The following is a 72,089-nucleotide window of genomic DNA, read 5'->3' on the forward strand; positions in this document are numbered from 1 at the left end:
GTTAAGATTTTATTTAAATAGTTTTCCTATTTCTGGTTTTACTGATTCTATTTCTGACTGATGAGGTATAACAATAAAACCCCAACCGATGCTGCTGTTGTCAATAAATGAAGTTTATAGTTCTTCTATATATTGTGGAATCTGATATTCCAAAACATATACAATTTTTTAATTTTATATGAACGATCAATTCAATGAAAAAGTACCGCGTATTTGTTTCCGGATTGGGATGATGAGAGGATTCGTTTTTTGTTTGTTTTTGTTCTGCCTTTGGAAAAGGTATGACCTAATATCAAATTGTAAGGATGCATCTTAATTATATCCCTTTTTTATTTTGTCTCTCAGTATTTTTATCTCTGCGAATAACATAAGTTTGACTGGACATCTTCACTCCATTACATTGAAACCTGCATTCCATGATATACCATTTTTCCCGACAAAGCCTTCATTTGAAATTAAATTTGATCTTGGCCAAATCAACATTGACCTTCAAATTTGATATTTTTAGAAAAATTTCCTAGTATTTTTTGTTATTTACAAATACAGTTTTTTTTTAATTTTTAATCTGCGGAAGATAAAAACCCGTGATGTCTTTGTGCACAATTTAGTTTGAAAAACAAAAAAAAATCCTTTGAATTAATACAAAAATCCTCTTTTATTTGGGTTTTTTTTTTTTGCTGTTGTTTCCTTTTTTTCTATTTTTTCCTTTGAACAATTGTTTTTCATTGTTTGTTTATTACCTGTTTTCAAAGAAATGGTAGATTGGGTTTTACATTGAAAGTATCAAATTCATATATCAGCAAGTGCAATTCATGATTAAAATCATTATCGACCACAGGAGGTGACATTGAGTACATAAATTGTCATCTTAGTTCAGTAACGTGTTAACTCCTATTGTATTATATAAGGAATTAACCCGTTACTGTTCTAAGATGACAAAGTGTGAAAGAAGACCATTTCCTGAAACTTCAAGAACTGTTTATTGTTTCTAAAAATATACTCCAAGAATAGTGCAAACTGAAAAAAGGGGAAACTATTGGTTACGTATCATATTGTTATATCAACATTGTGGTAAAAGAAATATAGAAATATTCAGTACGTTATGGCCATTATTAATGGCAGCGGGGAGGGCAGATATATATTTCAATATTTCAAGTCTAGTGATGTCAGGAATGCATTGAGATGGACGGGGTCATCTTTTGTATTGGTAAAAGTAAAGTACGAATTAATTGCTTGAATGTTGTTACATTTTATAGCTTTTCTGTTATTGTTAGACATTTGCTGCACCATAATCACGAAATTAATGGTGATTGATATTAAAGTGACATTATGCTAATATTTTCTTAGTCAAGTTGAGCTGAATTGACTTTATATTTCAAAATATTGACTGTCAAAATAAATGGTGTTTGAGCAACAGTTGATATTGAAAAATGTTTAGGATAAAATTATAAACCTGCCTAAATTTAAAAAGACTGCCCCACTCTTTTTATAAAATAAGCGTTAAAGGCAAATAATAATGGATATTTACAGAAATTTTTGTTTAGATTTGTACGCTATTTATTGTTTATGCGAACTTATTTATTAAATTAAAAGGAACGATGGCAAAATGAAGACTTATTTTGATCTTCACCCGTTCACTCACTATAAACCCTTGGATGGACATAATGTCACTTTAAACCAAACTCGTATTAAACCGTATCTAAGATCGTTGAATTGACCGTTGACTTACAAACCGGGTGTGCGTTTCAAAGAGAGTCCTATGTCTGAAATCAGTCGTAAGTCCAACCTAAGACAATTTTTGCGTTTCAAAGAAAAAGCTCTTACTTCTAACTCCTATGTTATGACTCTTTTCTATTTCTGAATAGCAACGTTGATGGGCATTTACACATTGTGAATATAAATGTCTGTCGATCATTGTATTTCTTAATTTTTCCCAGGAGAACGAATTTATTTATAGTCTACCATATTTAAAAATAAAAATGTTTATTGAAACGGTATAAAACTACATGTAGTCGTAAAGTTGGATTTTTTTGTCTTAGGACTAAGGATAGATACACTTGGGACATTCTGTAAAACGCAGCCCGGATTTACTGTAACTTGGTTTTGAACCACATTGTATGAGAAGATATTTGTATTTATCAACTAATAAAGTAGTGTAGATGACCTTAAATAATTTCTAATTACATTTCTGTCAAGAAGTTTGGAAATATTATTAAAACTCGACTTTGAATACAAGTTTATTGCTACTAATATTGATCACTTTAGAGTCCGCTTTCTCGAACAACTACTATAGTGTCAAATAAGGAAACATGGTCATGGCCATGACCCGAGAAAATATGTAAATTCAATAACATTAAGTGTTAACTTATAACAAAATTCACAAAATAACTAAATGAATATAGTAGTTGAGTAAAATAATTCAATTCATTCAATTCAATTCTCTATAGTGTAATTTACGGTCACCAGCCCATACACAAACAGAATACATTACAAAATATCAATGTATGAACATTTACAAAAATACTTTATATAATCATCATACTAAGTTGTGACATTTTGCACGGTAAGGTATAATAACATTATTAGATAAAAAATCACATTCAAAAAATGCATATGTTTTTTAAAAAAAAATTTTTGACAAAGGGTTTTTAATGGGCCCATTAATAAAACGGGTTTTTATTGAAACAACCGTTAAAAAATTAAAAAAATTTGGAATAATTTAAAAACGAATTTGGAAATACGCCCAAAATCCCTTTTAAAAAAAAACAGATTTTAAAAAATAATAGCAACCTTTAAAAAACTAATAAAACGTCGTGATTTCCCATAACAGTGATTACAAAAAGTGCATATTATTGCAATAAAAAAAATTTCATATACACCCCCGATAAAATAAATGTTTTATTTTTAAAAAAAACCCCAAAAAAAAAAAAAACAAAAAAAACACAACACTCAAATTAAAAACAAAAACTACAACGCTGTTTTTTGTTTTTGTTTTTGTTTTGTTTTTAAAGAAGAAAACGGGGTTTTCAATAGAATTAAAAATTTTTAATAACTGAAAAAATAATCTCTAGAAAATTTGTTGAAACCCAAAAAAATATTTCTTTAAGTAATAAAATTTTAAAACCCTTTTGCATTGTGGATTTCAAAATTTTGGTTTTAAACATGTTTTATATAAATTGCCCCAAAAAAAACGAATTTTTTCTACCCTTAAAATGTAAAAATTAAGAGTATTTTATTTTACCTCCTACCCTACTTTTATAAAACCAAAAACCCGAGTCCGGGTAAAATCGGTCCATTTTTGGGGCCTTCTATTGTAAATTAAAAAACAATTGTAAAAACATACCTTTGCGGATGTTTTAAAAAAGCTATTTCGGGAAAATTACAAACGTCGGCCCAAAATTGAGAAAATTTCCTAACCCGTCAATCGAGCTCACGATAAATTTAAATAATAGATGAATAACCCTATTTATAAAAATGCAAGTTTATTTAAATATTTAAAACTCGAGTATCAGATTTCGACATAAAATACCTTCCTCATTCATAGTGCCTCTAACTAGTTGAAAATTTACGATAATAAACTATGTATGTATTCAAATAAGGACATATCATACGGAGGTTCGAACCACAGACGCTTGCTTTTCTATTTGAAAGCGGGCCCTTTACACATATGAGAAATCATTGAAATAAATCCAATTCATTTGAGGTAAAAGCCTAAAAATATAAATTTGAATTTCTTTCAAATATCAGCATGAACCATTTTAAAACAGAAAGATACACAAAATATAAATGAAGAAATTAATCCTAAATCAAGTTGAAAGTTGTATATTTGTGCTATTTTAGCCCGATTTGAGTAAAAAGCGTTGCAACTCTTTGCAAGTTTGGGTCATTTTCTTCATCTATTCTGAAGAAATAAAAAAACAACAACAAAAAAACAAAGTGAGCGAATGATCTGAACTTTTTGCACATAAGTTCTTGGTCTAGGCCTTCATCAAATGGAACATTAAAATTGAAAAAAGAACTGACTTTAAAAATTGACTTTAAATGATAGACGTGAATGTGTACATCTAAGATTTCTTTAGAAAGGAACGGTGTCATATCAATATAACCAAAATAATGAAATCGTGCTATATATATATATATGTGTGTGTGTGTGGGGGGGGGGGGGTCGGGGAATTGTGCAATCCTATATATCTCCTTTCTTACAATATGATATGATATTGCATTGTTTTATTGCTCAGAAAGAATTCCTTTTTTTATGTCATAGCAGATAAATTTTATCTCAAGCCGTGCAAAGTGTGGCTATACAGTATGTAAGTGCAAGAAAATATTTTTCCAGTGATGACACATATGTGAATTCGACAGCTTGCTTAACAGTAAAAACATTCAGCGCAGTTTAGCTTGGAAAAAATGTTTTATAATGTTAATGTATCAGATTTGTGGTATTTTTGTGCCAAATATGTCTAAATTATGCAATTTTACGAGTAAATGTATAATGCTTTTATTAAAACAACCATTGGAGATTTTCAAAAAACAACAACATACTGTAAGAAGATTTGCTATATATTCTTTCAAAAATAAAACATTAAAATAGACGTATAAATAAAACATTAAGTACATGTATATAGATAAAAACGAAGCGTATGATAATGCCAGAACAACATAAACGCACTAGGAAAATGCCGAGAGTGATACACATATTTTAACGTGGAATGTCGAGGGATTAACCAAAAACAAACGTTCAAACGACGAGTTTACAAATATTCTCACACAATACGATATAATATGTTTATCAGAGACATGGACTTCTAAATCATCAAAGATATAAATTAAAAGGATATAGTAACGTCCACTCATACAGGCGTTTCCAGAATAGACGTGAAAAAAGAACAAGCGGTGTGATTAATAGTATATTTGTTGCACGTACGTTGCCCTTAGAAAAAATTCCCTGTACATGACTTTTATGAAAAGTACATATTTAGCTATTTTAGAACAAGATATTACAAAATTTTTTTTTCAAAACAGTACAGACGTACGTTACTATTAGGCGACATGAATAGTCGCGTGAGGTAAAAGTGTGTATTTACCAAACGGGAATTAGCGGTTAACGTAATTTAGACAAGAACAATTATCTTAACGAAATGTACTCCCTAATTTACGACAAATAAATGGATTTTAAATATTTAATCGATTGGTTTGATTTATTAAAATTGAACTTTGTAAAAGCAGTGGAACATGGTGTTATTGTTAACGGGCGATCAGGTTTATGCGGGCGATAAGGGCAGTTTGTACATGTACATGTAATGACGCACCAAATGGTTGAAAGTGTAATTGACTTTAGTGTCAACTAAATAACTCAAAATTTCAAGTTCTTAAAGTAATTTATTATTCATTATTAAAACAGCTTCCCGGAATAAATTTGCAAATCCGGGATTTCCGCAAACTCAGCTACCCTTTCTTATGTAATTAGAAAATAAATGAAAAGTTCAGTCAACGATGGGTATAAAATTAAACAAAAACTGGTCTTCAAATTTCACATACCCCTAACAATGAGTGCTGGGGAGACAATCAATGTTGAATCCCCATGGTGTTTTTATCTTCTCCCACTGGGGTTTTGCACTTCCATATGGGGTTTTACCCCCATTCTATAAAAATGGGAGTTAAAAATAATGGGAGATTTGGAAAAAATAAAGAATTAACTTTTATGCAAGAAAATTATTGTTGTAGTCTTCAAAATACTTTATTGTGTAAGTAAAAACATAAAAAGTAATGTTTAAAAATCCTCCCATTTTCGTTGCGGGAAAAATCCACCCATGGATGAAATCTCCCATTCTGATTACGGGGAAATGTCCCATGTTGATACATGGGAGAAAATCCCATTTCTGATAATTGGAGCGAATTCCCATTCCTTACAAATGGGAGAATATGCTATCTATGAGATGTGACACTAAAAAGGTGTAATACAATATGCAATAATAATATAAAACTCTCATAACAGATAAAATGGCGCGGAACACACCGCCAATTAACAAAAATGATAATAATAATAATGATAATAATAATTATAATAATAATAGTTATAATAATAATAATAATAATAATAATAATAATAATAATAATAATAATAATAATAATAATAATTATGATTATTATTATTATTGTTATTATTATTATCATTATTATTATTACAATAATGATAATAAAAAAAATAATAATAACAATAGCAATAAAACTGAAATAGAAATATGAAAAAAAAAATAGAAATATTAATAATAATGATAATAATACTAATGATAATAAAATAATAATAATAATAATAATAATAATAATAATAATAATTATAATTATAATGATAATAATAATAATAATCATAAAAATCATAATAATAATCATCATCATCATCGTCATAATAATAATAATGACAAAAAATAATTATAATAATGATGATAATGATAATAATGATAATAATAATATAATAATAATAATGATAATAATAATAATAACAATAATAATAATAATAATAATAATAATTATAATAATAATAAATAATAATGATAATAATAATAATAATAATAATAATAATAATAATAATCATCATCATCATCTACAACAACAACATCAACAACAGTAGCAGCAGCAGCAGAATCATCATCGACAACAACAACAGCAGCAGCAACAGCAACAACAACAAAATAATATCTGTCATTTGAGATAATCTGACTCAGTAATGAACAGGTGACGTTGTAAGTGTAGAAGTTTTTTTGTCGAGTTTAATTTGTATATCAAATTGCCTGGCCGACAGAACAGATCGAGTTAGTAAACTTCGTCACATTATATCTTCTGTCTTTCTTTAACCTCATTAACAAAAACTTTAGATACAACTTTTTAGTTATTTGCTAGGGTCGATCAAAATTTAAAGTATTTTGTTTCTTAACACTGTAATTTCTCAACGCTGATGTCATCACCATTCTTATGTCGATTTACGTTCTCTCTTTTACGTTTATCTCTCACGTGTAATTTTAACCATACTTATCAATAGTATTATTGTTGCACTTTAGGTATTTTCTTTTATATTATGTCAAAAGTACATTTTAAATAATGGTTAAGTTTATATTTAGTTTTAAAATAACATTTTATTTCTAAGTAGAGTATGCAGCTAGAAAATGGGGGTAGTAACCCAGTACACCATTTAAACATTTGTATCTAAAGAGTTGCCTCCATGGATTTACACTGATTATTTGTGCAACGACGTATGCTACACAGTCATATATAGGCAGCATAAAAACTTATAAGGGGAATTATTCATTATTTCAAAAAGAATGGATGGGGTAATCTAGCACGTTTTTGAGTAACCTGCCATTTGAATTGAATTCTTCTTACTGATATATGTCTTTTCATAGACAGATGACTAATACATTCGACTAAGAAAAAAATACTGTCTGTCGAAAATGTGTGTTTCCTTTTTCATTATAGATCAAGAAACAGACCATTGATTCTTAATAGGCCACAGTTAAAAGACACATTATACCTCAGAAATTAATAATTTTGTCATTCTTAAAAAATGGCCATACATAAGTTCTATAACATTTGAATAATGGTTTTTGCATACGCTATTACGAAATGCTGAAAACCAACAGAAGCAAATATGGTTCATGTAATTAGCCAATGAGTAATATGTAAAAAATAATATGACACCAAAATAAGAAGCCTTTGAGAAATAAAAATAAAGTCGTTTTAGGGCATATAGGGCTTTTTAAAAGAAATTGGCATAGGTTCAGGAAAACAAGAAAAAACAACAACCAAACACACTCTTTATCACAATTCTTGCAAATGTTGCATGATCACTTAAAAGAAAGTCAGCTTCCTGCCCAGCAAAAACACTTAAAATAAGCCACGTTTTCAAATTTTAGTCCAAATAACTCAAAAACGAGATGTCATTAAAAAATATTTTAGCATATTCTAAGAACATATAAAAATACAATTAATTATATTTCTACCTATTTATGAAACTCTAGCATGCGCCTTTAATACATATCTAAGAAGTGAAAATATATTAAACTTTTAGTACGTGAGAGAAAAATAATTTTATATATCTATATTTTAATACCTTTAGTCAAAACAAGGAAGGCTTAAGGGATCCGTTTTAAAAAAAAACTTTCTACATAATCTTCTGGATGTTTAAATATTACAAATGTTGAAAATAGAATCGGTGAATTAATGGATTGCTGTAAGTTTGAAATTGATACGGACTGAGGACAAAAATATGGCTACACGAAATATAATCATTCCATCAAAAATAAAAAAACAGGAAGTTTATCATAAATTTGGAACGTTTCTCCAGTATCAAATCCTTCACCATTAAACCAGGTGCGTTTTAATTGGTGGCAAACAGCCAAGCGCCATAAGTTCACCGGTTAGAGACTATAGAGAATCCTCATTTGGCCTAGCCTACTAAAATTATAAAACATTTTTTTCCCAATAAGATGCAAACAATTGGCAAGCTCGCTAACTTACCAGGAAAGGACTGCTAATATTTGGGACATTCTTTCGGCATCTTGTCTGCACTTTTTCAAGTAATAGAAAGAAATGCAACACGAGGCTCCTGAATATACGAGAAGGGCATAGCCCCTGAGTATAAATCAGATTAACGAGTGTTCTGATGTTCTTTTCTCTTTTGTATCATAGGTATAAAATAAACGCACGTTCCTGTCGTCAACACATGAAACCCCAGGAAAAATAATCAATGAACGAGGATCTGAATCGTTATTCATTTCGAAAGATAAGCTACATTTTCTTTCATTACTTTCCTTTTGACATGGAAAGGAATAATTATTCAGATGCTCGTATATATATAAAGGGTTTTATATTTTGACAACTGGGAAAGTGCTTTTATTTCTGCCTATGATACAACAGAGAAAGAGCATCCAAGTACTTTGCAATCTGATTTATACTCGTGGGCTATGTCCACAGACCATTCCACAGACCATTATCTTATAAGACGAAGGATATAAAATAAATATTTAATATTCGTAAAAATATCATACGTAAAACAAATAATAAATACATGTATGAATTTGATATAAAAAAACACTATAATTATACTCATGATAAAAAGATTATAAAAGTGGAGATCTTCTTAACCCTGACACGAACATGTTCGTCAACATGTTTGTAAAATAATGACAAATAATAAATTTCTTTTCAGATAAAACCTTACATTTCACATTTCCTACTCAAGGACAATAATGGATAAACACTTTTTGATGAACTGTTTTAAATCTAAGACAATATTTGCCCATTTCTTGTAAAACTTTTTCGAAGATGGAATTTTGCCTTCTGCTTTATGTTTGTCCATTGCTGTTGGTCTTAAGGCGAGTACAGCGTTTCGGAGGTGATTTATTGTTTTGTATAAAACTTTTTTAATCGGTTTTTGATCTTTTTTTAACACCGACTTGGAACGTTTTTCCAATCTGAGAAATTCATCGCGAAAATATTCCAAAACTAAAAACTCATATCATATAGGATTTCCTCACCACAAAGAGCCTGAAAAATATACAGTACAGACATCCGTTTTAACCAAACATAACAATAAGTGGAAAAATTACCAAAAGTATGAGCCGAAATAAATCATTGAGTTAATTACGAATCACCTACTTGAATCAAACATGATAGGTTCTTTCCCAAAAATACAGAGGCATTCCTCTTCCTTTGGCTAAGGGGTTTGCCTTAAAGGTTAAGGCATAAAAATTGCAGCCACCGTTAACCCCACGTCATCAATAAGAGGCGAAAAAATTGGTTTCGAATTATTAGAGGCGATGCATCTCTTAGCTCCCGTAGGTGATGGTTTTGACCCCCTATTTTGCTTAAGTTTTAACAAACCTAACAACCTAGGTAAGCAAAACAGCTTTCTTGTGTTCTTGAATTGGTGTTGGTGCGCCCTAAACCCAAACCCAAAAATCAAAAAAACAACGGAAAACACCCTGAAGGTGACTTCTATGGGGCTGTATTTAGATGTTGATTTTTTTTTTTATTTTCTAAAAAATCTATTTTACTTGAATGAATTTAAATCTTCCCAAAAAAACGGTTTGGGCAAATCTTTCCTAAAAATTTAGCATGTTTAAATTCAAAATTATTTATGTTTAAAAAACCAAAAAAAAATCCGCATGTCCATACTAAAAAGTGTAAAAAATGCATTATTAATGAAGATAAAGGGAAATAAGTTAAGTACGATGAATTGGGGCACAATTAACGGGTTTTTTAAAGAAAAAACAGTCAAAAATAAAAATTTTAAAGAGGGGAATTTTTTTGTCATGAAAATTAAATTTAAACCCCTGATTTTTCAAAATAAAAATTTTGCAACTTACCATATTTTTTAAAAAAAGTTTTTTCCTTTTTTTTACTACCATTTTATCGCCCTGAAATAAACAAATACATATATCGATGAAACTAATATCAATGAAAACATTTCACAGCTACTATACTACTTTTTATTTGAATGTGAGAAATGAAAATACGTTTATAACAAAATCTTTTTGATATTTAACAGGTGAAAACAAATTTATTTCCCCATTAAAAAAATAATCGCCTCCTTCGATATTTATTAAAAAAAAATATTTTCCATATGAATTAAATTTCAAGATAAATTATAATATCAAATTTTAATCTTCCACGACTCTAAAATAACTTTTTTACATCCTGTCGTTTTACTTTTTGGTAACATGCTTTCAAAAGTATGAAATACCCATCTTCCACTGACGCTTTTTGTTTCGTTTATTAATTCGGAATTGTATCATTTAACAGCCTTCGTAAAAATGTATGAAGTTTCGTTCACAACAGTATGCATTAACACTGACCATCTCTAGCCACCAGTAAAGAGGCAGGCTCGAATATGTGGGCTCAAAAGTGATTGATAGGGAGTACTAACAGCAGAAGTCCGTGTAATAAATTCAGCAAGTGACCCAGAAGCGATAGATGACTTTTGTGACCAGTATTAATCAATGTATCATACAGTTTGATCATTATTAATAAATGCAGCAGAATAAGGGTAGGGACGGACAAACCCTTTATTTTGGGCATATAATGGGAAAAAAAAAATCCACAAGGGGATGTTCAAGTTCCCTTTAAAATTTCCCGTTTTTTAAATTTTGTAAATTTTTCTGCAAAAGAAAAGTCTGCTTCACAATCTTTGAATTCCCAAAAGGATGGGTTTTTTTTTCCCTTTTTTAACATTTGGGTATATTTTTTTAAAAGTTTTTTGTCTTGGAAAACCCAGACTGTACTGGACCAATTGAATTATGAGCAAATAAGAATTCCTGAAATATCAAACAAGAAATGAAAATAAACAATAAAAAATTCAAATATTATTATACCTAGTCACTCACCAACAGAAATCTCTGAATACAACCTACACAAGACATTTCAAACGCTCAGTTAAACATGTTAAGAAGTGATAAAGTTAACATTTGATTTTATATACCAACTGCTTGCGTTCCGTTCTTGGTCACATGAGTATATATTAGATTTTGATTATCAAACTATTTCGTAAGTCAGCGGCGTTCTTCTTCCATTTGCAAACATACTCAAGGTAAGGCTATATATCTTAAAACCATATTTCCAAACCGAGCTGCCTATCTTTGTTTATTATTTAAATGTCTCTGTATTAACATGACCACTAAATCATGATTGATACCACGATTAAGCAATACAAAGTATATTCATATCATTTTATTCTAAATAATATTATCTTTTGGGCGTCCGTGATCGAGTGGTTAAGGTCGTCGAATTCAAACCATTTGTTTGTTACTGCTGCGGGTTCGGTATCCGTGACTGACTTTGGATTCGTCCGCGTGAAAAAGCTATCAACGTCGGTGGCTCTACTCGGGTGCCCGTTCTTGCCTGAAATAACGTACGGAGGGACGCCTGGGGTCTTTCTCCACCAGTAAAGCTGAACACGTTAATTCATTCCAAAATAAATGTATATATTGTAATCCATGTTGTAGGTAATGATAATCAAATGTTGAACGTAACTAATCAGTATGACCACTTTGCAGATAATTTGTTGATGCTGTTTTATGATCAAAATTGCTTATGAGCTTTTGTTTATGAATGTTTTTCCGCTAAAATTAAAGTTATACGGCTGTTGATGTTTCTACGAACTGTTTATACAAATCGGATTCAAGCAGAAAATGTAAAGCTTTATTAATTATTGTGTATATTTACCTTTGAACATTGTCATATTTTATAGAAAACAGGCCCGATTTCTCTCGCTTTTTTCCAACCGTAATAAGATTGTTGTGTTTCTACTATTATAGTCAGTGTTAAGATTTTATTTAAATAGTTTGCCCTTTTCTGGTTTTACTGATTCTATTTCTGACTGATGAGGTATAACAATAAAGCCCCAACGGATGCTGCTGTTGTCAATAAATGAAGTTTATTTATAGTTCTCCTATATATTGTGGAATCTGATGTTCAAAAACATATACAATTTTCAAATTTTATATGAAAGATCAATTCAATGAAAAATTACCGCGTTTTTGTTTCCGGATCGGGATGATGAAAAGATTCGGTTTTTTTTCCTTTGAAAAAGATATGACCTAATATTAAAATGTAAGGATGCATCTTATTTTTATCCTTTTTATTTTGTCAGTCGTGATTTTATCTCTGCGAATAACATAAGTTTGACTGGACATCTTCATAACCTGCATTCCATGACATTCCATGACATACCATATTTCTCGACAAAGCCTTCATTTGAAATAAAATTTGATTGTCAATACGACATTGACCTTCAAATGTGATATATTTAGAAAATTTCATAGTTTTTTTTTTGTTATTTTACAAATACAGTTTGTTTTAATTTTTAATATGCGGAAGATAAAAACCCGTGATGTCTTTGTGCACAATATAGTTTGAAAAACAAAATAAACAAAAACCCTTGAATTAATACAAAAAATCCTCTTTTATTTGTTTGTTTTTTTGCTGTTGTTTCCTTTTTTCTATTTTTTACTTTGAACAGTTGTTTTTTATTGTTTGTTTATTACCTGTTTTCAAAGAAATGGTAGATTGGGTTTTACATTGAAAGTATCAATTTCATATATCAGCAAGTGCAATTCATGATTAAAATCATTATCGACCACAGGAGGTGACCTTGAGTACATAAATCGTCATCTTAGTTCAGTAACGTGTTAACTCCTATTGTATTATATAAGGAGTTAACCCGTTACTGTACTAAGATGACAAAATGTGAAAGAAGACCATTTCCTAAAACTTCAAGAAGTGTTAATTGATTCTAAAAATATACTCCAAGAATAGAAAAAACTGAAAAAAGGGGAAACTATTGGTTACGTATCATATTGTTATATCAACATTGTGGTAAAAGAAATATAGAAATATTTAGAACGTTATGGTCATTATAATTGGGAGCGGGGAGGGCAGAGATATATTTCAATATTTCAAGTCTAGTGATGTCAGGAACGCCTTGCGATGATCGGGGTCATCTTTTGTATTGGTAAGAATTAATTGCTAGAATGTTGTTACATTTTATAGCTTTTCTGTTATTGTTAGACATTTGCTGCACCATAATCACGAAATTAATGGTGATTGATATTAAAGTGATATTATGCTAATATTTTCTTAGTCAAGTTGAGCTGAATTGACTTTATATTTCAAAAGATTGACTGTCAAAATAAATGGTGTTTGACCAACAGTTGATATTGAAAAATGTTTAGGATAAAATTATAAATCTGCCTAAATTTAAAAAGACTGCCCCACTCTTTTTATAAAATAAGCGTTAAAGGTAAATTCTAATGGATATTTACAGAAATTTTGTTTAGATCTGTACGTTATTTATTGTTTATGCGAACTTATTTATTAGATTAAAAGGAACGATGGCAAAATGAAGACTTATTTAGGATTTTCACCCGTTCACGCACTATAAACCCTTGGATGGGCAAAATGTCACTTTAAACCAAACTCATATTAAACCGTATCTAAGATCGTTGAATTGACCGTTGACTTACAAACCGGGTGTGCGTTTCAAAGAGAGTCCCATGTCTGAAATCAGTCGTAAGTCCAACCTAAGACAATTTTGCGTTTCAAAGAAAAAGCTCTTACTTCTAACTCCTATGTTATGACTCTTTTCTATTTCTGAATAGCAACGTTGATGGGCATTTACACATTGTCAATATAAATGTCTGTCAAACATTGTATTTTTTAATTTTTCTCAGGAGAGTGAATTTATTTAAAGTCTTTCGTATTTAAAGATAAAAATGTTTATTGAAACGATATAAAACTACATGTAGTCGTAAAGTTGGATTTTTTTCCTGGGACTTCGGATATATACTCTTGGGACATTCTGTAAAACGCAGCCCGGGTTTACTGTAACTTGGTTTTGAGCCACATTGTATGAGAAGATATTTGTATTTATCAACTAATAAAGAAGTGTAGATGACCTAAAATAATTTCACATTACATTTCTGTCAAGAAGTTTTGAAATATTATTAAAACTCGACTTTGAATACAAGTTTATTGCTACTTATATTGATCACTTTAGAGTCCGCTTTCTGGAACAACTACTATAGTGTCAAATAAGGAAACATGGTCATGGCCATGACCCGGGAAAATAAATATGTAAATTCAATGACATTAAGTGTTAACTTATAACAAAATTCACAAAATAACTAAATGAATATTTATAGTACTTGAGAAAAATAATTCAATTCATTCAATTCAATTCTGTATTGTGTAATTTACGGTCACCAGCCCATACACAAACAGAACACATTACAAAATATCAATGTATGAAAATTTACAAAAATACTTTACAATCATCATACTAAGTTGTGACATTTTACACGGTAAGGTATAATAACATTAAACATACACTATCACATTCAAGCACTGCATATTATTATTTATAAAGATTTTTGACAGGTTATATGGCCCTATATAAACGATTATATTGCAAACAACCGTTTATATACGGTCATATAACCTGTCAGAAATATCTATAACGAACTTATAATACAGCAAACTTTCTTTTTTAAGAAAAAAGTGAGATTTCTTAGAAAAAAGACAGCAACCGTTTATATAAAACTATTTATCACATAAACCGCGGGACAGGAGTGTAATAAAGCCATTTAATAAAAATGATATTACACTATAGACGATATTACACTAGTTTAATAACAATTTGACGTGACGTCATTTGCGCTATACACATAGCGATAAAGGGCGCTAATGTTGGCGTTACACTATTGACGCGTCAAATTTTACAGTTTACCGTTCTTTTTTATATATGTGATAAGTAGAATATTATATTCGTGAAGATTCAATACTAATTTTATTGAACTCGTTGAATAAAACAATATTATGCTCGCCATTTACACTCATTCAATATTTTCTATATAAACGTCGTGGTTGTCAATGAAAAGTGACGTTACAAACGTGCAGTATTTTAAAATTGCATATAAAATTAAATATACATAGATAAATACATGTTTCATTTTTGAAGAGATGACTTTGGATAGTGTTAATGAGTAAAAAAATCAATTAAAGGCAAATTGACTAAAGGAAAATGCGGAATTTATAAAGAAAATATGTTAATGATCTAGTGAAGTTATCACAGATAAAAAACAAAAAACAAAAATAGAACCAAGCAAAAAAATACAACAACAACTGCATTTTATTAAAAGCGGTAACATGGCAGTTGTTGTTGTTGTTGTTTGAAAGAAGAATACGGGTAGTACAATATGGAATTTGAAATTATTACATTACTAAAAAGTAATCTCTAGAAAATTCGTTGAAACCAAAAAAATATTTCTAATGTAATAAATTTAAAATTACCTTTCAGCATTGTGGATATTGACATATGGTGGTGTAAACATGTATATATAAACTTGCCAACAAACCGAATTTTGTCTACGCGTAAAGTGTACAAAATTAAGTTAGTATTTGATGTTTACTTCCAACGTACTATTATATACCAAACCTGTATGTCCGGTTCAAAGTCGGTCCATTTCGGGGGATTCTATTGTAAAATAATATACATATTATAAATAGCAGTATCTTTGCTGGCTGTTTTAAAGAGCTGTTTCGGGAAATATTACAAAAGTCGGCGAACATCGTGAGGATAATCTAAGCTGTCAATCGAGCTGATGATATTGAAACTAACTAGATGAATCAACATATTTACAAAGTGCACAAATATGTAAATATTTTAAATAAATACCTGAGTATCAGATTTCGACATAGATACCTTCTTCATTCATAGTGCCTCTAACTAGTTGTAAATTTACGACAGCAAACTCAGTTAACTATGAATGTATTCGAATAAGGACATATCATACACAGTTATAAAGTTTGAAACCATAGACGCTTGCTTTTCTTTTTGAAAGCGGCCCCTTTACACAAATAAGAAAGCATTGAATAAATTTCAATTGAGGTAAAAGCCCAAAAATATAAAATTTGAATTTCTAATAAATATCATATGAACTCTTTTAAAGATGCACAAAAATTTAATGTGGAAATAAATCCTAAATGTAGTTGAAAGTTGTATTTTTTTTATTTTTTTTTGCTATTTTAGTTCGGTTTGAGTGAAAAGCGATGCAACGCTTTTCAATTTTGTGTCATTTTCTACATCTATTCTGAAGAAAATGGTCTGAACTATTGCACATTAGTTATTGGTCTAGACCATCATGTACAAATCAAAGAAATAAAAGTTCTGTTCTGTTCATCAAATGGAACATTAAATTAAAAAAAAAACTGACTTTAAAAGACGTAATGTGTAACATCTAAGATTTCTTTAGAAAGGTACGGTATCATGTCAATATAACCATTTGACGTCGTGCTAGATATACGTATGTGTGGGGATTGTTCAATCCTATATATCTCCTTTCTTACAATATAATATGATATTGCATGGTTTATCGCTAGAAGAATTCTTTTTTATGTCATAGCACATAAATTTTATCTCAAGTCGTACAATGTGTGGCTATACAGTATGTAAGTGCAAGAAATTTTTCCAGTGATGACACATATGTGAAATCGACAGCTTGCTTAACAGTTAAACAATAATTGCAGTTAAGCGTTGAAAAAAAATATAATAATGATTTAGATTTGAGGTGTTTTTGTGCCAAATGTGACAAAATTATGCAATTTTACGAGTACATGTATAATGCTTTTATCAAAACAACCATTGGAGATTTCAAAAACAACAACATATTGTAAGAAGTTTTGCTATATATTCTTTCAAAATCAAACATTGAAATAGACGTATAAATAAAACATTAAGTTAATGTATATAGATAAAAACGAAGCGTATGATAATGCCAGAACAACATAAAAATATGTAAACAAAATGTGTGAAAAACAATTCAGACTTTTGAGGGTTTTTTGATAATACTTTTAAATAAATATCAAAGTAAAAAATGACAAAATTTTTCAAACACATAATGATGACAATTGCATTAAATGCATTAATTGAGGTAGATAACTGTAATAGAACCAAAGCGTCCAACATCGTGTGGTAGAGAATGAATAATACACGAATCAGTGATATGTTAAGCATCCAGGATTGTAAATACTGCATTCAAAAAGTTGCCAAAGTTGTTGATTGTTTGTATGAGATCCATTAGTAAACCCGTTTCACCCGATCCATCGTTTGTGTAAGTACCCGACAACGGCAAAGACCATGTAGTTTGAGGCTTGCTTGCAAAATATGCGTTTCTTATATCATTGCGCACTGTGTTTATGAGCGGCAAAATCGGATCGTTGTCAAATAGAACTAGATCTGACTGTAGATATGTAATGCGTCCATGAATTCTCGTAAAATTAGCATAGAACTCTTCGAGGCTCGCGCGAAACTTGTTGAAAAATCTCCTATTGCAAGCATTCTGTAAAGGAATACAAATTATGTTTTTATTTGTTAATTTTACTTTAATTTTATAATTGCATTACAAGTCCAAATGCCTGGACGTATTCAAATCTTATTATTGCATAATAATTTTATAGATGTTTTCTTAGATTTTTTTTTTTAAACAAATGTATTCTGAACAAAAATTATATTAAATGTCTGTGCGTTTACAATGTAAAAGTGAGGAGAAAAAGCTTACGCCCAATCCAAAAGAAGTTTGTTCTTTTGAGTTTAAACTCAACATGTTTTCACTGCACGTTCCGGGGTCCATTCTGCATCTCTGCAAATTTATAGACAAACTTTTATCTAATTATTTAAATACATGTATTTAACATTAAAAAAGCATTTTAATAAAGAACACACCCATTTGGATAAACGTAAATAGGAAAATTTCATTTCTAAAAGGTTGATCAATGTCAAAGAAATAGGGAAAGCGTCAACAAATGTTGGGTGAGTATTTTAAGTACTCATATTATTAAGAAATTAGTGTTCCACTCACCACATTATGTTTGATGTTGTCCGTATCAACCTGGAGTATGCGCATGACAAGTTTTAAACTTGTGTTTTGGCAGACGACATTTTCTTGATGACGTCGTATGTGTCGTGAATTGAGTTTATGGCGGGAACGTGCCACAACAACGTCAGTCAATAACACGATGATTATCAAAATTAATTTACCTGCAAGAAATGTAAAAATGTATGCCTATGAAATATTATATAAGATCAAATAAATGAATAATATTATCAATGATCTTTTTACCAATTAGCATATTTAAATTGTTAAAAACATTCAAGTTATACTGCAATTCATTGCATTTAGGAATTTATAATGCATACAAAATGTACATGGTTTGTACCGTGAATTCTTTAACTGTTGTTGAATCAAATGTCTAATAATGGAAACAAATGGAAGAAAAATGCTTTAAAATCAAGATTTTCCTTGAAATTTGGGTCAATATTATCTTCTCATACTTCAAATAACAGATGATCGACATTTACTTTTTGACAAATGTATTCAATTCCTGTTTAATTGTTTTCCATTACCCGGAATTACTTTGTTACTTAGTCAACGAAAGTAAAATAAATGTATCACCATATAACTTATTCTATAACATATTTTACATATTTTACAGCAGTGTAACGGTTTCAGATGTCAAATAGAAATAAAATTATAGCTTTCTTTCCTAATAAAACATCATGTTTCAATACCTGGAGAAATTCAATTTACATAGTTTCGAAATAACACACTTTTTACATCATTCTTTTCCTATTACACACACAGTACCTATTCTAATTTTAACGGTAAAAACTGTTATGCTGTTATGCGACACAGTATACCTTACAATTTTATTTGAGTGAGACTAAGAAAAAGGATTGGAGCACGACACTAAATACCGTATTCCGATATTTGTCTTTTTTTAACCATGAATTTTGCAAACGTCTAGAGGTACTGCTCCAATCCTGTTATGAGCTAAATCCATTTTATTTACCAAAAATGTGTAAACAACATAAGAAGTAAGATAATATTGGAGAGCAGATCGTTTTCTCATAGCCAAATGTTATTTTATCTTTAGCCTATATACACAGAAGTCGACTATCTTGGTTTTATTTCTTTTATACTGTATTTATTTCTTAGAAAATTTAAAATGGAAAATCCATGGAAAAGCAATGCTAAAGAAATGGTAAGAGGAATATTGTGAACGAGAAGAATGCTAGTTCGTTTTCTTTAGTTCTTTCACTTAAAGAATAATCACTTTCTTTCCACAGCTTGCGCTTTCATATTAGAAATTAAACACTTTTAATAGAAATTTCAATTTACACATATTTTAATTCATAATGCTCCACTTTTAACCATTTTTGCTCGTTGGTTGACAAAATTGTCGCTTGGTATAAGTTTTATTTCACATTTAATTGGGTTTATACTTGAAAATGCACATAATACTGGAAATAGTTTGTGATTTTCTTTTATCTGGGCTGTAGAAAGAAGTGCCTGCCAAGTAAATTTCTGTCATTATATTTTCACCGTCACAATCACCAAAGCAAGGCTTTATCACATTCTCTGATTTTCAACCCCTTGCTTTCATTATCAATGCAAATTGATTAGAAATATTGCAAAGAGCCACGAGGTGACGAAATAAGAAATATAAACAATCTAAATTACCTGACTCTTGAAATCGGTAAGCACACTTCTTACAGCTTTTACATAAAACGACTGAAGAAATAGACATTTTTTTTCAAACTCCTTCTTTTTGTATCTCGGTTTTGTTTCATAGTTTTGCATTAAGCATTATATTAATTTATATCAAAATGGTATGGAATTTTGTCTTCTTTGTCATCGGGGAGAGTATCGTGAATATTGTCAAGTAGTTAGGTAACCATGGGAAACCATTCAGACCCTTCTTTACGTCTTCTAGATGATTGGATATCAAAGTGGCATAGTAGGGAAGAGCGTGAAATCACGTGATACTAATCGGTGGATTCCTTAAATATAAACGGCGACCTAAATGATAAGACAGTCTATATAAAGATATGAAAAACACTTTCATATATAAACAGAAACGTAAAATTGTAGAACTTTCGATCACGAAATAGCGATTATGGTATTCTTTATGGATATTTCATATGAATGGAAGCGTTAAAACTAAAATGACGGAGCTGGGATTTGGTTTAAATTATTCATCACTTTTAGATGCAAAAGTATGGAGAACACAAAATATATGCATTGGAAATTTGTTGTTAAATGACAATCTATAAAAACTGTGGTGGCATTTGTTGCAAATAACGTACATGTATACAATTAGCGTAATATGTAATGACTTTAGATTTAGAAAAGGATGATAATTATCGCTTAATCGATTACCGGATATGGGTAACAATCAAACTTGATTTTGGGTAAAACCTTTTGCAACAAATGAAAAGAAAAATAACCAAAAACAGAAAAGAAAAGTTTTGTGAGAATTCTTAACTTTGATATTAAGTATCAGATATGAAACATTACGGAATGCATACATATTAACTAATAAAGGTTGTCATGAGATGAATATCTCTCAGACGCAAATTGCATTTTGATTATTGTGTGTTTATATTTTAAAAATGATATTGAGTACGTTTTAGAGAAAACTTTAGTTTTTTTAAAGGTAATTATATTTTGAAAAATAATTAAAAGTCTTATATTGTTTTGTTTAATCCGTTTTCAAATTCTATATCAGTTCCAAAGCATTCTATTTAATGACAATGACCAATGCATAATTGGATATAATTATTTCTTCTTGAAGGTGTTTACCTATATATTTATAATTTCAGAAGGGTTTTTTATATGTTTCTATCCAGCTAGATTACTCAACGCCGGTCGTACCATTCAGGTAACCATTCATGTCTGAAATAATGCACCAAGGGGCATCAGAGGTCTCCCTCCACAAGTAAAGCTTAAAAGATTAGGTGATTGTATCTGTATAACTTAAAAGGCGTGGTGAAAAACAACCAATTTCAATAGGAGGCAAAGGTGGATATTAAGCCCATAGTAGCTACTTTAGCCAAACCTTGCAACAAGTTAGACCTACGATAAGGGACACAAACATCAAAACTGGTGTATGTTGGATGTATTTGTGTTTTGTGTAAATTGTCAAATTTGGAACAGTATTTTAATTTGTGTAACTGTCAGTTTCGTTAGTTTTGTTATGTGTACAAAAATAATTTGATTATTTTTCCTTTTGCAGAATCTTATTATGCTCCCCGAAAAATTTCGGGGGAGCATATAGTCGGCGCCTTGTCCGTCTGTCCGTCCGTCTGTCCGTCCGTTTTCTTGTCCGGAGCATAACTTGAAAACCCTTGGAGATAATTTGTTTAAACTTCATACAGTGGTAGAGGGCATTGAGGGGGAGTGCAGTGTTAAAGAACCATAACTCTATTTTGCCCGGTTTTTGAATTATCTCTCCTTATAGAAAAAATCTTGTCCGGGGCATAACTCTAAAACTATAAGAGATATCAACATGAAACTTTGTAGGTGAATAGATCTCAATGGGTAGAGCATAAGACGAATAACTCTTTTTGTCCTAACTTTGGAGTTATTGCCCTTTGTTAATTTCAACACTTTGAACTTTGTCCGGAACATAACTCTAAAACTATAAGAGATATCAAGATGAAACATTGTAGGTAGATAGATCTCTTTGAGTAGAAGTGCAGTGCAAAAGAACCATAACTCTGTTAAGCCTCATTTTTTAATTATCTCCCCTTATAGAAAAATCTTGTCCGGGGCATAACTCTAAAACTATAAGAGATATCAACATGAAACTTTGTAAGTGAATAGATCTCAATGGGTAGATGTGCAGTGCATAAGAACAATAACTCTTTTTGTCCTAATTTTGGAGTTATTGCCCTTTGTTAATTTTAACACTGAACATTGTCCGGAACATAACTCTAAAATTATAAGAGATATCAAGATGAAACATTGTAGGTAGATATATCTCATTAAGTAGAAGTGCAGTGCTAAAAAACATAACTCTGTTAAGCCTCATTTTTGAATTATCTCCCCTTTTAGAAAAATCTTGTACTGGACATAGCTGTAAAACTATAAGAGATATCAACATGAAACTTTGTAGGAAGATGTATCTCAATGGGTAGGTGTGCAGTGCACAAGAATCATAACTCTACCTTGCCTAATTCTGGAGTTATTGCCATTTGTTTATTTTTACTTTTTGAATTTGTCCGGAACATAACTCGGAAACCATAAGAGATATCAACAAGAAACTTTGTAAGTTGATAGATAACAGTGATTAGAAGTGCAGTGGAAAGAACAGTAACTCTGCCTTACGGCTCAAACCGGGCTCTTGTTTATTCCTTTTCCGGACGACGAAAATGGTGTCTATTGGTCCCGGATGTTTGGAATTCCCCGTTAAAACATCAGTATCTTGTATTGTGATCATGGATTTAGCTGTCATTCCCAGAGGGGGGCATTTGACAAGACTAGAACTGATTAAAATACTTATCTATAGTTTATTTTTCAAGGATATTAAACTAGTACTGAAAGCTAACAATCTTGTCCAACGAAAAACACGTACACAAGGACGAAGTAAGGGACCCAATTACTGATTTAATCAAAAGGAGTGCCAAGTGTGTAGGTTTCGATCTATGTAGCACGCATTGGAGTATGACTATATCTGAAGCTAATACCACAAATCGATCCCGATGGAACTAATGAACACAAGGCACACGAAGATATGCCTCAGAAGGTCCTTACTTTGTTGGGCATGTAAATGAATTCGACATGTTAAAGCCAAATGCATTCTGCATCCATGGAGCGATCGATGGGTATAGTCGACTCATTCTATGTCTCAAAGTATCAAATAGAAACACCTTGCCTGCATTGATAGCGTCATACTCCTTGACACATTAAACGAATTAGGCATTTAACAGAAATGTATATCCAAGTTCTTAGTTCATCCTTCTGGTTAAATTTTCGAGTTTATGTGCATGTATGTTTTGATTATAACTGACAGATTTAGAAAGCCTTGGTTAGGATTTTCTTCTATATAAGTGGCTCTGTATTACAAAGTTCATTTCCTTATAATTATTCTAAGCATATTATCCGTGAACAGCGTACCTGAGCATGAGGTATTGTTAGTTGCATTTTCCATTTCAACAATATGCACCATTTTATTATAATTATTCAAACATATGCCTTTGTTTCATTACCATATTCACACAAAACCATCATAGTGGTAAGTACATTTTCTTGACCTTTTAACTTTTAGGTCTTTACCATACATTATATTAAACTCAACATTTCTTGAGAATTACAAGCTTTTAGTTTGAATCCATACGTTACAACTCTTGACTACTTTAACTGTGAATATATGGCCTTGATCTAAAGATGATCGTGATATTAAATAATATTCATTTATTACATTTATCAAAATTGAGTATTTCTTGAACTGTTTTGGCTTATATTAACACATACACATCATAGACTTTATTGATACTGTCTTTGATCTTTTGGCTCATGGTATCCCTGAGATTATACACACTTCTTTTTTCTACGAATAGTTGATGATGACCTACATATGTCATATCTTTACTGTAACAGAGCTGAAGTATTAACTATTTCTTGAGTGTGCACGAGGGTATGCCATCGAAAAGTTCTTGTCGAGATTGTGATATTCTTTTCTGTGATTAGTAAGATAAGTGTCTTGTATCATGTTTTGCAGTTTACTGTAACTTGAATAAAGTTTAATGTATATGAACGAATTTATGTTTCCTTCTTTAGCTCTTTCAAAACAGATTGTTTCAAGGTTCTAAAAACTAAATTCTAATAACTAAGTTCTAATGTCTAAGTTCTAATGTTTAAATTATAATAACTAAGTTCTAATGTCTAAGTTCTAATGTCTAAGTTCTAATGTTTAAGTTCTAATGTCTAAATTCTAAGAACTTTGTTCTAATGTCTAAGTTCTTATATCTAAGTTTTAAGATAGTTAGCCCGATTTTATGCCACGTTGTAGGTCCTTCACTGCCACGACCCCCCTTTGGACCACCTGTTTGAAGTCCCTTATTTCAATCGATGGAGACAAGGCCTCCGCTTGGTTACCCTTCGATTTTGTCTGTTATACCTGTTGACCCGCGCATTTAAACACACGTCCTAACTAGTCTGAAATGCAGGCGCAAATACATATGTATAGCGTGAAAATTTGTTGATATGATTCTTCTGATGCTGACACTCCTGTGATCAAAAGGCCGACACAACAATAAAAGAACATACTGCATAACCAAAAATACCTTTTCAATCTGTGATTTGCCTTATCACTAGAATTTAAGAGAACTTTTAACAGTTACTATAGCCACAATAATGGCATGCGTTTTTTTATAAAATGGCAATGGATTCTTTTTTTTGCACGCTTTACATCAAGTATTATTATAGCTAGTTTTGCAACAATTGCTTGATAAGCCATAATTCGATACCCTGCCAATGTGACGACCATATACATCCTTTGTAAAATTATATTGTGCCCGTTCAGTAATGCGATTCCTTGTGAATATACTGACGGCCCCAGTTTGTAGCCAAGAACATGTCACACCATCAATCATTTGTGCAGAAGTATGCCCCTTTGTCACCTTAGAAAATTGTAACAAATGGCAATTTATTTCAATACTATATACGCCAAATCCTTGTCTTTTAATATACTTAAATATCATAGTAACCCCAATCCTAAGAAAGATCAATGTCCACTCTGCAATCTGTATGACACTTTGAGAATAGAAGATAGACTAGATGAGGCAACTGATGAGGCAACAAAAGCAAAATATCAGGCATAATTTTAAATGTTTGAAGCACTGGTAGCGTTGAATTTTCAGTTCCTCTATCGCAACGAAGGAGCCTAGGGGCAATTCCTATTTTGTTTAATGTGTCTGGGTTGTATGACGCTATCACTGCGGGCGAGTTGTCGCTGTTTGATACTTCGAGCCATAAAATAAATTGATGCAGAATCAACATGGCTTGAACATACCGAAACCATTTACACGCCTCACAAAGTACAGTTCTAGTATTGTTAATCTGAGAATTACAGCTAAATCTGTGATTACAACACTTGTTATTGGTGTAATAACAAACAGCCAAATTTCAAACCTCGTCGTCCGGAATACTAGTAGTGATTAAGAAAATTCTGAAAAAGGAAAAATAATTGTATTCTTTTAATACACATTTGAAAATCGACACTTTTTAATTATTATAAAACTAACATATACACAATTTTAAATACTGTCCAAATTTGACAATTGGAGAATTACACAAATACAGGCAACAGATATTAGTTTCGACGCTTGTGTCCCTCATCGTAGATTTTATCTTTAAACGTACTAGCTTTACCTCTGCAATTCTTTGAATAAAAAATACGAAATTAAAGAAATATTAATAAAAGGTTTATAAATCTCACTTACATCTACTTATCTATCTTGTAGTTAATGTGGCGTTTTTCGCCTTTACGGTACCTGTAAGTTCTAAGAGCTAAGACCTAAGTTCTAAGATCTAAGTTCTAAAATCTAACATCTAAGTTCTATCTTCTAACTCAAAACGGCCTCAATGGGCTTCCGTAATATCGTGTTAGATCCGTCAATTGACGCAGTACTTATCTCGCAATTATTTTTCCGCATTTGAAAACGATACCATGGAAATATTACTGTCAAACTTTTACAGTGCAGTATTAATTGAAATCCGATTATAAATTAGAAATTTGAATCGGAACATCTTTAGCAATATCATGCCCTCTCTTGACAATGAATAGCCAAACTGACTCCGAACTTATCAGTGTTTATCTTGAGGCTAATGATAGGTGGGTACAAGACTTTCAATTGCACTTGTACTTCGATGAATGTTATATATATTAAGTGTTATTTAGTACATTTGGCTACAAGTTACAGGAGCACACATTAGAATCTGTTCAATCTTCATAATAAGGCGTAACCCTCCAAAACGACCTTGTATGGGACAAAGACGTAAATTTTTAACAAACAAAACGTATCAATCTGTACTTCGAAATTTGAAAAATTAACACACCAAATGTTTAAGATCCTTGAACACAATTTTTTATGGTTTATATCATGAATATGATGCTCAAATTAAGATTTATCAATTGTGTAAGTTCCACAAAGCATTATTTATAAAGATATTACCGAAATTAACATTTCATGTAAATAAAGGGAGGTAATAAAAGATTCAACGCAAACGTTACGTTGAAGGCTGCATGAAGGTTATTTGCGGTAAAGAAGACCGACCTTGCATACTTTTCCCCTTGACGCGTCGACATCGCCAGGCCCGTTTGGAATGGACCATGGAGCATACACGGTGGACCATGCAACACTAGAGACATGTTCTGTTTACTGACGAGTCCAAGTACTAGATTTAACAGATAGCCGTGCTAGAGTCGGGAGAAAACGAGGTAAACGGATTTAAACTGCAAATATTGCCGAGCATGACCACTACTGAGGGGGTCAGTTATTGTGTGGGGAGGCATGAGCTTGTATGGACGAACCGGCCTGATTGTACAAAAAAGAGGCACATTGATAACATTGACATGTCAGCGATACATAGACGACATCTTAGACAACCAGGCTAGGTTGTATGCTGGAGCAGTCGGCGATCAGTTCATTCTAATGGACGATAATGCTCGCCTCCCATAGGGTCAGTGTGGTTCAGGACTACCTAGAGAGCGAATATATTGAGCTTGACTGGCCAGCTCGCTCACCTTACTTAAATTCAACAGAACACAATCATGTTGAATGAGTTGCAGCTTATAATTTAAGCCGGGTTTATAATAACAGAACAAAATAATTTTCAATTTATTTATGATATTTAGTAATTGAGTTTTGCATATCTTTCTGTTTTAAGTGCGCAAGTTGATTTATGTGAGACATTTTATTGTTGTTTTAGGCTGTTAGACTTCAGTTGAGTTCCTTATAATAAAAATAATATCCGCAATAACAAAGATGTTTTTTTCGTTGCTTTCGCTTTCCATTTTTCATCCATTTATTTATTTGAAAACCTGTTTCCCGGAGACAATTTATATAATGGCCTTTAATGATCCCATTTATCCTATTTTGACATTTTCCCTGTGAACTACTTCTTGGCGCATTTGATGTATTTAGTTCAAAGGTATTATCAATGCGGTAACAAGAATAAATGGTGCATTTGTATCATATTTTTCATGTAATTTAGAATGCCACATTTCTTATAGGTTTAATAAAACAATAACCTTTCCACGCTAATTATCTTAAATGGACTTGTCCAGCTTTCATTCAGGGGAAAACCATTCGTGACTGTTAGGGAAAATGTCCAAAATATATGGTTACTAAATAGCAACAGTGCAAACCATGACCAGACGGCTAAGATGAGCGACTGAATTGGTCTACACAGGTGGCAATGGTTATTTTTAGGGGCTAAATCTTCAAACTCCGAGTTAAGTGAACATATTTTTCAAATAATCATCATTTTGAATATAAATGAAAACCTATATTTTCATTTTTTTTTAATAAATGAAAAATATTTTTTTTTAAATATTCACAGTCAATGTTACGATTGACATATTTTATGCAAAACTCTTTTTTGTATATATATATATATATATATATTAGGCAACAAAATTAATGATGATTGCATTCACTAGTAAATGTGTGCTTTCTCACGCCTTAATTGTTGGATATGTTTAATTTACAAATGTTTAATAATTGAACTGCTAGTTATACCTAATTTACAAATTTTTAATATTTAAACTGCTAGTAATACCTAATATCAGTCTTTGTGGTATGAAAATTATCATATTTCACTCATGACTACTACCACTCGTGAAATATTTATTGTCATATAACTCGATGAAAATAAATCCTGTTTATACAAAAGAAACTTGAATATCCTCTATTGATTTACTGCAAGCCTATATATTACAATGTGTATATGTTATTTAGATTCCAAGCACCTGTTACTTCCGGTCACTGTATCATTTATTGCAAGCTTATACAATTCAACTTGAATCGTTTTTTTTTCCGATCACAGGAAGTGAATGTGTTTCTATACATTGATCGGAACTGAACCACTTTCAAATATAAAGTAAGAAAAACGACGAGTGAAGTTTGATTTATCAGTGGTGGAACACTCAAACATATAAACTTGTCTCATCTAACTTATTTGATATTTCAAAAAAGAAAAAGAGAAGAAAAAAAAGAACCCGAGTTAAGATAAAATGTTTAATTTTTTCCGTTTAGTGTCTTATAAATGTAGTCTTTTAACATGTTTTGATAAAGATGCGCAACCTTAACTGTCTTATTTCACTTTTGTTTTCTTCGCAAAATGTGATAGCCTCCCTTTATTTATTCATTTATCTATAAAAGTGTTTTATATATAAGGTGTTTTAAGACTGACAGCAATACACACTACAGTTATTAATATGTTTCTACTTTAATTTTTTTGATAAAAAGATTGTTCTTGGGAGACAAAAAAATCCTATTACACGGAAAAGGAGGCTAGCCGGTTATTAAATGTCTTATATTTTAAATTGTCGGCTTTGTTAAGTATGCGGGTATATAACCTTACATTAAAACGTAAATGATACGTTGATTTTAATGATAAATTATACGCCGTGTCATACCATATAGAAATCATTTTAAATAGAGCACCAAAAAGTGCACTATTGGTAGTAAGATATCAATTCTTTCACTGAATAGTGCTCCGAAATTTAATGATGTGCTATTTTCGTAGCTGATGCTGCTCGAGGACCTCACCGAGTAGTGATCCGGTGCTGTGTTGGTATTTGGTGTTCCTCGAGGAGCTCACATAATTGTGCTCCGAAATTTAATGAGTTGTAGTCGTTGTTCCTCGATGATTTCACAGAAAAGTGGTCCGAAATTTGATGAGATGCTCGATTCGTAATTGGTGTTCCTCGAGGACCTCACCGAATAGTGCTCCAAAATTTGATGAGTTGCTCTATACGTAGTCATACTCCTCGGGGATCTCACCGAAAAGTGCTCCGAAATTTGATGAGGTGCTCTATAAGTAGTTGGTGCACTTCGAGGATGTCATCGAATACTGCTCCGAAATTTTATAAGGTGCTTTATTCGGAGTAACTGTTACTTTTTGTCGTAAAGATATCTCATACAATTTATATACATTTATGATTGTTTGAATTAACATGACGACAAAACATTATGTTTTGATACAGTAGTTATCAGATTTTCTTTTAGTCTTGCAACAAATTATTCCTGTCCGTCTAGTGTTTTTCTGTTCGTCTGTCCGGATACCGTCAGTCTCTTTATTCGTCTGTCTGTCTCTTTGTTTGTCTACCTTACTGTTTGGTTGTTTGTCCGTCCGTCCGTCCCTCTCTTTCTTTCTGCTAGTCTTTGCAAAAATGACATATGCCATATAACGCATCCAGATTTATGGTATGTTATTCACGGAATATGGCCCTTCTTTAGAGCTCTCGTCTGCTCAAATCTATCTTATATCATACATATTTCTTAACGCTGTAAGCCCAAATGAATACACAAAATGTATTTGTAAAGAAATTTAGTACTGAACGTCTTAAGTAAAATGTTTAGTTAAGTGTTACTTTGTTTGTACATAAAATATTTGATGTTTCAACAATGTCTCGGTATTAGTTTTGAAGTGCTAGACAAATAAAAACTATAAAAATTAAAGGGGTAAGTTTTAAACATTACTTATCTACCTCCCCCCCCCCCCCCCCCCCCCCACGTACAGCCGGCATATGCACACCGACTATCGAATCAGAAACACTTATGCTATGGACAGTTTAATTTTAATTTTAGGATGACGCACCATATATTTCCCTACTAACAGCATGCTACAGGAACAAACACATATATAGTACTAAATTTCTCAGAATTTTTACAGTTTTAGTATAAATACACGTACCGGTGTACTGAAATTGTTTCAGTTTTGAGTGTACTTTTTTTTAACCCTTTACACAAAGTCCTCCGTCTTCATTCTAATATACTATACCTGTATTTTAACTGTCCCATTGCCAAGATATCAATAATGCTAAAAGATAATGTGGTATTATCACAAATCTTATTATTGTACTAGGTAATGAATACTCTTTAAGATCGTGCGTGCATAAAGCATTTAACCGCAGTTCGGCGTATGTCACGTAAAAGACATAATTATTGTTTTATATTGAATGGTTTCGATTAAAGTACTGATAACGCTTTATGCTTACACTGACGTTTTTTTTACCTTATTCCTAACTACTAAAATATTTAGCGTGTCATTTAAAAAACAACAACATCAAATGTCAATCTTAATACACGTTTATTAAAATTAATAAATAAATAAATCAATCAATCTTTCAATCAATCATCAGATCAATCAAGATGTGTTAAGAAGGCCGAAAGGCAGGAAGCAAGATTAAAACAGAATACGTAAAAAAATTATAAGATTTTAAAACACGGAGTGAATAACGCGGAGCGCATAAAATGTCGTGTGCTGCTCTTTTGGTAACGTTCATCTTATAAAGTATTATATGTTACATTAAAGGGATTCCACTGAGGTTTTTTGACATGACAAAATTGGAAATAATTTTTCGAGATTAATGCTCAGTTTGATGTAGGTCGAGATCAGTAACTTGTGTGCAAAATTTTAGATCATTCGCTCCCGCGGTTTATCCAGGATAATTATTCAAATTGTGAAAAATGACCCCAAAATTGAAAAGCGTTTAAACGCTTTTCACTCAAATCGTATCAAAAATAGCACAACATACGCTTTTCGATTCATTTTTGAGTATATTTCTATATCAATTGTTCATGTCTTCCTGTTTTACGTGCCCAAGCTGATCTGTGTAAAAAAAAAAAAAATATTTTATGCTTTTAGGTTTTTGAACCTCAGTGGAGTTCCTTTAACTGATAATGGTAACAGCGATTTATACGGGAAGGTTAATCCTCTCAATCGTATTAAACCTGTTCTATATTGCGACAAATTTTATCAATATTTATGTTTAAATAGCCTCGCCAGAGCAGAACTTTAATATTCTATAAATACATTGCCTTTTAAATGTAAAGTTAAGTCGATAAGAAGCCAGTCAGTTGGGTAATTCAAACATGTGGGTGTATTTTTTCCCACGGTTAAGTAGGGTAGTGTGTAGATTGATTGAATGGCATTCCTTCGCGTTTTAAAACCCGAAACTACGTGTGACTAACCATTTTAAAACGCGGTGATATCCTTGAACCCATGGACGAGGAAGGTAGTTTGGGATTTTTTTAAGCGTAGGCGGATTTGTAAAGATTATATCTTTCCTTAAGGTAGTCTTAAATTACGATTATAGAGGTATTCGGGTTACAATCGGTGCAACTGTTCTTTCACTTTCGTAATATGTCAATATACACGGCCACTTTTTCGCAGAAACATAGAGTTAATTGTTCGCACCTACGTATTGTTAACATCAAAGCGCAGTATCTAAGTATTTTGGAATTTTTCTTGTATGTCTCATTTGAAATTCCTTTCAGTATAAGGCAGAAGATCACCTTAAGAGTCCTATGTGTGCTATTTACAACTTGTGATGTATTAAAAAAAATTCCAACTGTTTTAATGAGTAATTCACAGTAGGTAACGATGGTTCAGTCGTTAAAAACAAACCAAAAGGGTTTTTTAACTGACTACTAAATGTTTCTTTTCTTGTCATAAATAGAATGTGCACGTCATTACAGACACCTTTGGTATCCATTTTGTTTTTTAGGAGATGTCATTTATCTATTTTTATATTATGTGTATATTTTCATTTATCTATTTTTAAGTATGTGTATATTTGTATTAAAACCGCAAAAAAGAAATCAAAGACATTATCGGTTTTCCGGCTTTGCAAACGGGAAGAGATTAGTGTACATCACTTTTCATATAAGACGAACAATAGTTGAAACAATGACCTTCCGTCAAAGAAAGAAAGAAAACAAACAAAAACAAATAAAAGTCTTTCAAAAACTTTGAAGTGATTTTTTGTTGTATATTTACAGTACACATACATTTATAAACCCTGCCTCTTTAAGTGCACGTGCCGTTTGCTTTAAAGTCGCGTGCGCATTTGTAATGTTTGGAACATTTACGGTAGATGAAGACCTCAGGTGCCCGTTTGTGTTTAATTTTAGACTCCAGCAGGCACACGTGTCGGACCAAGGACCAGAACAGTTTGGAAAGATGTTGCGCAGAAAGATATACAAAAGAAAATTAAGAAATATACTCAGAAATAAATTGAAAATCGCACTTTTGTGCTATCCTTAGCCAGATTTGAGTCATCGCTTTTCAGTCTGGTCCTTTTGCCACAATTACAATATCTGGGAAGGGCTTAATCTAATGTTGTAAGAACTTGTTGCCCAACCAACTTGCATTTTGATATATATACACATTATTTGTATAATGTGTTTGTAAACATGTATTTAATGCAATACAATATGTTTAAACTATCATTATTATTATTTCGGTAAAACTGATTGAGCGAATGATCTGAAATTTTGCACACCAATTATTTGTTACGACCAACGTCAAATGATTAAAAAATCTCGAAAAAATTATTTCAAACCCAGTAATGTTACAAGAAAACTCACTGAAGCCCCTTTAATCTTATTAAATGAGAAAGTTAAAAGCTATGTAACTGCAAGTATTGTGCCCACATTGATAGATTGATTGATTGATTGATTGATTGATTTGTTTTACACATTGTGTAAAAAACGTTATTTCATATGATACAATAGAGTAAAAATGTCATAACTCTCGGAAAGCATTGCTGCTTTTTTTTCATTATTTTTTTAAAAGGAACAAATAAGAGTATAAAACAAACAAACAAAAGCTAATTATTGCTGTCTTGTTAGATCTTCATATTTCTAAATGAAATCAATTTTGTACATTTTTTTTTAATGTATACAGTAATGATATATTTAAATTTATATAATTTTTACCCACTTTATATTTTAGTTTATTATAAAGGAAACGTTTTAAATAAATAAAATTAACGATTTTATTTAATTCTTATGCATGGCTTTTCGCATCCACGTGAACCCACTTTCAAGTAAACACCCTGGACTTACTTTTCCTTATCAATTATTTACCTTTCAAATAGTTTGACATCAATTCAAACCGCGGTTTCCCTATTGCGGTTACATTTTGCTTTTACTTTAAGTCCTATGTATAAAAGTATATCTATTTGGTTTGATTTGTCATAGGTTATTTTAAACCAAATGATGTTAACCTGGTAAAGTGACCGGTAATTCCGACACAATTATAGTTCGTGACCACGTGATTTTTTTCAATCATGTATGTATAAGGATTTCCGATACAATCACTGCAGCGCTGCATGTAGCGCGGCAAAACGCCAATTTTTTTTACGCGGGAAATTAAATCTATTGCTTTTGCTTTTATTTCTTTTACGCAATGTTTTTGTGGTTCCCGTTTGATTTATGCACACTTTTTTTCATTATATTTTATATGTATGCAAGTTCCCCGACATTTTTACTTAAATTATTTTAAGAATATTCTTATTTGAACGATACGCTGCTCATTTGTTCGCTGTCAAGTTGAGTTAAATAATTAAATTATTTTAAAAGATTGTCTTTTATAATTGTCAGTGGCTAACAATTGATAATGAAAAGTTTTAATAATACAATATAAAAGAAACAACTCAATAACCAAATAAGAATTGACCTATACATTCTGATTGATATTTATAGAAGTTTCAATTGGTCATGTGGATTATTGATTTTTTTCCCCATAAAAAATCACCAAAATCTAAAATTAAACACAATTATGGCCAAAAATGTCAAGTTATTATATTTTTTTTTCTTGTCTCTTTGATTGGCGTGGTGTCATTTTAATTTCATCACAAACTGGGCTTGAACCCGGCTTCGGTCCCGATTATGTTTCCGCAATGCAGACACAAACTTTGTTTTTATTAAACTTGTTTGAGATAAATAAACCTGCCTAAAAATCATAGTGATTCCAAAGACTGTTATACAAACTTTGAAATGTATTTTTTTTAAATATTAAATCTTCATGTTAAAATTAAGTTCTGTAACGAAACAATATCAATTTTTGTATTTTGATTTTGTATTATGTTAATGTTGTTGTTTTCTTTATTTCAATGATACAACAAAAATTTATATTTTATTGTTATTGTTGTTGTTGTTGTTGTTGTTGCTGCTGTTGTTGTTGTTGTTGTATTATACATGCATTTCTTAGTACTTTTATGAATAAAAACTGCAACGGGAAAGAAAATGCTGGAAACGTCGTAATTTGCGTCGCGTTTTTCTTTTGGTTTTGTCAATGTTATTTTTAAAGTATGCCGCAACATCTATCCTGGAAAGTCAAGGTAATCGATACCAAAATTCCAATGTAACTGATGAGTTTCACTACAAACAATTACGGCTTTATACAGAATAAGAACACACGTTATCCTACTTGTCAATATACAAAATTATCTTCCTTTCATTTAACAATGAAAATAGAAAAATAATAATTACATTAGTGTTAGTATAAATTTGTATACACATAGTTTCACTAGAACGAATGCCCTTGGCATTCGGTATAGGGGCGCCTTATGCCGAGTGGTTTAGTTTGTTATCTTCAAACAACTAACCCCTAATTGCTGTGGGTTCGAATCCCGCCAAGGACTTTAGATTCTTTCCTGTGAGGAAGCTATCCAGCTATCCAGCTAGCTTACGGAACGTAAGTGGTTCTACTCAGTTGCCGGTTCGTGCCTGAATTAATGCACGAAGCGGAACCGGAGCAGAAACAGAGGTTTCTCCTTCAACAGTAAAGCTGGACAGTCGCCATATGACCTCTACTGTGTTGGTGCTATGTAAAACCCAAAGGAAATCCGGGAATTCAGACACATACGAAAAGTTTGGTTCCAATATTTCTTCTTATTCTCATCACCATATTACATTTTGATATATTCAAATCTTAATTTCGGGGTCCATTTAAAGGCAAAATTTACCCCCCCCCCCAAAAAAAAGGGGGAATATCATGGAACAAACAAGAGTTTTAAAGTTTTAAACATTTTATATATTACTCACTAGTAGAAATGGCACTAATTGGGAAATAATTTGTCACAAAAGCAGTAAAATGTAAACAAATTAGTATTTTTTATTATTGTACAACATGCCAAATGTACCAGAAGCAAATGTACCAGAAGCAAAGATGGCTTAGGCAAATGGCCGATGGGTAACTTTTTTACAACTAATACATAACAACGAAACTAAAAAAGCTTTTGAGAAATAATGATAAAAGCTTTCCTGGGGCTTAGTTTGGCCTCTCAATTTATACAACTGTTTGAAACTATGTGTGAAAGTACCCATATCTTAGAATATATACTTCTTGATTTGTTCCATAGACTTGCCCTTTTTTCATTTTATTCGTTGTTAAAACCGTGTTCGTTATAAGTGTACCCAGCGCTATCGTTCACAAAGCTGTGAATTTCAATTTAAATAATGTCAACAACTCGCATAAAGAAATGCAATGATTTATTAATAAAATGTGATAATTTCTTCACATGGAAATGCAAATGTTAATGAATAAAGAAAAGATATAACAACATTTTTGCATTGTATACAGAAAATAATAGGAAATAAATAAGAACACAAAATATTTTGACTAAACTGACTAAATTATACAGAAATGCATTCAATAAATAATGTTTTAAATGCAAAAACTTGAACAAAAACTAGATTGAGACAACTTTCTGTGGACGGAAAATATTCAAAACTAACAAATACATGTAGTTTTACTACTGTTATGAATATGTGATTTTATATAAAAAGTATTTACGAAGGTGACTCATATGACAATTTAAGCACTAAATTTTTAATACTACTGTAACATACTTTAAACTGCTGGCTTTCTTAAATGGATTTGTCAACCTTACCATTTTTTTAAATCTCTCAATAAGCAATTTTGTGATATCAAAATGAAAATTTGAATGAAGTTGGTCAACAATAAAGAGGCGGGTCAGTCCGTACTTGACACCGCTTTATCACTTCCGGTTCCAGCAGGGTAAAGGATAAAACCTGTACCTAAAACAATGGCACGTTCTAAAATAGGAATGTAAGCTAATTTACATAAAAATATGCATAAACATTATCTTAATACATATGTAACTTTTCTTCCTGAATATTTAACAACTATATAACATATATAATGTATAAAAAGCTACTTAGTAAAAATATATCTATATCTTATGTACAATGTATTCTTTGTTCTACTATTCTTTGTTCTAGGAACTAAAATTAAAATTAATTAATAAAAATCTCAATACACGGTGCAGACATTGATCAAGTCGCTACCACATTAAATCACAACCGTAGAAAAATGTTCATCCTTTAAACAGACAGACAGACAGACAGACAGACAGACAGACGTGTACACATGCTCATAATACTTTTCATGCAACACCGTAACCTTCCATTCATATAAAGATAAGTTAATAAATAAATAGATTAATTTACAAAAAGAACACATTATGGCAAATATGAAAATTGTCAAAAGATGTGTTAATAAATAGATGTCATAACTAAAATTTTGTCACAACCTAAATGAACAAGTTTATACATTATTCAAAAATTTTACTAAGGAGTGAGATTCAAAAACAAATTAACACATTGGAAAGTCCTGAATGAGTATTTCTTGTTGGTGGAATGTTAGTTTTACTCCATAACGTCATGTACATCTAAAACAAATGTTTTTCCTTTTTTGAGATCTTTTCTTATTGCGTCTTCTATTTTTACACCGACGCTTGTTACTTTTTTCTTCACCTTTATTCTTCTTACAACCTTTTCGCCCCTTATTTTTTCTCCTTCTGGTTTTATTTTTATTTTTCCTGTCTTTTCTGTTTTTTCTTCCCTTTGGTGCATTTCTAAATTGTTTTTTATCTTCACTGCATCTTAGAAATATTTCCATTTTCGCACCACATTCATACTGACAATTTTCCGTTATTTCAGGGCTATTTAAATCCTCTATTGCGTCAATAGTGGCTTCGAAACTTTTCACACTGTGTTGTACAATTGATTGTATATACTCCTTCTCATCCCTTTTATCCGTGAAAGGTTTTACGTCGATAAACTTGCACATCTTCTTCTTAATTTTTCGAATTCCAAGCATTGATGTGTAGTCATACAGCTTGCAAGATACAGCTTCAGATAGTTGAATAATTTTATTAACTTGTGTATCGCCTTTAAGATTTTCGTTCAAATGTCTGTCGCGTTCTAGAATCTCTTTATACAAGTTCAGGTACGCTATCTGCATCATCATTCTCCCATAACCATGGTGAATAATCTTCTCCTGGAAATAAACGTAAAAAAATGGTATCAATAATACAGTTTTTCATAGTGATTTCTTGATTAAGAAATATACAATGTACATTTGTTATTAGTATAAACATGTTTATTCCCAAAAGTATATATAATGTACATACAAATAAAACAATAAACAGAATATTTTTACAGAATGGAAACTGGTGAGAACGAATGAAGAATCTTATGGAACTCTTCTCCTTAGGAGAACTATATGGTTTGTCTTAAATAAATTGATAGAATTTACTAGACAAGAGAATAAGTAGATACATGTATAATGTTATTAAACAATTAATCATGAATACATGTTTTGTAAATAAACAAGCAAATTTATGGACTATTGTTCCAGAGATATAGATGGAAAAATGAAATTAACTGGCTAATTGTAAGCCAATGGCTAAATATAATCCAATTAAAGTTCATCAGGCAGTATTGAATAGATAAAATATGAATCAGTCATGTCCACGTATAAATATCATTGAACTTTGGATACTTAACAATGACTCAAGTTAGGAATAAGTTTACTTACAACTTTAGTGCCTGCCCGAAGGTATTTAGAAATACTTGACTTTTCGATGTCCTGCAAATCTATAATGTCATATGGCTCGAAATCCGTATCAGAAGTGAGAATGCTTCCCTGTAAGATGATGAAAAAAGTTTTATTTCATATTTACATAATATCATTAAAGATAATGATGATAACAATAATAATGATGATAATGTATTAATAATATTGAGACTTATTGAGGCAAATAATAGTGGTAATTTCACTGCACATAACTTAGATTTAATTATTTATATAATTGATGAATTAATTAAATAATAGCAAAGTATGCATTTGTCTTACCAGCAAATCCTTCTCTGCAATAAGAGTGTCTTTAATTTGACCCAGCAATGGTCCTAATTGGTTAACAATTTCAAAGGTGTCATTACGCAGTAGAGGGCATCCGCTTGACTCATCTGTTCGAATGTCACTAAAACCTTGGCAGTGCTTGCAAAATTTGCTAGGGATTCGAACCTGGTAAGTTGCTTGGCAAAGAATAGCACCCACGTTTACCATGAGAATAAATGCAATAACCGTCAGTCGTGCTTCTGAAATAGAGAGTAATGAATCTTTAAATTAATTACGCATGAAAATAACAGAAAGAAATAGAAAACAGATAATGCATAGCAATTGAAATTTCTTAACAAAATAATATATATATATTGAAGGTTCTATTTGTAAATATGCATTGTAATAACTAACTCTACCTTTTTTCATGTACTCCATATTGTATTGAAATGAAATGCCTTACCATTTTAGTGATTATATATACCAGACTATTCAGCATCAATTTGGAATTTACAGAGTTTCAGACATGTATATATAAATCCCAGACACATCAAACACATGTAGAGCTTGCGCGCACATTTCATTGGCCAAGAGAAAGAACGATATTATTGTTGACGCCGTTTTTCATTGGTTGATCGCGTATCAATGCCCGATATAGAAAGGGAATCCCGTCTTTACACGAACTTATCTATTGGTAATCAACGGTCATTATTTGACCAATTTAACATATTATTTTTATAGTGACACCTCAAAGCATCTATTTGTGTAAATCAACTCGTTTAATTATGCATACAAATTTTAAGCAAGTCGCTTATGGAAATTATTAAACATGACATATTGGATATGCTCATAGAGTTAAATATATGACGGTGACAGGGGCGGAGCAGTATCAGATTAAATGAACGGTGTACGCTTAACCAGTCAATGAAGATTTAATCATTATTATTTTTCTGTCGCTAGCAAAGCTTTTTCTACTTTTGAAGTCGTATCTTCTTGTAAAAAAATATTTACATGTTTATTAACGCTGAAAAAAAAACGTGCGCAGTAAAACATATTTTTAAAGAAAACAGAAAAACAAATAACTTTTAACACTATTAAATAACGTATTGCTCCATTTTACAAAATTCATTTGCGGTCAATCATTTCAACATTTTTAAAGAAAGTGAGAATGCCATAGAAATATGTGCAATTTTATATGTCTCAACTTAAAACATTATAATCGTATGCAATTTTTTCAGCACTTTAAATAGAATAAAATAATGCATACCACTCACAGAATGTTACATTTAATTTCTATCAACAGCGTCACAAAATACATTGTTTTTCACGTATAAATCTTGCCTCATCCGTCTACATTTTTTTCAGCTCGAAGCATTACGCAAAGAAATAACAAAAATAAATAAATAAATAAATAAATTTTAGATAGTCAGTTTCTAATATGAAATTATTTTGTTATGATGAACGGTTATTTGTTTAATAATTTCCATGTATTTTCGAAAATCTTGTTGATAGTTATTCAAAATAAAAGCATTTCGGCAAAACATGAGTGAAAACAAATAATAAGATGATAGATATTGACTATAAAAATGGTTTTAATATCATTTGTTAACTTCAATCTGGCTATTTAAGTCGGTGCTAGGGGGAGGGGGCGTGAACGGTAGCTTGCAATTTTCACTACTCACCACGAATAGGCTCATTCAAACCAAGACTGCAACATTTTCAATTCTGCCATAGAAAATATTTGAGCCGCGTCACGACAAAACCAACCCTATTACAAGTAGAGAAACTGATAGTGAACAGCATGGATCCTGATCAGACTGCGCGGATGCGCAGGCTGGTCTGGATCCATGCTGGTCGCAAACGCACTATGTTGGTTTTGTCGTGACGCGGCTCATATGTTAATCATCTAGACAACATCTGTACAAAACTTTTGCTTAAAATGTTGGTTGTTATGTCTTGTAACTGACGGATCTTTAGGGAAAAATTGTTTCCTTAAGGTACAGGTGGACCTCATGATTGCTGGACACATTCGGCTCTTTATGTAACAGGTCAAATTCTGGGTTTTATTTGTGACTTTGTATGAAAAGTGACGACGTGAGTTGATTTTAACATCACATGTTAAATGTAAATGTTTCAAATGTAGCACTCCTTTTTCAATACCATGAATGTAAAAGATTGAATATTGCTAAAGACGGTGCTCTGGGCATGCGAGATATGGTATCTAACAATAACGTTCATTAACAAATTGGATCTCTATAAGTCAAATAATTTTCAAGGTATTATCAAAATTTCTACAAAATTAATAGTCTTATTGAGAGTAATTTCATTTAAGTTATAATATAACAATAGAAAAAAATAAAAGAAATTTTGATGAAACATCAAAATGCTTCTATTGTTTTTTTCTGTAAGAAAATACCGCCCATGACCAGGCTCAATCAAACGGAGCCTGAAATCTTTAATTTTTGCTGTTTTTAGACGTTCTTGTAACAAGAAAATGTAACTTTGTGTTTTATCCGCCACGAAATTTATTTATTTATTTATTAATTTATGTAGGAGAAATGTATTTATCGTTTGTTCTGCATTTCATCACTTGACAGGTATATATGTGAGCATATGAAAAATGTATGACAAAAACTGTACTGTATATGCCAATAAATATTTCTGTCTGTTTGTCTGTCTCTTTTTTAGGGATTATGTATTTCTCTATTTTGTATTATGGTTGCTCTTGTTCCTGTATTGAGTCAATAAAGAGATCTAGGTATGTTCTGTTCTGATCAAGCAGTCAACTTAATTTTGTGATAACAAATATGTGTTTGTAAAATGTTTGAACATTTAACAACTTAACTGACCGCATCTCATATGACATATGTTTTCAAAAGATCATAGAGTATTCATACAAAAATGCTAAAGCAATATATTCCCCACGTAAATTAACTATAGAAAAATGATATTTCTAACAATGCAATTTTTTCCTTTTGAGAATAATTGTAGAAAATACTATTAAGATGTTGGAATAACTTAAATTATTAAATTAATAAATTTTGAAATACAATATGAGTAAAATACACCGGTATTTAAAATGTGCACCTCTATGTTTTCAGTTATTCAAAAGTTCATTTTTATCACATTCTTAGTTCTTTAATAGAAATGTTTGAGTCAGAAAACTAAATAGGTGTCCAATGAATTTTTAACAGGATCATTATTTAATAATTAAATATATATATATATATATTGAATACTTATTCTAGACTTTAAAGGCATATTATTCCTTAGAAATGAATACAAATATATTTTGCATAAGAAATAAGTTTTTTCTTATTATTGAAAGAATGGATTTAAAGTATGTTAGCAATTTCTCATATAAAAAGAGAAGAGAAGCGCTTGCAGTGAAATTATCTGCTTTAAAATATAGAAAAATGTAAACAAATCAATCAAAATAATGTTTCAGTATAATCATACCAGTTGCAAAAAAGAAAGAAAGCAAAATATGATAGAAATATATAGCAAAGGAGATGTGGTTAGGAAACTTTTACAGGGCACCACAAAAACGACTTTTTGAAAGACTAAAATAAAATAGAATAATCAGGCCTAATTTGCCTAATATTGTTTTCAATTTCATGTAAAATCATCTACTAAAAATACCAGTATAATATGATACATGTACTTTTGTACTTTTAAATATTTTTTTTGTATATTTTTTATCATTTAAAACAGACATTAAGTTTGGATAATATAATATTAATAGTTATCAGAAAGTTTGTTTATTTCATACAAACTACACAAGTCTGTCACAAAATATGGAAAAAAAGTGAGTCAATATGAAATGAAAGATGTAAATAACTAGGTACAATTAAAAAGTCAACATAAACTATTTTGTTCTGCAAATCTAAGATGGTAAACAATGGACAATTCAGGATTGTTTTTAGGTTATACCATTTTGAATACTGTATTCAAGGTATGGACTTTAATGTGGAGACGAGGCTGTATGGGTTATAATATAAAAATATCTACAGTTTAGTTGATATTTTGTGATTTACCTATAATCATCTCTATCACTTAATGACCATCTTTGATGGTTGCAAACTTACTTGACTCATCGTATGTAAAGAAATAAAGACTATTTACATATATAGGTCAAAAGATTTTTATTTCCCACAATTATCTACTAAGATAAATCTGTATGACGTCATTTCCTTTTTTGATTTAAAAAGGGCAAAAGGATATTGATCTTGATATTCTTTGTTTTGCTTTTAGTTTTGGTTAAGAAAAAATGGATAACTTTAAAGAAATGTAATGAACGGCATAATTATGTTTTTGAATAACCAGATATTTTAATATTTTAGGCCGCAGTCAGAAGAGGTCACCTAAAAACGATTGCGCTTTCCACCTTTTCACTATAATCATTTTTTTTTTGCATGTTTCGATCAAATTATGCTTACAGCCACAACAAAAACGCTGGTAAAATTTCAACAACTACTTAATTGGACTTTCAGTTTTCTTTGTTTTGGCATACGTAGTGAACATTTTCGATTTGACACAAATGATGATTGATCTACTTTCGTTTTCACAGTTCCAAGTACATTATGATGAGTAATACAAAGACATTTATTCTCATGTCTAAACAATATTGTAAATTATGTTACACTGAAAGTGGAAAACTTAAATTATGGAAACTTAAAAAAAAAAAATAATAAATAAAAAACAAAAAAACAAAAACAACAAGTGCACAAGTTGGAACGTTTGAAAATACATAGTGTATGAGTATTTTTTAATTAAGGTGTTTTTTTAATTAAGTGTTACTTACCTTTCTTAACAAAACCTTTCTTGTGTCAACTATTTTGGTTTAATTGGTAAATATTCTTTGGTAAAATCAAAAGGTATTGTATTTTTATATCACTTCACATATTTTGAAATATAACTTAATTTTCTGAAAATTTAATGCGACTTTTTTATTTTTCGAAAAAATAGAGAAAAAAAGAAGATAAAATGAATTTAAACAGTAAAGATAAGTTGTCATTTTTGAGAACATTGTAATCTTCTAAAACAAACATAATTTATACTCTCGAATTTCCAGGAATATTGAGACTATTTTTTATGTAAGTTAACTACTTGTTTCAACGTATAAAACTGAAATAAATGGTTCATTTGCAAAAGACGTCTATGCTACATTTAATACAATTTGATCAGTGATACTAGTGGAATTTTAATCAAATGTTTTCATATCAAGTTAAAAGAAAATGAGAAAATGGCGGGTTTGTTGTTGTTGTTGTTAAAAAAAACCAACTTTGTTGAGATAATTTTGCAAGAAGATGTCGTTTTGGATTCCTGCTTCAGACAATGATTAAACAATATGGACATATTTATTCTAAACTAGCAAAAAAGTAAAAAAAAAACACATACACCACTTCTGTGGAATAGTTTCAACAATTCTGTAGATAATACGAGGAAAGGATTCCTTTTGCAGGTTTAACTTTTAGACTGTTGGTGACAACATTTTCTATCCATGCGACCAGTGCAGACCATGGTCAGATGGCACGGATATGACCACTGCAGACCGTGATTACCCTAGAGGAGCCGGCACATCCATGCAATTTATGTTATGTTAAATATGACCTTATTAGTCAAGTGATTGGGTGTGTGTTCTCTTCAAATTACATTATATATATTTGAGCCGCGTCACGACAAAACCAACATAGTGCGTTTGCGACCAGCATTGATCCAGACCAACCTGCGCATCCGCGCAGTCTGATCAGTATCCATGCTGTTCGCTTACCATCCCTTTTACAAGTAGAGAATATTATAGCGAACAGGATGGATCCTAGTCAGACTGCGCGGATGCGCAGGCTGGTCTGGATCCATGCAGGTCGCAAACGCACTATATTGGTTTTGTCGTGACGCCGCGGCTCATATGATATTCATAAATAACCAGCTTAGGATCCTAATTTCTATCACTGCATCATCTCATTGGTAAGTATTAGATGCCTGATGCCATCCTTTCTGAATAGTACTTATTTTCACTTAGGAAACAGCAATTAAACAAATAAAAACATGTACATAAAATAAAAAATAAATAAAATGAATGAATAAATAAATAAATAAATGAATAAAATGAATGAATGAATGAATGAATGAACGAATGAATGAATGAATGAATGAATGAATCGGATGCGTAAGATATATTACACTCAACATTATCTCTTATAATAAAAAAAATCAGAAATATTCACTAATTGAGACTAACATGCTAGAACCGGAAGTGATTGGTCATTTGCACCGCTATATAGCCTGACCAGCTGGCACAACCATGCCGTCCTACCCAGTTATATACTGTTGCTAGTGTTATTTTTGAAAAATAGACGGTTCTGAATTAAAACCAGGGAAAATCCATTTAAGATAAAACGGCAGGATAAATGTCAGTATTAGTAACATCATTTTTTCGACAAAAGACGTGTATCTAGTTTTCTATAACTATAATATTTAATGTATTACATTTGATATAATTATTAGACTTGATTTTGTGTATTTTTTTTTTTTTTTGTTTTTGTTTTTTGTTTTAACAAAATCACACTGTTTTCAAATTTTCTAATAAAAGTAGCTTTTCTGATGTACGCTTTAAGGGATTAGAATAAACGTTTAACTGAAGTGATAGTGCCATTTTTGAATATCATATTCGTTTTATCATTATCTAATCTTATCTACATAATAAATAACGTCTGAAGTCGATCGTTCTAAAACTTAACCGTTGTGAGACGGGACGACTGAGGCAGTGTCACTCACTTCATTTGCTTCGCCTCTGTTAAAGTTCGGCTCTGCCTTAATTTGTCATATCAAATTTGATATTATGCCCCATATGCTAGCATTTAGTCTTCGTTGACTTGTAGAAGGGAACCAGGACAACTTTGATCAATATCACTTGTCGAATCATTAAATTACAAGTTACAAGCCTAAACCACGCCCACTATCAGAGAGGCGGTTCTCTCTCAACCGTTAAGAAAGTACAACAAACCGGTTACGCTACAGTCTGTAAGGGGAGATCAGTGCAGAATAGTTTTTCCTCAAAATCATTCGAACATTATGCAATTCGTACCAATATTTAAATGGGTATATTCTCGACACATATTGTCTTGAATTTATTTTAAGTAAAGCAATCATTTCAATTTTATTTGTTATCCAATTTATTTTGATTGGACGTTTCAGTCTTTCTCGCAACAGACAAACATTTAAAAATTTCAGACCAGGCATTACTTTGTGAATTTATGCATTAGGGTCTACTTTTCACTAAAAAATATGCAACTTTATTATTAAACAACGATCACATACAAAGAACATGGAGAAAAAATTGATTTGTGCTTCGGATATTCAACTGTAATGTAATAGAGAATGCTAGTTGACTGTTCACATCATTTGGCGGCGTCTTTGATGTGCAGCATCAACATTTAACTTGTTATTGATATATTATGTTGTTGGTATCTATGTAATGTAAAATTTATTATGTCATGTGACCATCTCCGTATTTGATATGTCATATCATGTTATGAAGAAACTTTGAATATACATCTTATTCTTAAAAAAAAAACATAAATATAAATAAATAAATAAATAAATAAACAAATAAATAAATAAATAAATAAATAAAAAAAGCACATTAGCAGACAGTCGATTAGAAACTATTACATTGTATATTTTTTGTGTATTTTATGCATTATTTTTAAAACCTTTAAAAAGACTTTTGGCAGGTTTAAACTTAAATATGACCAAAGCCAACCAAGGTTGTTATTAAAACAGCATATTAACCCGTCTTCCATGTCTAATTAAAATCAGATAAGCGTTCGTGTGACCAGGAACAATATTTATTGGCTTTAAACGTTTTAATAAATTACGAAAAGTGACGAAGTTTACCGAATTTAAACGAAATTTTCATGAATGAAATACCTTACCACTTAGTAAGTGGCTTTAGATATTTAAAAGTAGGTTTAACCAAGCAGTATTACCATTGACGCTTTATGCACCGTTTTATAAGTATGAGACTTTTAAATTCAAATTTGTTTGGACAAGATAAAATCATTTTTTCTATTGAATTAAGCTACTGATAAGCTGATAAATATGTATATATGCATGTTTAGAACGTAAAGACTGCACTTTGACGAGCCTCTTATTGATTGGCTTGAAATCAGTTATCGCGCGAGAGCTGTTTTTTATTTCTTTATATATTTAATTTATGTTTAATGTTTTCCTGTCAATTGCAATGAAACAAAATAAAAACAAAGAATCAATGTCATGGTAACACATTTTGATATCAATGCACATGAGCAGCAAATGCAATGCAGAGCCTTATAATGTTTAGTTCATCTTTAAAATACTTTAAATAGTTTAATTCAGTTTAATTAAAACATATGCACCAAATCTGTGTCATTTCAAAAAAAGGCTGAACTATACTTCTACAATTCTCAAATCCTTATTCTAGAACAACATACTTCCGGTGTCTGAGGAAACATGGTCATGCTTCAAAATTCAACTGCATGGAATGGCACGTATGTATCACATTGTAAGGTCCACGGCAGAAATATAATAAACACATCTACGGTTGATTTCGCAATTTTCATGTCCACTCGTTGAAAACTGATTAAGCCAGAGCTTGTGGGAGTGGACGATGGCTAGAATTTTCCACTACTTCTCAATCGAGTCTGCAATGTTTTCAATTTTGTCATTTGGGCCATTATTTAGCTTTTTCGTTTTTCACAAAAAATACCAGTACTGTTATGTTTTTCTTAAGCATTGTTACATTCTTATTTGCAAAATCTTTATACCATAAATGTTCATTATTATTGCTTTCACACTTTGGCCAATGTTAAGATAACTTTCTACTGTTAGGATTTATTTCGGATGAGGGGCTGGCGGAGGGGTAACATCTGCTTGCTGTACATTTTATTGTCTATGTATTACTCCATCCTCGGAGCCCACGGGTTTTGATTTCGCTGAACTACAGAATGAAGTGTATATGTAACGAGTACACATGGATTACCAAGGATGATATTTCTCTTTGACATCATATTCAGTATCAAACTCCTTCCCCTGATCAGTACAGTATGCCGAAGAATGAAGGGGAGATCACTGCGTGTAGGTTGACTAATTATGCGATAAAGTATCAAATGGTTACTTCGAGTGCACTCTTATGCTCGCCGGAAACTTTAAAGTATCTCTTCATTGAATTGAAGCTCCTTCTCGGAACCCTTGTCTGAACATTTATTTCCGGTTTATCATTATCTTTTGAAAGCTTTTTTTAAGTTAAACGCACTTGTTATTCCTTAATAATAAAACAACAAAATTATCAGTTTATTGCTGCTTCAACTTTCATGTTTTTGTTGTTGTTTTTGTACGTCAAAGTATTGAAACAAAATCTATATAAGGAAGCAGAGCTAGTTAACTCAATAAGGAGCACATTATTTTACGGATTTCCGGTTCAAACTTGTCTTAAAGGCACATAATGCCCCTAAAACGAATAAATTTCCTCAACTTTAGAAAGGATAAACATGAATTTTAAAATATTTAAGATAACGGTTTTAGAGCATATTAATTAGATGTTTGTGCCCTTAAGAAATTAGAGTATAAAAGAAAAATAATTTAAATAAAACAGTATTTTGACTTTCGTACAAAATAAAAATCACTAACTATATGCAATGCCAAAAAGCAACAGAAGAAAATGGTGGTTCATGTCATTTTATTTAGCCAATGACTAACTATTTGGAAACTATAAAAGTACATAAACAATAAAATAGGAAAACCATTTGGCATAAAATGCCTTGCAATATAAGAATAGTATATATGACAATATGGACGATAGAAATGTATAAATATATCTGTAGTTATTCGTCATGATAACCACCGTATGGCATAAAAGTTCAACGGGAGGTAACTGTTGCGATAAAAAAGAATCGATTAGAATGACCTCCCCTGATAACATTGCAAATGGCGTATGTGTTCAAAGGGAGGTAACTGTTGCGCTAAAAAAAACAGACAATTAGAGTGACCTCCCCCTAATAACCTTGTAAATGGCGTACAGGTTCAAAGGGAGGTAACTATTGTGCTCACTAAAAGGAGTCGATAAGAGTGACCTCCTATGATAACATTGCAAATTGCATGAGGGTTCTAAGGGAGGTTACTGTTGCGCTCACTAAAAAGAGTCGAATAGAGTGACCTCCCCTGATAACATTGTAAATGGCGTGAGAGTTAAAAGGGAGGTAACTATTGCGCTCACTAGAAAGAGTCGATTAGAGTGACCGCCCCTGATAACATTGCAAATGATGTGAGAGTTCTACAGGGTGGTTACTGCTGCGCTAAAAAGAGTAGGTTTGAGTACCCTCCGCTGGTAAAATTGCAAATGGCGTCAGAGTTCAAATAGGAGGTAACTTTTGTGCTTAAAAAGAGTCGATTACATTTACCTCCCCTGAAAACATTGAAAATGGCTTAAGGGTTCAAAAGGGAGGTAACTGTTGCGTTTAAAAAATAGTCGGTTAGCGTGACCTCCCTTGAGAACATTGCAAATGGCATAAAGGTTCTAAAGGGTGATTACTGTTGCATTAAAATATAGTCGTTTAGAATGACCTCTCCCTGTATAAAGGTTCAAAGGGTGGTAACTGTTGCACTTAAAAAAAGAGTCGATTCTGGACCATAAAGCCTTTGGTTACTTTTTCAATATAATCAAGAGATTTTCGACCATGCGACCACATGCATGCATCGAGGACATGTTTGAAAGAATGTGACCGTGCGACCACATACACGCATCACAAGATTCCCCTTCTCTTATGAGAATGGGACAAAGAGTTGTCCGCCCTTTCAAAAAAGGGCAGACTTAAAAAATATGCCATTACCTTATGCTATTGATAAGGAGGCTAATTTTCACAGATATGTCCTGAACTGATTTATATACAACAATAGTAATGCAAACCAAGCGGGTTATCAGTTTACGGCTTTTTAAGTCCGCCATGAAATTTTAGAAAGATAATATCTACTTTCTTGGAAAATTTTTAGTTTATTTTTTTTTTCTTCTTGTCATTCCATGTATATAACAAAATTAATTTAATTTTGCAAAACATGAACGTTTCAAAAACGTTTTATATGCATTGAATATTGGAGATATATTTCACACGTTGCTTTCGAATATTATCCTGAGGGCATTTTTGCCGAAGTGATAACTTGAGCCTGTAAAAATTAATAAGAAGAAAAAAAACAACAACAACATTGTTACATGACAGAGCGAAGGGTTCAAACATAAAAGTGAAATAATTGAAAGTTACTGTGACATTGATTTACCAACTGAACTTCTTATACTATGGTAGACCACTGTCGGGTACGTGAAACGGTGAAGATTTTCCGTGATACGATGCTTCCATCCAATATGGAGGAAGGTAAACAACTAAAAGGTACGTTTCATTTTATTTTCTATGTATTTAGACAAATCCGTTTTATATAGTATGTAACGTAAAAATAAATTCAATATAAGATCAATAAATTAACAATGTATTTTACATTTAATATATTTGATTTTTTTTACAAAAAAACTTATGTAAATAAATGTACATGAAATTTGAACCGAGAGAAGTGGTTAATTTTTGAGTCAATTTCGTACAAGAGACACTTATATTAGAGTATAAGTGGACGTACTTGGTGGTTTCGTAGGAGAAGGCATGGTTAAACAGAACTTAATTATCTGAAATTCAACTTGATAGTAAAAGAACTTATGAAAGTAGATAGTTCGTTTCCAGGTTCCTGTAGATCAATTAAAAATAAGACACGTAAACCATGTCAGAAAACATTCTTTATGTCATTTTACTAATTTGACGTAAACCATGTCAGAAAACATTCTTTATGTCATTTTACTAATTTGACAATGGCCAATCCATGAATAGACTCAACCAAACCGAGCTTGCAATATTTTCATTTTTTGCCGTTTTTGTGCGTTCCTAAATGATTCTGTTTGTCTCTATTTTGACAAAGCGAGCGGAAGGTCGAAGATGACTAAATTAGAAAAGCAGCGATGGTATGATGTGACATGGGTCGGACTACTATCCAGCCACAAATGTGCAGGGAAGTAAAACCTATAAGTGTGATTGTTGATACCGGAAATCAGGAAAATCCTCGAGAAAGGTGGAAGGCGGTGGTGGGGTGAGGATGGGGAAGCAAATGTCAGTATACCGACAAAACCATACTTGTAGCTTGAAACTTCTTCATTAGATAAGTGTCATAAGTTGTTTTACATTTTTCACACTTTCATTTTCATGAAGCATTTAAGTTAAATCAGTTTTTGCAATAATATGCCAAAGTAACAAAACTTAATTATCCTCACAAAAAGTTTGAAGCAATAATAAAAGTTGCTTTTCATACATTGATTGTCATATACTATTTTCTGGTAAATTTTGTATATTTGATAATTTTTTTGAACTTTATATTACTTGTTGATCTTTGTGTTCATTTTTTTTTTAATTGATTCAACTGACTATTAACACTATATCATTCCGTAATGCAAATTTATATATAAAATGGTGTCAGTACATAATTCTTCGTAATATCTTAGCGAGTAGAATTTAAGTCCTACAACACTTGAAATAGTAAGTGCTTTAAATTCATCACAGTTAATTCCCTTGTCTGAGCAAGCGTATACAAGATAAATTTAGTTAATAAGTATTTTTTTTTACAAACGTCTCCCGGTTCATATAAAAGAGTTTGAATTAGATACATTTAGCGAAAAAAAAAGCAATAACAAAAATGCCACTTTTTGGTTAACTATGCCACGAGAAAGAATCCGTTGTAAAACTCTTGTCATGCACTGTATCACCGTTTGTTTGGTTGTTCTTCACATTACGTTTAAGGATATGATTATTTTAATTCTTAATAGTTTGACATTATATTAAATTTTCAGTTTAGATTTTCACTCCGTTTATTGATATGAAACATGTTAGTCGTGTTACATCTGTGGCTAAACATGTTTATAATATAAAGTGTAAAATATCATGTTCATACATATAATATCGCAGTTACAATTAACTGTGTCAATAAAGCCCATCCTGCCACTGTTTTATCATTGTCTTTCTGTGCGTTTTCAAAGGAACTGCACTAACGTGTCACATAATCGGTCCATGATGACCGCAGTATGAACACATCTACGGATGTTTCTAAATTCAAAGTTTCACCATTATCATGTTTAAATGTTGAAGTCTGTTTAAGCCGGTGCTATGGGGCGTGGAAGGTAGCTAGCACTGGACAGTATTGTGAATGAACAATGAAATCGAGACTGCCACATTTTCAATTTTGCCGTTTAAGACTTTCTTTAGGGATTAAATTTTTCTTTTTAATTTTAAGTTTCAATTTTTCATTATTGTGATTCATAATCACGAAAAGACTACTAGTATAATGTCAAAAAACATTCAGGTTTTATATAAAATCTAGTATTGTGCATCCTGGACGAGCCCCCAGCCTCTTAATGGGAAAAAACAGTGGATATGACATGTAATCGGACCAAAGAAGAAAGATTTGGTTAGTGCAGTTACAGTGAAATTTCTATTGGTAACACAAATATTACCAATGGGGGATAATCCATGCACGTTATGGAGTATGTCCAGGTACTCTAAGAATGCCCCTTGATTACTCTCCCTTTTTTCAAAACTTACGTACATAATATCGCACTTTGTGTCTATGAACATGAATTACGGAGAGTAAAATTTAATGTATGTAACTGTTAGAATTAGATTAAACTATTGACACGTATTTTATTGTTGCACGTATTTATAACAGCCTTCTCGATTGTTTACTTATCATGCCTTATTTGTAAATAGCTATATATTGTTAAGATTACTGATACAGGAAAAATGCAAATTACTTAATGTGTAGACCATTTTGCAGAGTATTGGTTCCTGTAATGAATCTTAATTAAACCCATTATGTTGGTTTTGTCGTGACACGGCTCATTTCGTTTTTGACAAGAGCATCGAACTGGAGATCAGTCTGTACCAATGGTCATTATAATAGTGGACGTAACTTTTTATTATCCTCAATTATCCTCATCCTCGATTTGGTTTAAAGGGATACTGAAGGCAAAATAATGACAAAAATATTAAAATGATCTTATGTACTCAAATCACGCTAAAATGACATTTCTTGAAGTTTCAGCATGAATTTCTGTTTAAATTCTATATATTCTGGTTTGAAGCGTAAATATATCTATATATGTCGAACAAAATTTAGACGCCAATAGAATCACCAAATAGTTTTAAAACAAGTCAGGTGACTTGAACAAGCCCTTGAAGTTACAATAACAGATATTGTGGATATTGTATGATTGAAACAAGTGTGAGTCATTCATTTGACATGTTCTTTAACGTTTCTAGAGTTCACTGTGACAACTATTGTGAAATCCTAGCGCTCTAACCTGACCCACGCGGGTCAAGTTAGGAAACCACCATTTTATTCTTTATATGGAGAAAAGTTTTGTTCCTTTGGCTGTCTAATATATTCATTCTGAGGGCATTTACAGAAAAATGAATGAAAAATTCAAAACTAAGAAATGAAAATTTTGTCTGTATCATTTACATGCTAAAATACATAATTAGGCTTAATAATCGAATAGTCAATACAATAATGTTTGGTTATGTATTATACATCTATATAGAAGTAAAATGTATGTCGTTTATACATAGTTCAATATGGCAATGTATAAAATTGTAAATATATTTTGCTCATCTATCTATTAGAAGAAATCATGATTATCTTACTTTTGTTTATTTTTAGTTCAGTTCTTTATTCAGTACGTGTTTCTTTCATTTAACAATTTTCATACATATTTGATAAATATGTCTGTAAAATAAAATATAACGTTCCTACAAATGTATATAACATTAACCTATACACAATTTAAATACGAATCGGGAAAAAAACGGAAGCCCTAAAGAACGTCCAAGACGACAAAAATGAAAACGGAGATAAGTTTTCCAGATTGACACAAAATGAATTTTGGGGATGGCTTTAATGTTTAAATGTTCTGCTTAAACTGAGACCAAAGATCAACAAAGTTAGGCTACGTTAAAAAACGCAGACCCTGCCATGGCCCAGCGGCACCGGTAAGGCATCCAGTATGACACCGAACAAAAAGAAAAGGGCCAGGCACTTACCAGGCCGATGATAGTGGTAATTGACGGTGACTTGCACTTACCACTTTCGTCCCAGTGCAGGCTCAATTGAACTTACCCAGCAACATTTTATATGGTGCCTTGGTGGTCGACCTTAAATTTGATTGGTCTCCTTTGCGCACATTTTCCATAAGTTCATGTATTTCAAATAATGATCAAAAAATAAAAATGTATCATTTTGTATCATTTGGATGTTCTTATAAAATAATTCTTGAAAACGAAATGTTGATAAAGTTCCAAGTGATTTAGTTTTATCATTCATATGAATAATAATAATATGTCTATAGAACATCTGGTTATCTGCAATATAGATATATTTTACTAATACATCGGGACATGTGTACACACTTGCCAAAAACATCCATATAAAATTCTTTTGTGATTTGATGTCATGAATGATACCAAATACTATCGAACTGATTAAATATTGTATAACATACATTCCATTTTAGACCAATTCAGATTAAATATTTTCATTTTTAACCTACCCCTGAAAAGAAATATTCAAAAATAGAAACCCCTTTTCAATGAAGATATCAATCAGGGAGAGCAATGCTAAATGCGTCACTTAAAAATGCGTCATTGACGCTAATGAAAGATTATTTTAGGCAAACGGAACTGGAGATTCTATAACTATAACTTCTATATAAAAACTGACTTTACATTATCGTTATCTTTTTCATAATATGCAATATTGAATTTAACACAAATACTGATATGATGACCATTAATAAAAAAAACATTGTATTGTTCCGCAAAATATTTATGAAATTTCCCTTTTTGTTTCAAAAACGTACCAAGTCATTACGTTGACAACGCCTATGTAAGTGTTGGTCAGCGATATATAGAAACATATACATTAACTTCAAATAGATTGGAAGAGTTTAACGGTATACAACATTTATTCTGACAGTCGACATATATATATCATGACATAGATACACCTGTTTACAAATTCATGAAAACTATTTTAAAGGTCTATTATACTCCCTTAATGCTTTTATTCTTATTTCTATTTATGTCATGCTATAGTTTCCCAAAACGTTACTCGCTACTCATCGACAAATTACTAATTATCTTTTAATTTTTTGGCAACTAGTTTATTTGTAGTGATCTAGTAATTTGTATGGAAGTTAAAATACTCATTATTTTACATGTTACTACTTTTATGACACTTTTTTTTTCAATTCAACACTACCTAGTTTAAACATGTTTTATTCGTCACACTACTATCTTCATGTTATATAGAGGATATTTCTTTGTTTGTGTGTAAGATGAAATTTTATTTCATCGAGTGAGCTTTAAGAACAGTATTCTCACGAGTGGCGTAGCCACGAGTGAGAATACTGTTTTTAAAGTTCACGAGATGAAATAAAATTACATCTTACACAACAAACAGACAAATTTTCTTTTTATTTTATGCTTAAAAACAAGTTAAAACGAAATTTCCATAATTTTAACGTTAATTTTAATATCTGTTTCCCCCATTGAGAGCCCCATTTAGACGGAATTTCTCATTTAAAACAAGAAGTCTTGAGCTGAAAAATAAGTCCGCCAATCAAGGTTAAATGACGGTGATATTTATTCATTTTATTGAAAAAATATGAATGATCGCTTGTTTTAATAATAAAAACAAACAATTCTTGCAGGAGAAAATTCCAACCATCCATCCATATTTCTGTTACTTACTGCGAATTTATATTAGACCTGGCTTTCTAAAATGTAAACGGCAGCCATTTTTTAAAGTTGTGTATTTCATGGGAGGAAAATAATTGTGTAAGATTCAGAAGGATATAATTTGGATTTGTTAGTCATACACCTTTTTAAAAGAAAGAAAACTTATAAGAGGATTGTAACAGACAAAAAATAAGTGTTGACAGAAGTGAAAACATTCAGAAAAGGAGCTAGGAAAATGGAAAACTTGGAAGCTTGCTGAAGGAACGCGGGTTGTTTTACTTATTTTACGAGTGATGGCTGTCAATGCTTTTCAATTTTTCATAAAGCATACGGCAGTTATTGCTCGTAGGATACTTTAATATGCCCAAATGTCATCAAGAGCAGTTTTGCATGGGGAAGGAATGTATTTTTCAGACTGTAAAAACGAAACAAAAAAATATAGAGACGAAATTTGGTGATTGGAATTTGAAGGAATAAAAGTAAGTTTTCTCTCTGTGTTACTTTTGACATTTAAGTAATTTATCTATTTGAGCTTTGCTATTTCTTTTAACAGCCTGACATTGTCAGAATTGTCCGTAAAAATAAAATTGAGGTACCACATGGGGAAAATCTTAAAAAAGTAGTTTCGTCATTGAAAAAAGTGAAATTATATTTTGATAATTTTCACTGTGAAATTATCAAATATAATTTTCACGGATAAATCAGTAATCCACTGAAAAGCATAAAATAAAAGCATCTATCATGCTCTAAAAACATTATTTACATGAACTCATTTTTGCATTTCTAACGAAGGAATATTTTATTCGTTTCGGACGAATAGTGTGCCTTTTGGGGAGCTTTTATGTGTATTTTCACTCTGTTCTCTGGAATTTACCCGTAAGTCTTCTTATTAAACCCAGACCTGTGACAGATAAAAGAACACACTCATGAAAATGTTTAAAGATATACTATGCTCGTCCTTGCGTAAAATATCTTATTTACACAAATTTATTGAAATCTATGAAATTCTTACCGAATATATCTAAATTGAATAAAAGAATGAATAAACAATGTATATGAAGCTGCATTCCCTATTACAGGTAAAAAAAAGCTGGTCTTTTCTTAAAAAAACTGCCAGTTTTTTAATGGCACAATATATTCATATTGTGACCAAATATAGTGTGTAGAATTTTAAACATAACGGATCTACTTTGTACGAAGTCAAAACATGTTTATAGAGACTGTGTCGCAATTATCAATATTTTCTTATGCCAAATTTGAGCAAAGTATAACATCTAAAGCTTTGGAAGCCAGAAACAGCTTTAATTAAGAATTTTTATTCAATACATTTATCCTTTGCTACCTTATTTGTAAAGAAAGCAAATGCATATTTTGAGTCTAAAACATTTAAAACTTCGTCGTTTTGCGATATTGTTATTATTTCCATTTTTAATTAGCTATTTCTTTTGATTTAACAAATTCGATAAAAAGAATTTAAAATCAGTTCAACATGCCTGCTGGACTTTGTTTGGTGCTCTTTTCTTTAAATGGCACTTTTCCTTGTTTATCTTTGTTCCCATATTTTCCAAACATTTTAAAAAAGATGCTACCAACAGAGTAATGTGTAATTTATCAACAGCTTGTTGCATCTTAATAAAATATAAAAGTAAATATTAAGAAGAAATGGTGGCATTCAATTAACAAATCCGCCAACAAAAACCAGCAATACAGGAACCATGTTTGTATTTAATCGGTGTTCATTAGTCTTCTTCGGCCTCTCTAACCTCTTCTCGTCAAGAGTCAATTAAAGTTTACAACATTTTCAACTTTTCAATTTAGTTTGCGACTCTGATTTATTTTTTATTTTGATTTTTGTGAGAATGGTTATCTTCGGTACCATACGTGTGGCACAGTTAGCCGGGAGATGTGTTCTGTGAACGACATTCTGACAAGTTGATATGTGTTTATTTATTTTAATGTTGGACTTGGCATGGAAGGTGATACACATTGCACTATCTCTCATGAACGAGCTCGGTCAGGCCGAGTTTGCAATGTTCATACAATATTGTTGTTTTTATTGCTTCTGAGGAACCGCCCCTTTTCAAGAGTTTTGTCACAAACTTGCCCGGTCAATGAACTTGTTGACTCACTTTTATTTTTTCTGACCAAATATACTTGGAAATTTATAAGCACTTGTTACTGGGTCATTTCCACATGAAATTAGCTATCTATAAGTTCCCTCTCAACCTTATTGCAGTCTTCCGTATAAATATCTAATACTTTAGTCATGACCTTATAATGAACAATTACTTAAGTATTATATCCTGTCAATAATTAATAATAAAAAAAATCCGAATGAAACCGAAACACTGAATAGCAAAACAAGTAAAAAAATTTTAAGAGTTGTAAGACTACAACTGCTTTGTACTTTTTAATCTATTCAGTTTCACAACAAAAAAGTGTAATGATCAACGTGGAGAAAAAAGGTTGACACAGGTGCCCCGCCCAACACCATCTTACGTTTTTGGCTTATAAGAACTAATAATAAACCTTTAATTATAAACTGTCAATTCACGGGAACTAATGGTTAAAAATAATACATTATCAAATATAAATTACATAACTTATCAGCTTATTATCAGCTTATTGCAAAAGTCATTGTTATTGCATAACGTGTACATGTGAGGAAATTGAAACGTGTACATGTGAGGAAATTGAAACGATGTTATATCATCCACATCAATTTTGCAATATGTTTATTGCAATACTTATTTTAATACATCGCTTTGTGAAATTTCTTCTCACATTTTAGAATTCTTCCAATGACCTTAAATAGTAATGATAGTACGCGATAAAGTATTTAACTTAAAAGTAACAAAATTTGCAAACAAATATATTATAAATTAGACCCTATAGACACTATACAAGTGATAGAACGTAAAATGTTAGCCTGCTTGACTGCCACTTTTATTTCTAAATCCTTATAAACAGTTTAAATTATTAAAGATAAGGTTTTATGTTTTGAAATCATTCATATTTATATTAATTGACAAAGACGATTTAAGTTATCTAAGATTTAATTAAAAGTTCACTTTTTGATATTAAAGTGTTGCATTCTGCCGACGCCGGTGCTAGGGTGCGTCGATGGTAGCTTGCGCAATCTAAGCCAATCTGGAACATTTTCAAATTTGTCGTTTGTTTGGCTTCTTTTTTGCGATTTTAAACAACAATAATAACATTGCTGAGTATTCATATAACGATTCGTATTTTTTATGAAATGTATTAATTAGAAATGTATTAATTAAACACTCGAAGGAGCAAAATAAAGTGGTTAAACATTCTATATTATTGCAATTAAAGTTACAATCTAAATTGCCTCGAGGTCATAGGCTAATTTTTTCATTGTCAAGATGAGCTTAGTTTACTATATATTTCAAAATATTGAGTGTTATAATGCTGATTGACCAACCGTTGATAGGGTAAACTGTTTATGATAATATGTAAGTCTCACTGAAACTTAAAAAAAATAGAGGATGCCAAACTTTTTATAAATGGACCGTTACAGCTAAATCCTAATGGATATCTACAGGGATTCCCTTGGACCATTGATTACATTATTGTTCATACGAGGTAAAGGAACTATGGCAAAATGTGAACTTATTTTGGCTACCACATGTTCAATCACTACATACCTTTGGAGTGGCATAAGGTCACTTTAAAACAAACGGACTAACATATCTGACATGCTCAAAATTATTATTTATTCTTAATATCTTATATAACTTTAAAAACGTGTAGTAATTTTCAAGGTAATCAATAGCATATCAATCACATAAAGTCCAAAAGTAATATAAAAGATCTTGTCTACATTTTCTGATATACATTTTGATATTACATAAGTCCTAATTGCACGCCATCTCGTTGATCCGCCGTTGCCTTTGTGACCCTCTTATTTGCTTTGTTGGATGCATTACCGGTGGTCCCATGCGACTTCGTTGGTTTTGGGGGGACGTCAATCTCCCTTGTTGATCTTTCCCGTCATATATCGCTTTTTATAATATATATTTACTGCTCATTCAGTATGTAGCTTGGAAATCCCCAAATGACATTGTACTATGACACTATGACCCCATACCCTTACTTTTGTAGGCCTATTAAATAATCGTCTTATTTGATGTCCTTGTCGATTTCTATTATTTCCTGTAATGTATTATTTAAATTAACACCCCGTCGGTGCTTTGCCTTGTACCATGTCCTGTTGTATTTGGTGTCCTGTTGGGCTCCTTGTCGCTGGTCCTATGTTGCTAGGTCGTGTGGGGGTTCATTGAATGCCAACCTCACTTGTTGACTGTGCTTTTAACATTAAAAAATAAAAACAAAACAAAAACATCAAAATAGATAAATAAAAGAAATAAATAAAAATACATGTTTGTATACTTGTATGTTTTCTAAAAAATCGTTACTTTTTAATGTTTTATAAATATAATGTTTACTGAAATCTGGAAAGAAAGTGATCCCTCGGAAGCATTAATCACAGCAAAATTACAAGAGAACTGCAGACTCGGTTTGGTTGAGTCTGTACATGAGGGATAATGTAAAGTGCAACATCCCTCACGCCCCCTACCACCGGCTTGAGCGGTACTCAATTCTCAACACTTAATAGTGCTGGCATCAATGATCCCGAAGGACCAGAAAAATATAACAACACTGAAGTGAAGTACTGGGAAACTTTTTACAGCTACCACACAGCACTTGACACTTGCTGTTGTGAAGTATAAAAATCTGGAAAGAAAGTGAAAGCCACTTTACAAAAAAAAAATTAATTTATATTTTTTAATAATTTGTATGAAATTTTCATGCCACAATGTGTGTTACATTCAGAAAATAAACTGATTATTATTATTATTATTATTATTGTTATTATAGTTGAAAGCTGATCTGTTTTGTTGGTGTTTGTCATCTTTGTCACTAATGCATCTTAACATAAACAGAATGACGCATTGTAAATATTTTCAAAAGTATAAGCATAGACTGTGTTGGTTTCCTAAATGTAACTCACAGTAAAGGTAATATTGCGACATTCAAAATATACTCTTGTATAAAGCAGATTTCCATCACCTTTTACGTCATCTAGTTAGTTTACGGAACGTGATCAGTGGTTTAAACTCGCCTGAAATAATGCACGAAGCGGCACCCACCATTTAAGCTGAAAATTCGCAATATGGTCTTTACCTTTCGACATGTTCGAGATGAATTGAATAACCACAAACATACACACGCACAAACATACTCACCTCATACATTTACTTTAACCGAACTACTATTTTAGAACTGTGCATATGTGACATATCTTAATTTACGGTAGAAGAATCTGTTTGGTTTAAAACTGCGCGTAATTGACAGTTTTTGTACGTCAATTAATAAGTGATGAAGTGATAGATATAAATGGTGAAGTGTTTGTTCAAGTATCATTATCATTAAGTATTATAAGCTACTTGTAGATCTCCTTATGTTTCTCCTTGCTTTTTGCGGTTAAATTACAGGACCTACTTCCGAACGATTTGTGCGTATTGTGGTTTTTTTTACCACCGTTATTTGTTACTGTACATTATTTAGAATATTACTTTTTGGTTTTCTGTGTTCTAATGATTTTAAGGGTTTTGTTTATATACAAATGTACATGTATATATATTTTTACAGAATCCCGTTGCTCGTTTTTATTGTTATGATTGATAGATTTTTTTGCTTTACTAGGCATGAATAAAAAACATCTAAAAATATTTTTTTTTAAAAATAGAAACAAATGAAAAGTATTTTAAATTTTTAAAGAAAGCATCTTGTAAAAAGCAATCAAAAGTAGAAGTATTTATTTTCATTACATTTTGGTTTCTAAATTTTGTATCAATTCTTTATGACTCTCTATGCCATATTTTCATGATTTCAACCAGCTTCAATGTCGAATTCTGCTTATGCCGGGGCTAAGAAACGTGTTATTTCCAACACCGTCCATTATAATGCTCAATCAAGCCGAGTCTGCGACATTTCAATTTTGCTGTTTTGGATTATTAGTTTTTTTACACTCTGTTTGATTAGGCTTTTTCATCTACGGTAGTTGAAAATGCATGAAATCATCTACGCCCCCTTAGCACCGGATTAAGCAGAATTCAACATGAAATGGCAAAATTTTGAATTTATATTTCACACACCCTAAGCATCGTAGAGTATGAGCTAAAAATGGAAAAAGTTCCCCCTCCCGGGTATTTTATGTGACCCATGTGTGTTTAAAGATAAACATATAGGAAGACATTTGCAAGTTGTTGTCTGACTGAAACGTTTACCATGAAGACACAGGCTAATGTGAATTATCTGCCCCTGACACAATTTCTTGCGTAATTGAAATAACCATTTATTTTTTAACCAAGTGAATTGTTGTGTGGTCGGATTTTTTTTAATAATAGACAAGGTCTCAAAAATAATTTCCTTCATTATGTATTGATTTTCTTTTTCATGCCCCGAAGTTAACCCCGTTTATTGCCTCCGTCGCATGACTAATTAAGGGTTGTAGGTACATCCCTCAACAGTCTTACGATAATGTGTGCAATATTAAGCATTGTCGGACCGTATTTGGTACAAAAACGAATATGGTACAAATTTGTACCATATTCGGCCGAATATGGTACAACTGTCTAATTGTATCATATACGTATCTGCAGTTTTGGGGTAAAATGCCTGACCAAATATGGTACAAACTTGTACCATATTCGGATGAAAAATGTACCACATTCGTTCCGAATATGGTACACACTCATCATCGTCATCATCATCATCATCATCATCGTTATCTCATCATCATCACCATCATCATCATTATCATTATCATCATCATCATCATCACCATCATCATCACCACCATCATCATCATCATCATCATAACTACAATTTGCATCAACGTCATCAATACCATCATGAAAATAATCATCATCGTCATCTCATCATCATCATCATCATCATCATCATCATTATCATCATCATCATCATCATCGTCATCGTCATCATCATCATCGTCATCATCATCATCATCATCATCATCATAACTACAATTTGCATCAACGTCATCAATACTATCATGAAAATAATCATCATCGTCATCATCATCATCATCAAATCATCATCATCATCATAATCATCATCATCGGCGGCCGGTAATCATTGGCGTCAACATAATAAAAAACTTTTTTCATCATCATCATTATAATCATTATCATCGGCCGATAAACATCGCAGTTATCATCATCACAATCATCAAACCCCAATCATCATCACCATTGTCATCATCATCAATTACATCATCATCGTCACCATTAACACCATTCATCATCATCGTCACCATTAACGCCATTATCATCATCATCGTCATGATGATGACAAAAGTTTTGATGATGATGACGACGATCAAAATTACCGTCATCATCATCATCACAAACTTTTATCATCATTGTCATCATCATCACCATCATTATCACCACAATCATCAAGGTCATCATCATCATCAACACCATCATCATCATCACCATTATCATCATCGTAATGAAGATCACAAAAATGTGATGATGATAACTGCGATGTTTTTTCGGTCGATGGTGATGATGATGACAAAAGTTTTGTAATGATGATAACGACGATCAGCACATCATCATCATCATAATCTACCGATAAAAATCGCCGTCAGCATCATCAAAACACATTTGTCATCATAATCATCATCATTATAATAATCATCATCGACCGATAAACATCGCTGTCATAATCATCAAAATACGTTTGTTATCATCATCATCATCATCATCATCATCACATCAATTATCAACACCCCAATGATCATCATCGTTGTTATCTTCACCAACACCACCATCATCATCACCATCAAAACCAATATCATCATATCCATTATCATGATCGTAATGGTGATCACAAAAGTTTTTTTTGTGATGATAATGACAGCCGATGTTTTCGGTCGATAATGAGGATGTTGTGATGATGATGACGACGATGAGAATATCATCATCATCATCGGCCAATAAACATCGCCATCATCATCATCACAAATATTTTGTTATCATCATCATCATTATCATCATCGTCGGCCGATAAACATAGCCGTCATCATCATCTAAAATCTTATCATCATCATTATAACCATCATCATCGTCCGATAAACATCGCTGTCATCATCATTCCAAAACGTTTGTTATCATCATCATCATCATTATCATCATCATCATCACCACAATCATCAAACCCCAATCATCATAACCACTGTCATCATCATCACCACCACCATCATCATCACAATTTTTTTACCATCATCATCATCACAAATGTTTTGTCATCATCATCATCACATATTCATTTTACATTTTGTATTTTATAATTTGTTTCATTCAAGAGATTCAACAAACTTGTACTTTTTTTCATTTATTGGTATACTGACAGGATTTTTCAAAGTAATATTGAAGAACATAGAACAGCATTTAAATTTTAATCCAACTGTAGCATTTTGACCAGACATAATATACATATATACATTCATTTTTAGTAGCAGCCAAAATATCCCAAATGTGCTTCGTAAAAAGTTTACCATTAAATGAGCAAATGACAACAAATTTTCGGTAGAAGAACATAATCATCAATCACAAAAAAACATAACAGGTTTTCCAAACACCGATATACATGTATATTTCACCTGTAATGTCTGTACATGACATCTATGATATCATACCAACCGATTCCACTAACACGCAAACGCAGCCATGCGTTTGCCCATTTTGGCCCCTTGATGATTTCTTTTATTGCCGAAATAAGACCGCTGTTTCTGCCCGCTCTTGTTAATAGGAAACGAACGCTAACAGGATTTCTGTTACTAGTATCTAGTCCAATATCCGGCCACTCCAACACTCTATGAACATAACCAAAATGCGATAATCCTCAAACTTTTACAGAGTTACCTGGAGCCAGCACGTTTCTAGTCTTAGAGTACTAGTACTTAGTAACCAGTACTAAGCAGATACATTCGCCAGTAATTGACAACTGCCCTACTTGAAACAGCGGTAGGGGAAGAATGGCCGTAGAAATCATTTCGTGACCAATCTCCACGAAAGTATCTGGCCCGCCCGGGAATCGAACCCAGGCCGCCTGCGTGCCAATCTGACGCGCAACCGACTGAGCTAGCCGGCGAAACAGTTACACAACCAGCAAAATCCATGTAAAGTGTGGTTAGGTTAGCTGTTTCTGTTACTGCTAGTTACGACGACGACGACGACGCGATGATGATGATGATGATGATACTTTTGTCACTTCCAATATTAGGTTAATACAATGTATTTGAGTTTGAAAAAAAGTTTACACATCGGCAGACTATTTCATTTATTAAGAAATACATAATTTATGTACCATATACGTAGGCCATTTTCATTTTATGAGTTTTTTTGGTATGTACCAAATACGTTTTGGCGAGCATAGAAAAACTTATTCCAACCGAATATGGTACAATGTTTGTACCATATTCGGTCGAAAATTGTACCATATTCGGTCCGAATGTGGTACATTTGTACCATATTCGACCGAATATGGTACATTTGTACCATATTCGTTTTTGTACCAAATACGGTCCAACAAAGCATGATAAGTTAACATAGTATCAACATAAAGTAAAACACGGCAAACATTTATTTGAAAAATTGAATATTTAAAGGAGGTTATATGTTTAAAACAATAGCTACACATTTTTTTTTTTAAATTCTGCAATTTTTTAAGGGGCACACTTTATTTATGGTAGTTTCAACAAATCTTGAAGCTATATTAAAATATAATTACTTTTATATATGTTTATGAGTAATATACATTCTAACGGGGTTAGCTAGGAGGCTTGAGATAGAATAAATAAATAGAGGGAAAAAGAGTGATTATTTACAAAAGACAACAACAATATAACACAACAAAAACATCAAAGACAGACACTTTGTGGCCAGGGCACTTTTAATTATACATCAAACATGAATTCATGCTTCCAAGTATGCTCAAAGCTAGGTTTGAAAGCTGAAAAGGCAAAGGCCGCTCCTAACATCAACATACGAAAAAGTATTTGGATGATTAACATTTATCATGATCAGATCGGAAAAAATTTGGAAAAAACTCATATATAATCATATTATATTATAATTATAATTTATTACAAATATTTAAAATAGTATGTCAGTCTTTCTTAAATTGGTGCAGATATCCACATTGGATACCTATTTCGACTGCTAATACGTATATTTCATTTTGAACAAATTATCATTTGTACCCAAAATCCTTTGGATAAGTCTTACTTGGAACCACTGTATTATCTTTTGTCAATGTGAATGGTAAATTATATATATTCTTCCAGTATTCATCAACATTTGAGACGCATAATTCTTGTGACCATTTGACCTGACAAACGGGCATCCTGGCGATATCATTAAGGGAATCATACATATTTTATAGCCTTTTTGGTCTCTTACTATCCCTTTAATGTGTATTGGAATATTTGGGTATTGTTCTCCCTAAAGTTATAGTGTTGAAGCAGACAGTTTCTAATTCCTAAATATAAAACATGGTTGATATTAATATGGTAGATCTTGCTTAATTCTTTTTGTGAATAAAACTGGCCATTGTCTTGTAACATTATCATAAATACAGCGAATTCCCTTTTCATACCAACATTTCCAAAAAAATACTTTTATTGCCAATAGTAATGTTGTGATTGTAAAATAAAGGTAAATTACAAATGTCTTCATTATTAAATTTCTGATGCTCAATAAACAATGAAAAGGTATTTAAAGTGTGTTTCGATAATTCATTTTTAATAAATTTTGACATTTTCTCGACACAATGCTTGCCACACGTGACTAATTTATGTACATCAATAACCTGTGTTAAAATACTTGTATCATAGTTTGGGGACCTTTTCTGTTGAAAATGTGTCAGAATTAAATCATATACATATACATGCACAGTGCGTTAACTGGAGTGCAGGTATTAGTTACCGCACTCCAGAGCATGCCCATTGATTGGATCATTTCTGCTGGGGTTTACTTATTGTGACTGCAGAGAAAGGGAAAGCCATAGAAATATCATACTCAGATGCTCGTTCATTGGTTCTTTTTTCTGGGGTTTCATATTGTGACAACAGGGAACGTGTTTTTATGTTTGAATATGATACAAAAGAGAAAGAACATCAAAGCACTCGGCAAACTGATTAATACTCGGGCTACGCCCCTCGTAAAAATCAGATAGCCTCGTGTTTAGATTACATTACTTTTAATAATTCTTCTTATCCATGTAAGTTTTAACGCATTCATAAAACCATTTATATTTACCATTCTTAAACCCCCGTCCATGTATTTCTTTGATTTTTTCTACGGGAAAGAACTTCTTTACGGGAAAGAACTTTCTTTTGAAAGAATCAAACCGAGTCTGCAATTCTCATGTAATTTTGTTGTGATTAAAGCTTCCGAGGGATCACTTTGTTTCCAGAATTTTTTTCTGCACATAATATAAATTTATAGCATGAAAGAGGGTCGCCTTGACGACAGCTGTACATTGATGCAATTGGATAAGAATCCACATTGACAAACAGCTGGTGATGCATTTTCATAAAAGATATTAAATCATTTTTAATTGCTGCATCAAAATTGAAAAAAGATTGAAAGAAATACTCTGTACAAAATCCTAAGATGGCGAATCGAATGCTTTTTCAAATTCGATCAGAAGATATAAACAAGGAATATCATTTTCTTCTGTATAATTCATAATATCATATATCTGTATAACATTTTCTCCAATATATCTTTCTTTTATAAAACCCGTTTGATCTTTGCTTATTAGTTTATTAAAAACTATTTTAATTCTGTTGGCAATGCATCCAGGTCAAATCTTACAATTACGTTTATACATTGTATAGTATTTAGTTAAGTTATTGGCCTCCAATTTCTTAAGAAAAAGTTAAGATTTATTTTCCATGTAAACAAGTAATTATTCCTTGTGTTTGAGAAATGGATAACTGGTTGACATTATATGCTTCATTTAGAGCTCTTACAATAAAATGTCCCATTTTTTTCCCGAATACATGTGAAATTGAGGATTATATAGGATGGATTTAGACAATTTAGAATTCTACCTAGCGTAGAGTTAGTTTCACTAAGCATATATAATTACATCAAACTATTTAAAATTGGTTTGAAACACATTCAATATCGCTATGAATTGTTTATTTATTTATTAATAATAATTAGCGGCCATTTTAAGATGTCAATTGAAAACTTTCATCTTTGTAAAGTACATGATTATTATGCTATTTAACTGTTAAACATTTTCTACTAATTTTCTCGTAAATAAAAACAAACAAAAACACTGACACACACATTAATAATGATAATAATAATCACTTCAATTAATAATATTATTATTGTATTTTATTCATTTTTTATTATCACTATTATTATTATTATTATTATTATTATCATCATCATAAAAACCACACACAGCGTGTTTTTTTAAAGAGGTCAAACAATGATAAAGAAACTTCCCGAATGTTGCTAAAAATAATACTTGTTAGAGGAATACCATTTCTACGAACACTATACTTGAATAATAGTTTACACTCGGTCAATAACTTATAAGATTTAGTACTATCTTTATTGATTTAGTAAATGTTTTGACATCTATGTGTTGGACATTTTATGTTATTTTTACGTCGCACTCGAGGAAAACCTTTTCTTCATACATGTACATTAATAAGATTACCACTCGGTCATCGGGTTCATTGTTATCTTACCAAATTGATCACTTTTCAATATGATAAGTTATTAAGTGACCATATATATATATAAATTTATGATACCATACTTACAAATTATATTCCTTGGTTTTAAGGTTTTCCAACTACCATGATGATGACATGGATGATAATGATGATGAAGATGATTTTAATGATTATTTTGATGATGATGAAGATGATGATGAAGAAGATGATGATGATAATGATGATGATGATGATGATGTTGATAATGATTATTATGATGATGATGACAATCACAATTATTATGATCGTTATGATCATCATGATGATGATATTGATGATCAGGATGATTGTTTGTTCATGCAGTTTAGATTATCTATTATGAAAACCTAAATTAATTTAATTATATCGACATTGACTGATTATATTGACATATCAATTATTCATCACCTCTATTACGAGATATAATCTCCAATGACTAATGATATCAATTATCCTAACTTTTTTTGTTGTTGTTGTGGTTGTTGTTTTTATCTTTTTGTCAACAGTGTTTAAAGGGACTCCACTGAGGTTTAAAAGCCTAAAAACATAACATTTGAATTGCTAACAAAAATGAGCTGGGGCACTTTAAACAGAAGTGTGTACAAAGATAGTTAAGAAATATACCTTGCAATAAATTGACAATCGTATTTTTATGCTTTTCTTAGCCCGATTTGAGTGAAAAGCGTTTAAACGCTTTTCATTTTGGGTCATTTTTTACAATTTGAATAATTATTCTGGAAAAACGAAGTGCGCGAATGATCTGAACTTTTGCACATTGATTAGTGGTTTAACCCGACATCAAATGGTACATTTATTTGGAAAAAATATACTCAGTCCCATCATGTCAAAAAAATCTCAGTGGAGTCCCTTTAAAGTATAAATAATTAAAACGAATAAATTGACATTTTCAAATTGACTAAAAATAGTTTTGCCAACAAACTCTACATCGCACCTGTTCATAAAATACGATAAAAAATCAACAATGGAGTGCAGAATTCAATGAATGCATCTCCCCGCACAACCCAGCAACACAGGATCGCCGGCTAGAAGCCCGAAAGGACATTAAAGTATAAGCTAAGTTATGCAAGGATATGTTTACATCTGAGTTTTGCCCCTATGGCTAAAATCGGTTTGAATGGCGAATAATACACTTATCGTAATTTGAAATGGCTAAAAACACTAAACTAAAGGGAAAAATTAAGGACTCCAGCGGTAACGATCGCTTGGACCCAGTTGACACAAAATCGTTAAAAGATAACTGCGCTATAAAGTTATTTCGATGCAAGATATATTTTTACATAATTAGAATTCGTTTTTTTTTTGTCGTAAATTTTACGGACATTATCGAAGTCTTATCTAAAATTTATGTATTTTGTTCACTAACCGTACAATCAGGTAGCAATATTATAAATAGAGCATTTATGAATGAAATATTTCAAAGTAACTAGAGCATGACGCACGTAATCGGATACCCTCGCCTTCTTTTACAAAGACGAAAATTGTTTAAGATAAAATTCCTCAATTATTTAAAAATAGAAAATACTGATTTATAAAAAATGCAACAGAAGGATTCCATACGATGACACTTTTCAAAAAATGTACCACCCCCAAAACACAACCCAGCAAAACCCGCAGTAAGTCCAGCAGGGCACCAAACAAAAACAGGGGAGGGTACAAGTGCACTATTTTTGTGATCTGGATAGTAGGACAAACCGTTAGGAATACTCTAGCGTTGTACTTGCGTAATAGTATTTCCCGGTCATTTAAAAAAAGAAATAAGGAGAAATACCGCAGTTGTTACTTTGGAAGTGGTTACATTGTTTTTCAGATAGTACGATGTTAATTACCCACTAATTCCACTTTCATAACTTTACCAACGTCATCTGAGCATTGATGGCTGAATAACTACTTTATACATTTAAATGAGTATAAAGTATATGAGCCGCGTCACGACAAAACCAACAAAGTGCGTTTGCGACCAGCATGGATCCAGACCAGCCTGAGCATCCGCGCAGTCTGATCAGGATCCATGCTGTTCGCTAACCAACTCTATTACAAGTAGAGGAACTTATAGATCCTGATCAGACTGCGCGGATGCGCAGGCTGGTCTGGATCCATGCTGGTCGCAAACGCACTATGTTGGTTTTGACGTGACACGGCTCATATGTTACATTCAAGTGAAGATCACGGTTTAAACTTAATGCTAAATAGGACAATAAAAAACGAACAGTTCATTTCGTAAACCATTTTATTTTTACTTTCTGTATGTAAGATTGAATTGTTTTATATGAATATTTGGTGTTAACACATGTGCCATTCCCTTACGTATGTGGAAACTTAAATGAAAAACTCAACACTTCATTAAAAAAGAATCTGTGTTACTCATAAATCAAAATGGAAATTAAATTTCGCCCGGGAACAAAGCGACCTTCCGGGTCAGATTGTAATCTATAATTAGATCGATCGTATACATGTACATGGCACAAGTAAACTTTTAATAGTACACCCGACCTATGGATTTACCGGTTACAATTTTTTTTTGTAATTTCATCATCAAATGGCAAGTCATGAAACCTATGTCGTGACCTACGAACTATACTCATGAGGCCTCAACAGACAGTAGGATTATGAAGTACATCACCAATTAAAAATAGATGTACAAGCAAATCTTAATGTGTGAAGGCTACTATATTTTGAATTCGTACAGCTAAAAACTAGATTTACAGGAAATGACATGTTCTATCTCTTAATTATAGTTGTACCAACCTCCCACGATGACACAATAACCCTCTGATAATGTGTTTAATGAATGAAATTCTATAACAATTAGGGCTAAAATGTAAACACAGTAGTAAGATGGAGTAAAAAGGATGTTGAAAAACATTTGGGGAGCCCCCAAGTTGTGGCAAGCCCAAAGTTGTGGCATTTTCGAATCCCAACTTACTCAGAAATTGGTTATGGACTAATTTGTTTTAAATTTTCCATCATTATTTATTCAGAATTTTTTTTTTACTGTGAGATCAAAATACAGAACAGGCTTTAATAGGGTGCTCAGTTTTTATCAATTCCAGAACATTGCATTTGCTAATTGCTCTCGCCGTGCTATCTTTGGTCTACTTCTGAATCAATCTTCATAATTGGTCAATACCATCATTTATATAACATTTACACTTATTTCAGTAATAATAGTGAATAAATACTGTAAGGGGTCTATTTGAATGAAATTGTTTTCGAGGGGTACAATATAGATTTACAGTCTGAATGTACGTGTTGTATTGCTTTAAAAAGTGTACACCCTATTTCTAATAAGTGTTGTAAAGTCTGTTGAGGCCTTTGCTCACAAAATTGCAAGGTGCGAATATTCCGTATAGTGATTCAAGAAGACACATCCAGTAGAATAAATCACTATATAAGAGTTGGTTAGAGAATTTTCATGAAATAATTCAAAGTATTTATAGGAAAGTTCATATTTTTTTGTCATGTACTTGTAAATTGCCTTTTGGATCAATAGAAGGGACATGTCCAACGAACATTGACAACGGGCAGTTGACCTCATCCTGTTTTACTTAGACCAGTCTGTCTCTTGCATCCTTACTTATTACGAAATATGTACTTTTGTTACCTTAGTAAATATGTAAATTTACAGGAAATTTGTATTCATGCGCATTTCTTAAGAAAATTTAACAAGCGTAAACGATAAAAATATTATAAATGTCTGTATACTGTGTGCTTTTGTGCGTTGCTGTGCGGTGTCCCAGTGCGAACCTTTCAGGGCGTTTGTAAAAGGATGTAAATTGGGATTGCGACCTGTGAACGTCTCTTAAATTAGTT

General features: G+C 31.5%; 2 protein-coding genes across 3 annotated transcripts; both read right to left on the reverse strand.

Annotated features, from left to right (window-relative positions):
- Window positions 1–17,217: 17,217 nt before the first annotated feature.
- LOC132755974 (uncharacterized) lies at window positions 17,218–18,515 on the reverse strand. Its single transcript, XM_060746915.1, has 3 exons — window positions 18,408–18,515; window positions 18,108–18,188; window positions 17,218–17,888 (listed from the first exon to the last, which is right to left on the reverse strand). Exons 1-3 carry the CDS (start codon window positions 18,450–18,452, stop codon window positions 17,556–17,558), a joined length of 459 nt encoding a protein of 152 aa, XP_060602898.1. The 5' UTR covers window positions 18,453–18,515; the 3' UTR covers window positions 17,218–17,555.
- Window positions 18,516–35,961: 17,446 nt separating this feature from the next.
- On the reverse strand, window positions 35,962–43,477 carry LOC132755983 (uncharacterized). Of its 2 annotated transcripts, XM_060746930.1 has the most exons (4): window positions 43,363–43,477; window positions 38,574–38,818; window positions 38,256–38,363; window positions 35,962–37,715 (listed from the first exon to the last, which is right to left on the reverse strand). In XM_060746930.1, exons 2-4 carry the CDS (start codon window positions 38,784–38,786, stop codon window positions 37,095–37,097), a joined length of 942 nt encoding a protein of 313 aa, XP_060602913.1. In that variant the 5' UTR covers window positions 38,787–38,818; window positions 43,363–43,477; the 3' UTR covers window positions 35,962–37,094. The 2 variants fall into 2 exon arrangements, with proteins under 2 accessions (XP_060602913.1, XP_060602907.1); XM_060746924.1 differs by lacking the exon at window positions 43,363–43,477 and having other exon boundaries at window positions 38,574–40,443.
- Window positions 43,478–72,089: the final 28,612 nt, after the last annotated feature.

The sequence above is a fragment of the Ruditapes philippinarum genome, unplaced genomic scaffold, assembly GCF_026571515.1.
Source record: "Ruditapes philippinarum isolate M1 unplaced genomic scaffold, ASM2657151v2 ctg2608_1_1_1_1, whole genome shotgun sequence".
NCBI classification, from domain to species: Eukaryota; Metazoa; Mollusca; class Bivalvia; order Venerida; family Veneridae; genus Ruditapes; species Ruditapes philippinarum.

Excerpts from the sequence above, each read along its gene's own strand:
- LOC132755974 (XM_060746915.1), bottom strand. The coding sequence starts at position 18,452 with ATGCGCATACTCCAGGTTGATACGGACAACATCAAACATAATGTG. Across the intron at positions 18,189-18,407 it reads ACAACATCAAACATAATGTG|AGATGCAGAATGGACCCCGG; the intron begins GTGAGTGGAACA and ends ATAAATTTGCAG. Across the intron at positions 17,889-18,107 it reads AAACTTCTTTTGGATTGGGC|AATGCTTGCAATAGGAGATT; the intron begins GTAAGCTTTTTC and ends ATTCCTTTACAG.
- LOC132755983 (XM_060746930.1), bottom strand. The coding sequence starts at position 38,786 with ATGGTAAACGTGGGTGCTATTCTTTGCCAAGCAACTTACCAGGTTCGA. Across the intron at positions 38,364-38,573 it reads TTGCAGAGAAGGATTTGCTG|GGAAGCATTCTCACTTCTGA; the intron begins GTAAGACAAATG and ends ATCATCTTACAG. Across the intron at positions 37,716-38,255 it reads TTCGGGCAGGCACTAAAGTT|GAGAAGATTATTCACCATGG; the intron begins GTAAGTAAACTT and ends GTTTATTTCCAG.